Here is a 72089-nt window from a genome sequence, read left to right as displayed (position 1 = left end):
CTGGCGTGCTGAGGTTTCTTCTGGGAGTCTGTTTAGATGGTTTACCCAGTATAGGCGCCTTCTTTTAAGTAATGACTTTGTTCTGTGATTCAGAATTTATGTTTATTTATAGGTCCGCATTTGTCATTTTGTCCAATTTTATGCTGGCTAATATTCGTCTGAATAGTGTTCTTTGGAATACATCAATTTTGTGTTCGAGTTTTGTAGTTAATGTCCACAGTTTGCTATTATATAGGAAAATGGGAGTTAATATCTATAGTTTATAAATATATAGACAAATAAATCCAACACATACATTGTGACACTTTCTATAAGCTATAATATAATGGACAGAAAGTTGTGTGAAATCTATCGTTTTTGTATTTAATGGGAGAATCAATAATCAATAATTCATAATCATCCGGAGCAAATTCATGTACCAAAACATTGCTAAATACATTTGCAATGTTTATAGCTTCCTGCATCCTTTTGCTGCCACATTAAGAAAACTTTTTAAAGTGCTTATATCTCAAAATATCAAAATTGGACAGATGTTGCCAATTAAATTCACACCATGTGTTTTCAATTCAATATCTTATCTAGTTTTCCACCGCCGGGAATCGAACCAGGGACATTGTGCACCAAAAGAGAGAACTCTAACCACTAAACCATACTCGCATCTTAACAAAAAGCATCAAATCATATTAATACCGTTTTCCTAACTTTATTTAGCATACTGTTGTGCCTTCAATGCCTGGAGCTCTTGCAATAAATTATGTGGTTGGAGAACTAGGACTATAAGCGAGAAGAACCCTAACCACTGCGTTACGCTCTCCTTTTAACAAAAGGCATCAAATCATACAAACATATAACCTTCTGTTTTCCTTACTTAGCCTACTGGAGTGACTGGAGTCCTTGTAGTCAATCATGTGATGGGGGAACAAGAACTAGGACATGTTCTGATAGTGATGCCTATGTGGTTGGAGAACTAGGACTAGAAGCGAGAAGAACCCTAACCACTGCGTTGCGCTCTCCTTTTAACAAAAGGCATCAAATCATACAAACATATAACCTTCTGTTTTCCTTACTTAGCCTACTGGAGTGACTGGGGTCCTTGTAGTCAATCATGTGATGGGGGAACAAGAACTAGGACATGTTCTGATAGTGATGCCTATGTGGTTGGAGAACTAGGACTAGAAGCGAGAAGAACCCTAACCACTGCGTTACGCTCTCCTCTTAACAAAAGGCATCAAATCATACAAACATATATAACCTTCTGTTTTCCTTACTTAGCCTACTGGAGTGACTGGGGTCCTTGTAGTCAATCATGTGATGGGGGAACAAGAACTAGGACATGTTCTGATAGTGATGCCTGCAGTGGATCTTCGAGCGACTCGGAGGATTGCAATACGCAAATATGCCGTGAGTATTATGTGAAGGTTGATTTGATAAATACAAAGTCTTTGTGTACAAAATATTATGTCATGAGTAACAAAAACACAGCAATTGTTAACAGTGTGAATTTTTATCGATAGGACAGCTTATAAATGAAATCAAAGCAAGCTGTATACAGACTAAATAGCTACATTATTTTATTGATCTCTTTATAATCTGCAGCCGACTCGAGAGCGAAATCGGGAAATGCATCGTTAATTTACGGCCTCTGAATAAAAATCTTCATGCTCTCGAAATGTGAACAAACTTGAAACACTTGCAAAGTATATTTTTGTATGAGATATGACGTTAAAACTACTACAAAAATATTCTATAGAGTGTCACGTTTAAGATGAAGTATGATTGATTTTTTAGGTCTACAATGTTTATTTTTTGAAAAAAATATAGGTGGCTACGTGTAGCAAATTTGAGGGCCCAAAGCTCAAAACAGCGCGTATACCTTGTAGGTCGACTTGATAATGAGCCCTGTCGTCTTTGTCATAGTCTACGCTTTTACTATTGCGCGCGCTAATAGCCTGCTAATAAAACTGCTCTCCAGGCTTTTCTGTCTTTGGTCCCGGGCTTTGGTCTAGGTCAGAATCTCTGTGTTTATCTATCTTTGCATTTGCGCCGCCAACGTTGGTCGCGTGACAGGGCATCAAGTTTTCCGTTGGAATTCCACTAAGGTCTGGCGTGCTGAGGTTTCTTCTGGGAGTCTGTTTAGATGGTTTACCCAGTATAGGCGCCTTCTTTTAAGTAATGACTTTTTCTGTGATTCAGAATTTATGTTTATTTATAGGTCCGCATTTGTCATTTTGTCCAATTTTATGCTGGCTAATATTCGTCTGAATAGTGTTCTTTGGAATACATCAATTTTGTGTTCGAGTTTTGTAGTTAATGTCCACAGTTTGCTATTATATAGGAAAATGGGAGTTAATATCTATAGTTTATAAATATATAGACAAATAAATCCAACACATACATTGTGACACTTTCTATAAGCTATAATATAATGGACAGAAAGTTGTGTGAAATCTATCGTTTTTGTATTTAATGGGAGAATCAATAATCAATAATTCATAATCATCCGGAGCAAATTCATGTACCAAAACATTGCTAAATACATTTGCAATGTTTATAGCTTCCTGCATCCTTTTGCTGCCACATTAAGAAAACTTTTTAAAGTGCTTATATCTCAAAATATCAAAATTGGACAGATGTTGCCAATTAAATTCACACCATGTGTTTTCAATTCAATATCTTATCTAGTTTTCCACCGCCGGGAATCGAACCAGGGACATTGTGCACCAAAAGAGAGAACTCTAACCACTAAACCATACTCGCATCTTAACAAAAAGCATCAAATCATATTAATACCGTTTTCCTAACTTTATTTAGCATACTGTTGTGCCTTCAATGCCTGGAGCTCTTGCAATAAATTATGTGGTTGGAGAACTAGGACTATAAGCGAGAAGAACCCTAACCACTGCGTTACGCTCTCCTTTTAACAAAAGGCATCAAATCATACAAACATATAACCTTCTGTTTTCCTTACTTAGCCTACTGGAGTGACTGGAGTCCTTGTAGTCAATCATGTGATGGGGGAACAAGAACTAGGACATGTTCTGATAGTGATGCCTATGTGGTTGGAGAACTAGGACTAGAAGCGAGAAGAACCCTAACCACTGCGTTGCGCTCTCCTTTTAACAAAAGGCATCAAATCATACAAACATATAACCTTCTGTTTTCCTTACTTAGCCTACTGGAGTGACTGGGGTCCTTGTAGTCAATCATGTGATGGGGGAACAAGAACTAGGACATGTTCTGATAGTGATGCCTATGTGGTTGGAGAACTAGGACTAGAAGCGAGAAGAACCCTAACCACTGCGTTACGCTCTCCTCTTAACAAAAGGCATCAAATCATACAAACATATATAACCTTCTGTTTTCCTTACTTAGCCTACTGGAGTGACTGGGGTCCTTGTAGTCAATCATGTGATGGGGGAACAAGAAGTAGGACATGTTCTGATAGTGATGCCTGCAGTGGATCTTCGAGCGACTCGGAGGATTGCAATACGCAAATATGCCGTGAGTATTATGTGAAGGTTGATTTGATAAATACAAAGTCTTTGTGTACAAAATATTATGTCATGAGTAACAAAAACACAGCAATAGTTAACAGTGTGAATTTTTATCGATAGGTAAGCTTATAAATGAAACCAAAGCAAGCTGTATACAGACTAAATAGCTACATTATTTTATTGACCTCTTTATAATCTGCAGCCGACTCGAGAGCGAAATCGGGAAATGCATCGTTAATTTACGGCCTCTGAATAAAAATCTTCATGCTCTCGAAACGTGAACAAACTTGAAACACTTGCAAAGTATATTTTTGTATGAGATATGACGTTAAAACTACTACAAAAATACTCTATAGAGTGTCACGTTTAAGATGAAGTATGATTGATTTTTTAGGTCTACAATGTTTATTTTTTAAAAAAAAATATCTTAGGTGGCTACGTGTAGCAAATTTGAGGGCCCAAAGCTCAAAACAGCGCGTATACCTTGTAGGTCGACTTGATAATGAGCCCTGTCGTCTTTGTCATAGTCTACGCTTTTACTATTGCGCGCGCTAATAGCCTGCTAATAATACTGCTCTCCAGGCTTTTCTGTCTTTGGTCCCGGGCTTTGGTCTAGGTCAGAATCTCTGTGTTTATCTATCTTTGCATTTGCGCCGCCAACGTTGGTCGCGTGACAGGGCATCAAGTTTTCCGTTGGAATTCCACTAAGGTCTGGCGTGCTGAGGTTTCTTCTGGGAGTCTGTTTAGATGGTTTACCCAGTATAGGCGCCTTCTTTTAAGTAATGACTTTTTCTGTGATTCAGAATTTATGTTTATTTATAGGTCCGCATTTGTCATTTTGTCCTATTTTATGCTGGCTAATATTCGTCTGAATAGTGTTCTTTGGAATACGTCAATTTTGTGTTCGAGTTTTGTAGTTAATGTCCACAGTTTGCTATTATATAGGAAAATGGGAGTTAATATCTATAGTTTATAAATATATAGACAAATGAATCCAACACATACATTGTGACACTTTCTATAAGCTATAATATAATGGACAGAAAGTTGTGTGAAATCTATCGTTTTTGTATTTAATGGGAGAATCAATAATCAATAATTCATAATCATCCGGAGCAAATTCATGTACCAAAACATTGCTAAATACATTTGCAATGTTTATAGCTTCCTGCATCCTTTTGCTGCCACATTAAGAATACTTTTTAAAGTGCTTATATCTCAAAATATCAAAATTGGACAGATGTTGCCAATTAAATTCACACCTTGTGTTTTCAATTCAATATCTTAGCTAGTTTTCCACCGCCGGGAATCGAACCAGGGACATTGTGCACCAAAAGAGAGAACTCTAACCACTAAACCATACTCGCATCTTAACAAAAAGCATCAAATCATATTAATACCGTTTTCCTAACTTTATTTAGCATACTGTTGTGCCTTCAATGCCTGGAGCTCTTGCAATAAATTATGTGGTTGGAGAACTAGGACTAGAAGCGAGAAGAACCCTAACCACTGCGTTACGCTCTCCTTTTAACAAAAGGCATCAAATCATACAAACATATAACCTTCTGTTTCCCTTACTTAGCCTACTGGAGTGCCTGGAGTCCTTGTAGTCAATCATGTGATGGGGGAACAAGAACTAGGACATGTTCTGATAGTGATGCCTATGTGGTTGGAGAACTAGGACTAGAAGCGAGAAGAACCCTAACCACTGCGTTACGCTCTCCTTTTAACAAAAGGCATCAAATCATACAAACATATAACCTTCTGTTTTCCTTACTTAGCCTACTGGAGTGACTGGGGTCCTTGTAGTCAATCATGTGATGGGGAACAAGAACTAGGCCATGTTCTGATAGTGATGCCTATGTGGTTGGAGAACTAGGACTAGAAGCGAGAAGAACCCTATCCACTGCGTTACGCTCTCATTTTAACAAAAGGCATCAAATCATACAAACATATAACCTTCTGTTTCCCTTACTTAGCCTACTGGAGTGCCTGGAGTGACTGGGGTCCTTGTAGTCAATCATGTGATGGGGGAACAAGAACTAGGACATGTTCTGATAGTAATGCTTGCAGTGGATCTTCGAGCGACTCGGAGGATTGCAATACGCAAATATGCCGTGAGTATTATGTGAAGGTTGACTTGATAAATACAAAGTCTTCGTGTACAAAATGTTATGTCATGAGTAACAAAAACACAGCAATTGTTAACAGTGTGGTTCTGTCAATTTACTGCTGTTGATAACAACTGATTAACTTAGATTTTGACTATTAATCACACAGTCGTTGGGGTATTATTCTTTCCCTCGAGTAGGATATGATGTGATGGGACAAAAAATGTGCCAATTCTATCGTGTTTTTTTTGTTTTTTTTTTTTAGTAGAAGCAATAATGTATGTCAAATTTATCTATAGCTCAAGCAATTACCTGGCCAATGGGAACATACGGTCTACTCAAGCCAACTACTAGATGTCCAAACCAATGGGCAACAGGACATCGATATCATGACACCGAAGACGATAATCCATTTAATGCATGGTCTTCTCCGTGCCATATGAGCGGTCCATACGACACCACGACTAATGTGTATCAAAATTTCTGTATGAAGACAGTAGATATAGCGGATACCGATGACCAGAGCTGGCCGACTGGACAGTATTGTATCTTTCGAAAGGGAGGCAGTTGTCCTTCTGGTGATTATATTCTTTTATTTACACTTTGACATTCAAGATAGTTATTGTTGTTTCCTTTTAGACGACCATTTCGTTTTTAACATTTTTTTAAAAGAATTCTTGCGCGGAAGAGTTATGCGTGGTTCTTTATTCACTTCGTATATTGATTTTATTCTTATTTTACAAATTCGGCTAAAAAAGAATAAATATAAATTACATATTACAAACACAATTAAGAAGGCATGCACAAATAAATAGACAGAATGGGTTAGCATGGAGGTGTCCGAAGCATCGAGACACTGTAACCAAGAGGTATGTATGACTCCCCAATCCATCCATACAGACCGCGAAAGAATTAAGGTACCAGTTATGTTCACACCTGTATATCCTAAACAAAGAATCATGTCAAAATGTAATTTCAGCAGCTAATACCTGTACCTGTTAGCTCTGATTTAAAACCTCGTTTGGTTGAAATCATCGTGTCTTTATTTCTTGCCCAATACCAACAAATTGAGTCTTAAATTTTAGGTAAAAATGCAGCTATTGGCTGCTACATGGTTCTAATTATGACATATCTGTTTTTGTTTAGGATCAACTGGGGGTGAAAATAACTGATACCTAAATTCTTTTACGGTCTGAATTTAGGTAGGATATACACTATTGTCAATATAAGATAGAAATCTGCTCAGTAACTTCTCCCTATCAGATATATGAATTTGATATTGTTAAGAATTGCGGGTAAGCATCATAAACTTGATGACTAACATTTTCTTGTTTACAGTTGAATTTGTAATGTTTGCATTTCGGACGCGGCTCTTCCCTATGTGCCCCATGAATATAGTTTGACCTACCCACGACTAATAAGTTCTTATTGAAAAGGTTAAAGGTTAAAATATTGGCTCCATAGGGGTCAAATACAGAAAAATTTCTTGTTACCATGGTAACATAGCAAAAGGGGTTACTGTCCGTTGAGTCCGCCAATTGATATGGACGTAAATTTCCGCGTAACCTAGGTAACGAAATGTCAAACACAGTGAAAACTATTATTATATAATAATACGAAGATTTTGAGAACATATTAATCAAAATCTGATAATCAATTTTCTATGTTTGACCCATTTTAACCTTTGACTTTTTCGCTAATAACTCAAGATGATTTTTCTGAATGCTAGTGACCTAATGAATATTTTCGTATAGCTTTAAAACAAATCGGAGCTATTTTGAAATTTGACCCATGTATAACCTTTGACCACATATTTCTTCTATTGCTCAAATGTTAAAATTGTGTCATTTTGACCTCTCAAGATGTAAGGCACAAGAAAATGTTAGTCATACTCATTAAAGGAAAAAAAATCAGGCGTTAGTATAATAGACTACATGATGTACTTTTACCACCAAATACGATAAAAGAGTTTCAGTCTTTCCGTATTTATTTCATCAGGCATGACAGAAGGCTCGGTTTATTGGGATAATGAAGATGATGACAATGCGAACAGTTACAGTGGTGAACTACCTGATGGCGTTTACAACATAGATACTCGCATCGAATTTTGCTGTCAAACCAGTGGGTATACTTCTAATCCTATTTACCTGCCAATGGATACGAGCTTCTTTCTTTTCAAATTCAACAACGAATGTCAACAGGTAACTAGCAATGTCTAATCAATAAATCTGTAGCTATTTCACCGGTAGACTTGTAACCTAGATTAAACAAATATTCCTGACTTCATGTTCATTTTCATCTTTTAAGCTGCAGCTTAGGCACCACATCCAATTTGGTCCGATAGAATTATCGGTGCCCGGTTAGGTACCGATGACTCTTAGCATCTTTCCTTGGAGATGTAATACATTGTAGCAAGCATAATAGTTAACAGTTGTAAAGTGTTATTTTTTTTCATCTAAATAAAAAACGAATGCACTGTACAAATGTTCAAGGTACGATAAAAAGTGACATCGGTACATCTTCGGTCACCGATAGCGCTATAAGACCCAAATAAGATGTTGTACCTTAAAAGAGGAGACAAAAAATTGTTTAGACATTGGTTGTAGTATTCATCAAGAGCCCTTCTTGCGTTTTAACCGGGTAAAATATCAATAAATTTTACCCAACGTAGAGCGTAATTGACTTTTAGGTTGAGTAAACAGCATTCGTCAATTTTATCGTATGTTTGTTTGATTGTTTTGGCCTGACTGGTTTTTTTTTTCAAGATTGACCTCACTTTTATTTTACTTTTGTTGCAGGTTCATGGAATGCGAGCCACAAGTGAATACTTCTATTGGGATACGGAGGATGATGACAACGATGACGAAGCTACTGGAAACCACCCTTATGAGGGCGTTGTTTATAGTGGTATAAGACTTGAGTTTTGCTATTATGAACGAATATAAAAGTAACAGAAACACGCACGGTTGTATCATCATCATTAGTTATTACCATAGATGTTGCAAATAACAAGACAACAATTAAGGTATTGCACAATGAACTTTAGCTTTCATCTGGAGAAATATACCTAGTACTGTAAATTAGCCCTACCACATGGCCTTTTTTACACGATATACTCATGTATACTCCGAGACACACTATTTTGCGATAATACACGTGATTTTGCAAAACGAACTATTTGAGACAATATCAGTTTAAATTGAATACTACATGTAGTTTAGGTATTAGTAGTAGACGTACAAAAGATTCGAAGATCATTTGGTTTCAATATAGAATTATACACAGGAACAGGCATAAGTGTCTTAAATAATCAACCTGATGAGGTTTGTTCGTTTGTTAATAAGATATTGAAACTATCGGCCATCCCATCCAAGTTTAAAAACCCTCTAGGGAAAGAATTGAACAATATTGCTCTGAAACAATGATGTGGTGTTTTAAAGCAAGCCCAAGCTTACAACATGAAGGAAGGTGATCAAGTGGTAAACATAATCATAACATTATTATAGATTTGTAGAGTAAAAACTAGTAAACAGAACATGGTTCGTTTCAAGTCTTTGATTTACAAATTATTTACAAAACCTCACAGAAGCTCATAGACAAAAATAAATCGGGCCTTTTTTGTGAAGTTTGGGTAATCTTTTGTAATTCGATTATTGGTAATCCACTGATTTTCCAGACACAGAGCGTGTCTATTAAAGTGTACACGTGACCGTTTTGGGTACATTTCTCTTATTATACCTGCCAGGAAATATTTAATGAATGCATGAAAAATATTGTTTTTTACACAATTACAAGAAAATGTGAATCCCGGGATTTTATTTGTGGTTCCATCCATTCGTACAAGGTTCATGTGAAAGTTTTGCATTCGCGAATAAAAAAATTAAGGCTATTGTTTGGAGTGGGTCCTTTACAAATTCCTGACTAGATGAGTAAATCCACATCATTTAAACTAGGGTGTATCTGTTGGAGTACGTTGTTGGGGTTTAAACATGCATGTTGGATTTGGGGTTCAAGGTAGGCCTATATGTCGGGGTTCATCAAATGGCATTTAAAGGAACTTATGTTGGGTTGGGTTTTAAAAGGTTTAAGAGTATAATGTTGGGATTACAGGGCACAAGTTGGGGTTTAAGTGTACATGTTGGTGTTTAAGGGTACGGAAATTGTCAATTATGGCTTTACTACCCAGCAAACACAAAACGTTTTCGACATCATTCCCAAAAGATTAGAAAAGGTTGTCAGAAAACGTTTAAATGTCGGTTTATGTAAAGGATATATAAACGGTATAAAACATAACATTCAAAAACATTTTTTGAACACTTACAGGAAGATAATCTAACATAACGTTATTCAGGTGTTGACGAAATATTTGGCAAAAAATGTTTGCAAAAATATTTTACAACAACATTCGGATAACATTTTAAAAATATTGTTGTAGTTTGTTTTCATACAAACGTTTCACAAACGTTTTCATAACCTTTATATAACCCGACATTTAATTTTTTAAATTGTTTTTAATAAAACCAAAACCCCAAATATAACCCGTTTAAAACGTTTTAAAAATGTTTTTGTGTTTGCTGGGATAATACTTCACATTTTAAAAATATGTAAAAGGATATTTTTTGATAAAATACGGGGTATGTGGAAACTTTATCAATTTATGATTTTTTTTTTCGGGAAATTGTATTTTTTTTCCGGGGAAAATCAGGAAATCTGCAGTTGTTAGCAATGTTGTCGATGTATGTCTTGTAAATGTAACGTTAATAACAGCTTTGTTTTGGAAAATAATGAAACGAACTTGATCGATCAATAAAATATACGTCAATTGTCCAGAATGGCTTCGATAGTGACTTTTTGATATACTTCGCACTGCCCATTTTTTAAGCTTATAATTTCTAAAGATTTGTATTATACGTATTTCCCACAAGTATTCCATAACCAATGTATCAATTATAATAGCGTTTTCTTCAGTGATCGTAAAAGTAACATAAGAAATTATGTCTGTCCGACGACTTCAGGCAAAGATCCTTTAAATATGCTCCGTGCTTTCTCTCTGCCGCAGAATCTTCGACCACATACATATCAATATCATGTAATTAACATAATACGCGAAATAAGAAACCGCGTAATATTTACGCCTGAACGATTTGAGGGATGGGAATCCGAAAACTTTTGGGGTCTTGAGGGGAATCTGAAATCAACGAGCCAAGTGATTGTCTAATTTCATCCGCGTCTGGTGTCTGTCCAATTGGGTGGATAAAAACCGCTTAATGCGGCAGGATAATTTCCGCGTAATTATAGAAGGACGGGGAATTCACTATATCATTATAAAAAATAAGAAATCAAAGAGCCTTTGGCGTACAATACTAAAAAACAAAACAAATCATTTCCCGACTTATACAATTTCATCATCGTATTAGCTAACGTTTAATAATGTTATTAAAAGGTTTTGAAAAAACATTTTAAGAACATTTCTGTGTTTGCTGGGTTCAAATATTTTAACATAATGTTATTTAAGTATTGACACAATATTTGGAATTTTGCAAAAATAGTTTACAATAACATTTTTTAAAAACATTTAAAAATATTGTTGTAGTGTGTTTTCATACAAAACGTTTTAAAACGTTTATATAACCCGACATTTTAATGTTATTAAAACGTTTTTACCTAAACCAAAAGCCAAAATATAACTTATTTAAAATGTTTTTAAAACGTTTTTGTGTTTGCTGGGCCCAGCAAACACAAAACGTTTTCGACATCATTCGCAAAAGGTTATAAAAGGTTGTCAGAAACCGTTTAAATGTCGGGTTATATAACGGGTATATTAAGAGTATAAAACGTTTTCATAACCTTAAGGTTAAATACAATTGATTTTCAAGGCTTGATTCCAGAGGGGCGTAAGTTAATAATGGAAACTGCCTGCAATAGTGTTTCAATCTGAACTAGGGCCACGGACAAACCGCGGCTCGTGAGTCATTCTATATGTTGCAGGGATAGGGAAGGGGCGACCATGATAGGACCATATGGGCTGATGGGGGGGTTGATTGTGGGCAGCCGTTTTCGGCAATTTTCCTTTGGATTTTCTAAATTTTCAATTTTAAAATTATCCTGGATGATATCTGTCGTGAAATAAATCAACTTGCTTCTATAGGCTATAAAAGGCCTAGTATGCCTATTTATACCCTGATTATGCAATATATAGGCCTACAACCATAAATACAACAACAGTAACAAAACCAACAACCAATATTTTGTTAATCTAATTTGTAAAAATATATTCATATGCCGCGCCTATTAGACTAGTATAGCCTAAACATTTCTAAATTATATAATGAAAAAAACCGGGCAAAAACAATCAATCGCTGCAGTCAGAAAGAAAGAAACGAACAAGAAAAAAGAAAAAAGTGGGAGAAAAAATAAATAAAATAGATGGAATGGACCACATAGGGACTCGAACACGTACCAAAGTTTTCCAGCTCAAAACTATAGTATTATATAGTCGAACGTGAGTCTGAGCGCGCTAACCGATTGAGCTACTGAGTGATCTGTGAAATCGATTGATCTCAAACTGACTAGTATGGAATAGTGCATACCAGGCTCTTATGATAAACAATCTCATCACCGCTGTAAATGTCGGGGGTATCGATGGCGAAAAACCTCGATTTTTGCAAAAGTAGCTTATATTTGGAGTGAAATTCAAATGGTAAAGGAATCGACATACTTTTGAGAAATAATGTAGGCAGTTAGAAATCAAAATCAATGTTCCACAATCCAGATATCGATAATGTAACATAACAGTGTTTTGTGGTACAAGATTCTCGAAAATTGTTCCCAAAAACGGGCTAATAAAATTTAATCTGTACTGTTTTTGGTTCTTCCCCATGGCAACATTATTTCTTTTGTCGATTTGTAGTACAATACAAAAAAGGAGAAAACAATCACTCGGCGTAGTTTTATACGGAGCGAATATTTGAAAAAAAACTGCATGGAACGTGTTTTTGATCTTGTGAACATGGTGCGTAAAAATGATTTAAACGAAGGATTTTCAAACGGATTCTAAAAATTTGTATAAACACACAAAAATAATGTTAAGATACACCCATGCACCAACATTTGACTCACTGCGATATTTGATTGCTGAGAAAACGCGGTTTTAGAGAACAACTTTATACGTCTTTTATACGTTTTTTATACGTTTCTTCGTGTAACCTTAAAAACATTTTTGATAATCTACTGCTCAGCAAACAAAAATGTTTTACAGAAAACGTTTAAATGTCGGGTTATATAAATGGTATAAAAACGTTTTAATAACATTCCTAAAACATTCTTGAAAACTTGATACAAAACTTTCTAAACAGAATGTTATTTTTGGGTTGAAAAAATATTTTGCGAAAAATGTTTGCCCAAAATATTTTCAATAACGTTTTAAAAACGTTTTCACGACCTTTATATAACCCGACACTTAAATTAATGTTATTAAAAGGTTTTGAAAAAAACATTTTAAGAACATTTCTGTGTTTGCTGGGTTCAAATATTTCAACATAATGTTATTTAAGTATTGACACAATACGAGGGCTGGTCAATAAGTTCCCACAACTATGGTGTATCTCCGCTCATGCATGACTTGGATGGCTGTTACTTACGCTAAATTCAAGTTTGTACTTTTGTCTTTCAAAATGAATATGTATTAGCGATACTGAATGCTTGATTACGTAATGACATTAGCATAAACACAATAGCGTATGGGCACTGCCTGATTTATGGTGAAATGTAGTCAAGAAAATCTCGCGCCAAATTGAGGTATTGTTACATAATTCTAAATATCTCGAGAATAAAAGTATAGAATCTGGCACGGTTTTTGCAGCTTTATAGACCGATAACATAGGCATGATGCTGGACTCTTTTTAGACATATACCATTTTTTTATTAAATAAAAGAAATCGTGTTGAATATCTCCAATTTTGAGTAGGCTTGATCACCCATTGTTCTTTACATAATAAGAGATAGAAAGATTAATCGATGACAACATTTAACCAATGGTACCTGGTTTGATTGGGTATCTACTGATTATAAAAAAGGGAGGTCCCAGTGGTGAAAACTTAATTCCTTAATTTCAAAAGGTCTTGTTTTTGTAATTAAAGTAGCACACCATAGAGAGGCTCTGGATTGAATAAAAAATTTGAATTTCGAAAGGTGTGTCTAATTTTAGCATAAGACTTGGTATAGTAATTCACTCACACAGCTACTGTTCCGCAAACCTTGTATTAGTCATATTTTTAGCGCGTTTTTGATGAATTTTTACTTTTTTCATACATTTTTGGTACTTTTAATCATGCATACCATCAACGCATGCGCATATTTCTATTTTTGTTGCAACAAATTCTATTGTCCTGACTATGATCTCTAATACCATACCAAACAGAATTCCAAAAACATTCTAATTAGAATGTTATTTTGGAGTTGACAAAATATTTTGCGAAAAATGTTTGCCCAAAATATTTTCAATAACGTTTTAAAAACGTTTTCATGACATTTATATAACCCGACATTTAAATGTTATTAAAAGGTTTTGAAAAAAACATTTTAAGAACATTTCTGTGTTTTCTGGGTTCAAATATTTTAACATTATGTTATTTAAGTATTGACACAATATTTGGCAAAAATGTTTGCAAAAATAGTTTACAATAACATTTTTTTAAAACATTTAAAAATATTGTTGTAGTGTGTTTTCATACAAAACGTTTTAAAACGTTTATATAACCCGACATTTTAATGTTATTAAAACGTTTTTACCTAAACCAAAAGCCAAAATATAACTTATTTAAAATGTTTTTAAAACGTTTTTGTGTTTTGCTGGGTAGTCATTATATATACCATGTACACTATACACTTCATCTTGTCAAAACCAATTATAATCATGATAATACTGACCTGACAGTTTCTATCATCTTGGGCGATGGCCATCTTCAGAGTGATATTTTTCCCTCGTCTCTGTTCATGATGTTCGGTGCTCTCTTCCTTATCCACATCGCTTTTCTGATACGGGCATTGTACATACGGGCATACGGACTTGGGCATCTTTGCAATTGATAATATGATTGGGTTGAACGGCATGGTCCGCAATCGCTGATTGTCTGAGTCACGTATACGAGCCACTGGTACATCCTCTGTATGTGTACAGAAGTAGGATCGAAAAAAACATCATTCTGAAGATGTCCATCTCCCAAGATGGTCGAAACTGTCAGGTCAGTAAAATATGATTGGTTTTATGGCATGTATCTGCGTTTACATTATGAAGATCGTATCGAATATGACGTCATGTATGAATACCTGTATAGACCCTATCGAATGAAGCAACCAGAACTGTTTGAAACGGCAGCCATATTGGTCAACAGTTCTAATTGTGTCGGAGAAAAAATGGTAAAATTATGCATTTAAAAAGGGTGGTTGAAGCATTTGGGGGTAATTTTGCGTTTTTCACAACTTTACCAAATATTAGACGATATATCCTATTACCATATTGTAGCCCACGATGTCAAAAACGAAATGACCAAAGGCCGGCATATTTAAATATGATATTAAAAGTGTTTGATTTAAACTTTGGAAGTCCAACATGAAATAATTAAAGTTGGTACACAATCACCAGCGACGCGAATATCTAAAAGTTGATATCCGTTGACTTAAAAAGTCACTTAATATTTGGGTGGTTTGGAAATGATGTTAATGTATCGGAATACTTTTTTCAAATACGCATTTTGATTTTCCTTACGATGATGCTTGTATTCTGATGTGTCAAAATGATAAAGCGACATTTGAGACACCCTGTATATCAATATCGATTCACGTACAATTTTGAACACAAAATATTTGCCAACACAGTCATTGATTTGCTGGCTATTACCCCTAAAAGTTCCTTAAACCGACAAAAATCCTCCCGGCAAACACATAAAGCTGAACAAAAGATATTTGGTTGAAATTTTCACAATCGCTTAATGCTTTTAAAGCTATAGTGATGTTTAAAGCTATAGATGATCACGACAATATCGCCCAAACCAAAAACACCCCAGGAAAATTAAGGCTAAAAGAGATATTACGATTTTTGCTTTCGGCGTTAAAGGCTTTTAAAAATACTACTCGTCACCAGCTCTGCACTATGATCGCATTTCCAATAGCATAGCTCAATAACCCTCATTTAATAATCTTAGTTCAGACGTTGACCTCAAATTGTGGGACTTTGTGTCCTAAGAGATGAGGATATTAATTTTACTGTTGCTTTATCATATTACCAAATAAGTTTTTGAGTTTTAAAGCACAGAAGACGGGTGTGTTGTACAGATTTCTTTCAATACATATGTATATATCACGTTTACAATATGCCTAGACCGACTACGATCATTGTAAACCACAATGTTATTGCTCATGCTCCAATCTTCATAAAGAAAGAAACCATATAATAATCGAACACAAATCGGATTGTAAAAGATGACAACAATAACCTGTATGTCGCAGATGTTGACGCTGTTTATTGTTTGCTGGAATGGTTTGCTACAGGGCGTGGCCCAAGGTAAGCTACTCCCGGGGGGGCACTTCAATATGAAATGGATATAGGTGTAGGCCTGGCACTTTCGCACCAAGGGGCATTCGGTGAGAGCAAAATGTAAAAAATATGGGGTCATTGGGTGAGAGCGTGATTTTTGGCATTCGATGAGAGCAAAATGTAAAAAATATGGGGTCATTGGGTGAGAACATGACCTTTTTTTTCAATGGAATCTTTGGGTGAGAGCCGAAACAGCGCCACAAAAACCTCGAAAATCGAATTTCTAGTTCTAAATGGCTTCAAATTTCATTGTTTTCTCAAAATAAGCAACAAAATCAGTGAAAAATGAAAGTTGCTGTTCAAATTGAACTTGTAAGGGTCTTTGGGTGACAGATCAAATGGAAAAATATGGGGTCTTTGGGTGACAGAGCATGTGTTCGTAAAAAATATGGGGTCTTTGGGTGACAGCGATGCTGAAAAAGGGGTCTTAACAGCCCTACATACGCGTCACCTCCAAAGTTGAAGTGCCCCCCCCCGGGAAGCTACTATTAACAAATACTAACGAGCACTATGGAATGGTACCGTATAAGTGCGCCTTTTTCTCGGCAGCAGGCTACTTTAATTGTTTGGTTTAGTGGCATTACTGGTATGGTTTGCTGCAGAGAACGGCTCAAATTAGTCCAAAAGGTAAGCTGCGAACAACGAGCTCTATGGGATGCTACTGAATAAGCTTGAATAGTTTGAAGCAAGCCGCGCCGGTTTCGCTACAGGACAATCAAGTTTGGTGTGGTGGCACGGCTTGCTGCTGTCCAGAAGGTACGCTATAAATGAGCACTATGGCCAGCGGCGGCGTAACGATATTGAATGTAGGGGCAGTCAGTGGCTGATGTAGAAAATGTTGCGTCTCGCTTTCGCGACGTAGGGGGTGTGTGAGGAGGATGTGCCCCATCAGAAGTAAGAAACTTCTGCAAAATGAAGGTCCAATTGAAGCCATTTGGAGGACCATGTACAATTTTAGTTTAAAAATCCGCAAATGGGTAAAATTAAGGTCCAAATTGAAGCTATTCGGGGAAACGTTTTCACCATTGTATCATATTTTGCTTTAAACATATAGTGTTTGATGTCCAAAGCACAAGCGAAAAGGCGGATTTGTTTATCTATACAAGGGGTTGGAAATTTTTGCAAAATGAAGGTCCAATTAAAGACATTTTGGTGCATCATTTTTACACTTTATTTTTAAGTGTCTATAATAGACCCAGAGCCCAGAAATGTGACACACAGCACATTATGGGTTTGATTAAAGTATAATTCGACGCAAATATGTGTACTTTTCTGTAAAGTGAATTACGTGGGTCGATCCTTTCTAAATTTTGGGTTTTTTTAACCTTGTCTGTCCGTTGTTCCCTCTCTTTTAGTTTTACATTTACTGTTTTGCCGTTTGCTTGTTTTTTTGATTTACTTGTTTTTACGCGGTCAAAAAGAACCCGCACACACACAATCAAAATGTGATGCGATCAAGCAAAATCAGTCGAAACTCGGAAATATTGATTTTGAGATATCGCCGAACAAAGGAATATTTCCTTTTGTTTCATTTTTTAGAAACTCTTTATTTGCTCATATCTTTGGAACTGGTTGTTCAATTTCAATGGAATTTTCTGCAAAATCCAGCTTTGTAAATGCTTTTTACTATTCTATTAGAAACTAAAATGTAATATATCCGAGTTCCGATTGATTTTGCTTGATCGCCTCACAAATGTATAACTAAATCCCTTTTGTCAGCGCTCACAATACTCTGCTTTCATTTTACTCATACATGTAGAATCACCTCTTGAAATACGATTATCCGAATTTTCAAACCAGCAAAATCTTAGCAGACTGGAAGTACGTCAACAACATGGTGATTGGGGAACGGTTTGCTGCTTAAAATTCTGTGTCGTCGACTCAGACATAGCCACTGCTGGTGATATACCTTTGACGATGGATTTCTTGTGTCAACTTCTCGGATACAAAGGTGTTCTTTCATACAGTAATCAATTGGACGCAACCACATCTCAAAATGGTTCTCTATCTGCAGTCCACTTAGAGCTTACACACTTTGTAGAGATATTGTATTTTCCCCCGTCTTTTACATCACTCTATGACTTTGGTGTTAGTAATTGGTCACAGCCGTCGTGTGGTTCATCAAGTAATTTGTATCTTTCTTGTTATACCGGTAATTATTTAATTGTCTATCAGTAGGGATGCCAGCACATGAACCCACTCCTTTGGACACCTTTTATGTTTACCATGCAAGAATGAACACATACACAATCTCCCTACACTGACCATGGATTTGACTTGAGTGCACACACTGTGCATCAGTAGTACCTCATATTAGCCTGTTTGTAATTTTGGCAAAAACATGTTTTGATGAAGTCCAAATATGCACCCTTAAATATCCATCAATAAATCTATAACTTGGCCAATCACCTAACAGGCCAACTTTATGATTTGAGATACCCATAGTTTTCCCTCCACAGCAAGCTAAAGTGAAATCTACAGGTTATTTGTATAAAAGAGTGATTTTAATGTAAATTTTCACCAAATTCCAAGATATATTAGGTGAGTAAAGTTTTTTGTTTACTATACTATATATATTTATCTAATTCCATGTGCAGTTTCATAAAATTTCATTACTATTTAGGGGTGCATATTGGATGATGAAATTTAGATCCTGTTTATTCGGATTCAGAAGTATGCAGTACCATAGGCCTATATGCACAATGTACTCTGCAATTTTTCTTCCATGACTGCCATCTTGGATTTGTACAAAGAAATATAGAACAAAAAGGCTATTTCACAAGACCAAATCTCCGAATGCATTTATGAAAACCCGTATTTACAAATGATTTCTTCTTGTAAGTATTTGTATAAATCATGTAATCCATTTTCAAGGGTTACTGAAAAGATGTTTTTTGAAAATAATGAATTTGAAACTGGAAATTATTAAATTTTGGGCCATTTTTACTTGGTGTCCATAATCTGTCCAAACTGCCTATTCAAAACACGCATATAAAATTGGCCGTAACTTCAGAACCATTTATCCTATTGAGGTCATTTAAAGACTGAAATGCTCCATTTAATGAGCTCTGTAATATAAGGTATGATTCTACAAAACAGGAGAAACTTTCATCATCATCATCATCATCATCATCATCATCATCATCATCATCATCATCATCATCATCATCATCATCATCATCATCATCATCCAGGCCCCTAAAATAGCCTAAGGTATGTTCCCCAAAACACCATGATTTTGACCGAAATATGGTAACATTGCAAAATTGCGCACTGGCCTTTACGTAAAATTTACCTTCATTTTGGGCTAAAAGTGTCTTTAACCAGGTAATTAACAAGCATTATGGCCAAAATTCATTTCTATTAAGACCAAATTAGTAATAAAAAAGCAAATATTTCTCGTGGAGCGCGCAATTTCTTTGAAAAAGTAATAACCCAGTTACCATTTTGCCTCTTGGGCTACTGTATTGCCAAATTTAAACTTTTTTTTATTTTTCTTTGATATATTTGAAAGTGTACTTTTCTTTGAAAGTACACTTTTTTTTCGATGGGGTGCGTCGCACCACCCGCACCTACCCCCATTTTTCTTTGGTGGATTTGGGCCCCCGCCCACATACAGGCTTGCCCCCCCACCCCTGGAAAAAATCCCAGCTACGCCACTGTATAAGTGTATAATTATAAATGAACTACCACTAAATGTTCCTGTCAGTGCTACAGTGCAAAACTTCTCATGCAATTCCATCTTTAACATTACATTCAAATAATAATTACATTGTAAATTGGAACTGATACTAATTTTTTTCAGGAATATCTTGTTTCGCTAGGTCGACTAGTGTCAGTAATCGAAATATTCAATAATCGAAATAGTCCTTTTTGATGACGTCATGTAATTGACAATATGACGTCATAGGATGTTACGATGTTGTGCCTCCACCTGAGCATTAGCAGATTATCCAAAATAGAGTCTATTCTAGTCCTTGATCTCGATTCAGTCTCGGCATTGCTTCACTAACTCTCCGGAAAAGTTTTTGTTTCCGTTCGAGCACCTCAATCTGGTGACCTTTGGATCTCACAGCATGATCCCTTATGGCTGGTTTGAAGCTGGCCTCATGATCACTATAAAGTCTTTTTTCAAGCTTTCTTCAAGCAGATTCACCTATTGCATCACAATCTGCTCATGTAATCTCATATGATTGTTTAAAGGGTTCTGTCTTGTCTCATGGGCTACTAGCATGACTAGAGCAATCCTTAGCGTATTTTGCGGGTTGACAGTGTACTTCGGTTATCTCTATAAATACGCTCTTACAAATGCGCACGTGACTCATGGGCACGACATACCAAAACCAGCAAGCGTGACTAATTCCTCATGCATTGACCACTTTACAGAAAGGGATAGGAACTCTATAGATAAATATCATCAAATTTAAGTATTAATTGAATTGCAAAAGTATTACACATTTTGCAATTCCGAATTTGTATTATGTTGTCAAAAACAACATTTTAAAAGTATTTGACGACGGAAAAAATATTCAACGACGGAAACGGTTACAATATAATCACAAAGTTGAACAAAATAGATTATTTTGCTGCACAGCAGTATCATGTTGTTCCGCCTTTGCATTCAAATGTATAGAAAGACCACTCGCTATTTAGAAGGTCACTTCGAGACTTTTACTCTCTATAAGCTGTTATGGCAGCGCGGAGGTGGTCACGTGCACATTTATAAAAGCGCATTTATATATAATTATAACCGAAGTACACTGGTTGAGGCTTGAAGGTGGTGGATACCCCCGCAGTCTTGAACGCTCTGCGTAACTTCTCCGAAAGGCCTTGTATGTAAGGTAAGTTGATGACAGAACCTTAATTGGCCGTCTGCGAGTCTTGGTTCTGAGAAGCATTGTCTTTTTACTTGGACTGGCAGCATCTGGCAGCGGTAGAAGGTCAAGTCTTTATAGCCGCAGTTTTTTAAAACGTTCTACACATGAGCGATCTCCTCTTCTTTATCTGTCGGTTCTGCGACAACAGTTTGCACGCGGTGGGGTATCGTTCTTACGACACCTAGTTGGTGCTCAAGTAAGTGATGGGAGGAAAAATTCAAAATGATATTGTTCCGTGTTTGTCAGTTTTCTGTACACTTTGACTTTGAGAGTCACACAATTCATATCAATCCAATTATATGAATATGTGCTTCAGGAATGCGAGTCGATTCGGACTATTCATTGAGTTATCAATTCTATAGAGACTGTAAATACAAGCTTTATTGTCCGACATTCAACAATAGAATAATCTATCTTGTCTAGATATTTTGAAAGACAACTCAAACAGCTAAATTAATAACATGATCGCTGAGCTATAGCGATTAGTTTTTAGCCGGGGCTTTTAGCCAATGAGATACCAATACCAAATCGCTTACTTACCGAAGTTATTTTGTGACCCTCGGCAGCTGGCGGGGCATTAATATACCAGTTCGGTTCACTGCCTATACAAAATGATGATTTACCTGGTGTAGACGATGTGTAGCGTCACAATTAAAAAGTGACATGTCAAAAGCTTAAACATTCAAGCACTTGCTCAGGCTCGAGAATTTCCGCCTCACCTTTCTTCCAGCTGATATTATACAATTATACTGCCATGAGAGGTTCTGGTTAAAACTATGGGCCCGAGGTGAGATCAATAGTACTATTTTCCTGAGGGGCGCAGCTCACCTTGGTCTGGGGCGGACATTTTAAAAATGAATTTAGAAGAGCAGCAACGACACCACTTGCATTACATTCCAGATGTTAAATCTACATCATATGCAAAATTTGAGGAAAAATGAACGAGGCCGTTTTATTTTAGGGCCATTTGTCTATAACTGGTCTTTACATGTAGCCCTATGGAGAGAGTGCCCGTTGAGGGCGCTATAACCCCCATTTTAGGAACAAAAATGTGATTTAAAAAAAACGGCCTCGTGCGAATTTTCTAAAATTTTCAGAGTATGTAGTATGAACATGTAGAAATATAATCAAGTAGTTACCCTACCTGCTCTTCTCCGAAAAAATAAAAAGTCCTATACCTCAATGATAATGAAACCTAGGTGCTAGCTCCGAAGGAAAATAGTACTATTGATCTCAGCGAGGCTCCATAGTTTTAATCAGAACCTCGAATGAAGGCAGTATATATTTGTTTTATATCCTTCATTCATAGATTTTTTGTTCATTTATTGGTTAAAAGATATTACATGAAAACTCCACCATAGTAGGCCTAGGTAGGGCCTATGCACGGTAAGCCGGTTAAGGCGGTCCAAGGACTCGCACTGTCATGTTCACGTGTTACTGTTAGTGGGTTTTTTAAGCTTACTGATTGTCAGTGTACTGTATCTTTATTTCATTCCACTTTGCCTTCATTCATAGATTATTTGTACAAAGATTAATGAAAAGATTTACATGTAAAAAGATTTACATGTAAACACCAAGGCCATCATGCATCGGGATAGGCTTCCGTACGCACAGCACTAGGCCGGCTGCCTTAGGCATGTTAGGCCGCCGGCGCATCTTTGTTTCCAATGGACATTTTATTGTGAAATGTCACTGTACAAGGAATACATTAAAAAAATTCCACTTAGCCCCCGAATGAAAAGTATTTAATTGCAATTCCAGGTAAAAACCACACCCAGAATTATTTCCTCTTTGTTGGTACTTGGGCAGACATTGCCCCTTCCAAATTTGGTAAAAAATCTCTGGGGCTATTTGACCTGTAAAGCTAGTGTTGCCAGAAAGTTTGATAATTTTCAAAAAATGCATTTTTCGAAATAATGCATTTTCTACATATTTACTCATGTAATCTTTAATACCACCAACTTAATTGAAATATTTGCACACTTTGCACACATGATTAGACACACACTGCAACGGAAGCAACATTTTGAGGCTGGGGACAAGTCCTTTCCTGCAAAAACTGGTATTGCCAGAAAATCTTACTTTAATCCAAATTTCCAATTTGTGCGTTTTACAATTATTTATTCGGTTTAAAGTTTATACTATCAATGTTAGTTGAATAAATGTGCATTTAAACATCAACTGATACAATACAGGTTCAGACACATGGGCAAGTTTCTCGACAGGTGGCTTAGTAAGCCTTAGGCTTAGGTGACCTCGAGGATACTAAGTCTAGTTTCGACCAAAATTGGTAATTTTTACATGGGAAATATTTTGAAAAATGACATATGCATCTTGTATCAGCTTATTAAGATGGATGTTTAGATCAAAAAAGTAAATCAGAACATTTTTCTGTGACCTATGGTTTTTGACCTATGACCTCTTGGAATTCATAAATAGGCCTAAAATGCAGGTTTTTAATGATTTTGGTCATTTTGGGCAAAAATTGACCCTTTTTTTCCCATTTTTAGCAATTTTTTGCATTACAAAAGTTTAAATTACACTTACCTTTATTGATAAATAGGGCTTCTTTAATTTTAGGCTATTGAGAGAATTCAACGAGTGTGCAGTATGGCAACGGCCATTAATGCTCATTTTTAAGGAAATATATCTGTCAAATAGAGCTAATTTCCCAGTAAAATTAACAAAGAATGTGTGTAAATGGCCGTTTCCATGGAAACTGTCATCTCTTTGAATTCTCCTAATAGCTTAAAATGTTATGCCAATCAAACAATTTTTTAGGCTTTATGACAATCCTGTTAATGAGAATACACGAAACTGCTGATTCTTGATTACGAATCCACAAGACATAGCCGAGTGAACTTGTATCAAGGAATAACAGTTTCAAGTGTATTTGCTGATTTAAACCATTGCTTTATACTAACAATATGCCTATCAATACTCTCTTGCATAGAAACGTGTCAAGTGTTCATTCGTAGAAAATAATCTACAGTAATGAATATACGTCATAGCAATAGTTCAAGTACATTTTCCAGACATAAATTTGTGATGTATCCTGTATGTAAGGGGTGGTGCAATAATTATGTGTACAGGGGGGGTGAATTATAGGGGGGCAAAGATTTTTGGCAGGCCAAAAGGGGGGGGCAAGCATGTTTTGGCAGGTCGAAAGGGGGGGGCAAGCGATTTTGTGCAAGTCGAAAGGGGGGCAAGCAATTTTTGGCACAGATATTTTGGGCACCGTTTCTATATTACACCCTTAAAAGGCGTAGGAAAACGTTACGAACACGTTCAAATATGCAAAATTTCTTGCTCTTTGCGCTCGCATATTATGTTAAGACAATTTAAGGTTTTAAATTTGGGTTCCCCAAAATCATGCATGTGTAAGGGGGGGCAAAGATTTTTTGGCACGTCAAAAGGGGGGCAAAGGTTTTTTGAAAGGGGGGGGCAAAGATTTTTTGGCACGGCCAAAGGGGGGGCAAGCGATTTTTGGCAGACCATTTTGAGAATTCACCCCCCCGGGGGTACACATAATTATTGCACCACCCCTAAATATATCAGATATTTGTGTAATCTAAAATATGAGAATGATGCGTTTTAAACCTGACTCAACAGGCTACACAATTTTTAACGAAACATGGCACACAAGGCTATTGTAGAAGAATCCAATTTCATGCATTCCTACACCTAAAATCTGCCGTTGCTATGGCAACAAGCTCCGGTTTTTGTAACCTACTACCAAAGCCCTTTCACCTCATGCAATAAAAAAAATTTGACCGTTAGCAGGCACATGTGGTTTTTACAAAGAATTGCAATTAATTATCTTTGTAATCACTCAAAAAGAATTTTGTGTGAATTTTACATCCGAACTAGGTGCTATTAAATTTTTATGAGCCTTTTTATTTTACATGTAAAGTCTATGGGGATGACGATTTGAAATGGACGGCAATATTGAAAAACCCTCATTTTGGGCCATTTATACACTAAAATGCCCATAAAAAAAGAATAGCACTTAGTTCGGATGTAAAATTCACACACAATGCTACCTGAGTGAGTACAAACATAATTAAATACATTTCATTCAGGGGCTATAGCAAAAACAAAAAATGTCCTATACCTTAATGGTTATGGAACAAAGGTGGGCGATCCAAGACTAGTCTGGCACTGTCAGTGTTTGTTTTTAAGCTTACCATGTCAGTAGTTGTCAGTATCGCTTTGAATCTGACGGTGATGGTCTGAAAACATATTCCTGCGCTAGAACTGGTAACAAATTCAAAATAAACAGCTCAAATCGTGAATCATCTTCAGCAGTAGCAGTCAACTCCAGGCTTGATTTAATATTTCGCCATGTCTGTGTTGTCGTTTCTCGACAATGACAAAGTATTCTCATAGTCAATGTCGACGTTCAATGTTATTTTTATGCTTTATGGCCTGTGACGTGGGTATGTAAACATGGTAAATAGTAAATATCCAGACGTACTATTTACGGCTTGGAGGTACCATTTACAGACGTAAATAGTACTTTGGTCCACTTTCTCACAGAATAGTGTGTTTATTTTTGATCATGTGACTTTTAACCAATCAATGAACAAGAATCTATTAATGAAGAATATAATACTATTTAAAAGTTCACCTACAACTTCGAGCATCGTGCCACGACGTCGAGAGTGCACAGCCGCATTAATTTTATTGATTTGTTCAATCTTTGTTTTTCTTTGCAGAAGAAGATTCATTTCAGTGGCGAATCGTAAATGAATATTTTCAACTCTCTTATCGAGGAAGACTTGAAATACGTAGAAATACTGAGGCGTGGGGATCTGTCTGCGTAGATTACGTGGAAGAACATCACGTGAATGAAATTTGCATTTCCCTTGGGTATAAATCCAGTAATCCATTGATATTTGCTTGGGAAAGTAACAATTCGACTACAAGTGCAGTAATTTGGAATAGTTTAGATCTACCCGGGTCCGATTTTTCTTCTGTTTCCTGGAAAAACGCAATGTGTGTCAATCATCGCGTTATTAACATCGCCTGTGATCCAGGTATATATGTGACCAGCTCCAACAAAACCCGGAACAAGTCGCCAGACTAGTTTTTGTGTTACAAGCCTTTAAAGATGAAATTCCCATAAACAAAATGAAATTTTGGAATTCTTAATTTCACGATATCTGACTGTGAGACTAAGTGGACTTAGCACTACTTTCGGGCTCTGTTGCTATTAGTATAATATCCAGAGAGGTTGCGCCAGCAACGCGCTCGGTTAAACGCCTCGCGCTACGCGCTCGCAAAGTCCGTGAGTGACACAAACTGCGGCTAAGTGAACTTTCAAATCCTTGAGAAGTACTTATTAAAAAGACCTTTATTTAATTAGTAAACAACAGTTGGAATATGATAATCCATATTTAATCATATGTTAGGCAGGAAACTAATTGGCCCATTACTCAGAATAGCAATCGGTTAAAAATATAAAGGTATCATTTTAAAAAGAGGTTTGTTGAAAAATAAAGGTATCATTTACAAAATTATCCATATTTTGAAATGTCAAAAAAGCGACTTGTTCCTGGATTTGTCCGAGCCGGTCACATTATGATTTGATATATCTGGCCCCTTTCTTTCTTTCTTTCTTTCTTTCTTTCTTTCTTTCTTTCTTTCTTTCTTGGCGTGGCGTCTAGTGAATGGTACCACTCCGTACGATGGACGCCTAGAGTACAAATTTGAGGGGTACGATAAATGGAGAGCTACGTGTATGGAACCTGGGCAAGTTAACATCGATTACGTCATTGACTCCTTACATGGTATTTGTAAAGGCCTCGGTTTTCCTTCGTTTATGGGATACTACACAAGCACCAAAACTGAAGAGGCTTTCATAGACCTATATAAAGTTGGTGCCATTATAAACACGAATCCGTGCAGTCAAGACCACATTCTGAGTATGCGATGCTCACCGAGTAAGCTATTGTTAATAACAGTGAAGGAATGAAATCAAAATTCGACCGCAAGTTGACCAGTGGATACCAGCGTTCCATTGTTTAGAACAATAAAACCTGGCTCCAACCGGACGGAACCACCTGGACAGGCAGTTTTGATTTTATCCCTAAGCTTTTACACAAAGTCAAGACCTGTCGGTAGCAAGCGCATAACCCACATGGGCTCCGTTTCAGTTCCACGTGTCGTTAGCGGATGAATTTTTAGGTTCCCTTAGTAGCCTCTTTGCTAATTAATTTACGAAGTTAATGGTCTATCGTAAACATTTCCATTAAGGGGGTAAAGGAAGAAAAACAGCATTTCGACCAGGACTTGAACCATTGATCCTGCGAGTTTGGACTCGTACTCTTATAATGAAGCTAGACTGTTGAATAGTCTAACTAAGTTGAATCAGAGTTAAACACACGTATCTCTTGCAAAACAGACTATCAGTATCTTTCCAATGTCCCGTTTCTCTCCCCTCTGTTCTTCCGGCCTGAAACCGTAAGATGACTTGGTAAGTTCAGTATAGTAGAATGAAAAACACAAAAACCTAATTGAATTTTGTTTCGTATTAAGATGATACCATACCTCTTCGACTTGTCGGTAATCCAACTGAAAAGGCTATTGTGGAAGTCTCCAATGGTGTATCATGGGGTAGGATCTGTACCGACGGTTGGAACCTTATGAATGCCCAGTTTGTGTGTAATCAGTTTGGATACGATCGGGCCTTCGCTGCGCTTACTATTCCAAATAAAGGGTCAGAAAACACACCAAAGGAGGTATTTGGGAAACTTAAATCTTACGGATGTGACGGGAGCTTTGATTCATGTCTTAAGGGGCAGATAACAGCTAATTGTGAATGCAGGAATGATAACGCAGGAGTAATATGTAGCAGTAAGTGAAGTAGTAAACATATTCTGATACGGTCATTAAAATGCCCCAGGCCAAAATCACCTGCTTCCGAGTTCACTCAACACTAAACACACAAACACATCATTTATTATATCAAACAACTTATGATTATTTATCAATTAGTGCAGTATGGCTATCAATCAAATCACTCTACAATGTCATACAAGAATTAACCTTAATATCATACAGATTTCCTTTTACTATGGTTACTTATCTATAAGCCTGGTGATCTTGATTGGCTGAAGTTCTGATGACATTCCTTTGATGTTTCAGTTCTTGATCCAAGGTCCGACAATGTCCAAGATCTTGTCTACCCAAAGGAAACCCTGGTCTACCACAGTCTCAGTCCAAGTCCGGAAGGCTATGTTTCACTATCCTAGCTGCTGCGCTAGTGCTTTCCAAATGGTCTTCAATGGTTGACCATACGCTCCTCTCTCAGAGATCACTTGAGCAAGCTTTCTGCTCCACTATGTTAGTCCAGCAAAATACCACAGTTCGATGATTGAGATATTTTCAGTCTGCCGCTACTTTGAGTCTACAAAAATCAAGCACTGTTGCCTCTACTAACGTCTTTGGCGTATTTTGTTCTCCCCAATACACAAGAACCGCGAACCGAAATTTGAAGACTTTATGTACATTGAACAACTTTTGTACCATCACTGGTTAACATAAGTTTCACAGAGTTCCCATTAGAACTTCATACTGCTGCCGAGGTCATTTATTACTCAGCATTATCATTACCCTTCTAGCAAACAGTGCGGTATAATACTAGGAAGATGTTTTGCCGGCACGCCATGCTGCAGTACTTTGTGTCACCGTCGTCGCAATAGGTCCTAAGCAAAGTCCTCCAAAAATCTTATAATCTGGTCTGAGACAATTAGCACATTTTGCTTCGGCTTCTGAATCTACACTGTCTGTGGCTGGGGGGTTTCCACAACCAGTTCATCAACTCGATAAGGGTGTGGCACTTCAGCTGGGATATCCAATTCCGAGTCATTACCTCTATGCACACTATTATCTGCTGGAACTTCACAATCTGGATTGTCCAGCTCATTTTCCGAGTCAAATGATTTACGCTGGGACCCCTCAGAAATTACAGGTGTGTTAACTAGCACAAGTTCATTCAATTTTTCAGCCTGGATACCATTTAACTGGAGGATTTTTAGTCCATGTGTTGACTGAAGTTCAAAAAGTTTTGAGATAGTTTCCGAGCTCTTTTTCTTGTAAAGCCAACTCACATGTCTCTGTTTATCTCGCTTCTGGGTATCAGGAGATTCCTTCTTTTTCTTTCTTATTCTCAACGGTAGTGTGTGGGTGTCACCCTTGACAGAAGCATTAACGGATGGTGGTGATTTAGTATATTCAGTATCCCAACTTGTCCGCTGCATGTTGCAGTTCAATGGCGGCTCCGCTGGAATTGTCTTCGAGGTCGTGACTCTGCCCCCGTGCCAATGGCGGGAAATTTGTTCCACACAGGAGGCTCAAGATGATCACGGTCAAGCGCTTGAAGAACCCTTTGAAGCTTTGTGCTCAATCCAAAGGTAACTACATTTCCTCGGAAAGCAAATGAAAAAGTTATACAAAAACTGGAGCAACAACAACCTACGTCCACACACACCGTCTACAAGTGCCCCGCACATGCCTTGTAAACCTCCATAATTGAGGTATTGGTAAGCGGCTTGTTCTCCCAAACTTTTCTAGCCTAGAGAGAGTGGATGCAGCCTTGCTGGTCCTTTTGTTGAGGACGGCATCCAGAGATAGATTGTCTGTGACAGTAGAGCCAAGGTAAGTGAATTGGTGAACGACCACCAGTTGCTGGTCGTTGCCCTGACTCATGACTTGAGTCTTAAGGTTGATGGTTAGGCTGAAGAGATCGCAGGCTGGTCCATCAGTTTATGTAGCTGAACTTCGGAGTGGGCAACTATCATATAGCATATGCCTAATCAGCACTTCCCTTGTTTTGGTCTTGGCCTTCAGACGTGCGATGTTAAAGAGTTAGGCATGAGATCATGAGTGAATGTACTTCTGTGGATGACTTGAAGGCGTGCTTGAGTAGCAGGGCAAAGAAGATGCCAACCAATACTGGTGCGAAGCACGCATCCTTGCTTTACCCCACTCCTGACACCAATTCTTCAGACATTGGGCCATCGAACTGGACAGTACTCATCATCCTATCATAAAAGAAACAAATGATGCTCAGTATTTTCGTTGGACAGCCAATCAGAGGTAGCATCTTGAATAGACCGCTCCTGGTTACAAGATCGAAGACTTTAATCGAATCAATGAATTCCAGGTATAAGGGGTTGTTGCAGCTGCATTTTTCTTGCAGTTACCGTAACAAGAAGATCGTCAATTGTTGATATCTTGGAGCGGAGCTCGCACTGTGACTCGATGGTAGGAGGATCATGCAGGTGGAACATCACTGGGAGACGTTCGATAAAATCATGTGCGGACTTGGTAGCTTTGGTTCTCCCTGGAATACAACACTGAGTAATGCATTACCCATCTTTCCATCTGTTTTGTCTTGTCTGTGTTTATGTTACCTGATATTGACTTCAGAGGACTACCACTTCATGGCATATTGGATGGACTAGGGGAAGTTATCCCGTATTTACAAGACTATCCATAACTTCAAGGTGAAATAAACCTACTCATGTTAACGTCTGGCCGTGGTTTGACCTGATGTCAGATCTTTCCCAGGGAAAGATGACATTACAATCTTCCCCTTTAACTTAACTGTGTTAAATATTGTATAGGGAGAAGCAATGACAACATAGAGGAAATTTTTTATATTTATATAAACTCCTTTAAAAAGTTTGGAAACTTTCAAAAATGGCTGCATATCAGAAATGTTTGAAATATATCTCCACATTGTTTCATATCAGTGAAACCATTGTTCTTTCCTGTCAACAATGACACCTCATTTGTGACGATAACTTATTCCACGGCTGAATAACTTTCTTTGAAAGACAGAGAGGTCTCAAAGAAAATTTGCCAAACTGACCATTGTCTGCGCTCATCTTATTGCTTTGAATGAATAAACGAGTGGTTTAAGGCGATATAATACCCTGATTTTCATCAGTACCCATCTTCTTTTTTTTTTGTTGCAAATTTATGAAGTATATAAATATGTTCATCATCTCATGTCCTGAACTTATAAAATATCTCTACATACAAAGTGGTTTTAAACCATTTTAGAAAATCATTTTAGCCCTATATATTTTTTGTTTACTGTATCCTGGTAACTGAGATGTGTGTTTCATAACAAACCATAATTTATTCTATTGAACATGTCCAAGTAGAATACATGAATAGAATACATTAAATCCTTTGTTATACTATCTATAGAAATGTACTCACTGATTATAACACTGAATAAAATAAATAGGCCTAATCTCTTCCACATAGACAATTTAATACTACACCATGTATGTATCTTCTATAATGTGTTGTTAGGAAAAGAGATTTAAAAAGGCTATAAGGTCATCAAAGGTCAGGTTATAGGTCAATTGGTTCAGGTCAAATTCAGGCATCAATTTTGAATACATGTGATAGTCTGTGATATCATACATGTCATAATGAGGCATCAATTTTGATATTTTGTCTGTTACTGGATATATAATGGAAATGTGTGAGGTGGATATACTAAAATACCTTGGGATGTAAATGGTGAGTACAATTTAGATTCCCTAGTTGAGATGGATTGGGCAAATAAATATAAAATAGTTACCAAAATCACAAAAATGAAGCTTACTGAAAACTACCTAATATGGTGGTATAGGTGACAAAAAATACAATCTTTTTCAACATTGCTGTAGTGTGGTTGTGGTAACCTGTTACCTATGGCTTAATTAAGTTTCAGTGACATAGTGTCGCAAGTTCAAAATACAAAATATAGCTCGACATTGAAAATAGAAGCATTTTAACCGGTTCGTTTTTTGATAGTTGTGGAGCACCAAGTTCATGAAGTCATAAAAGAAATCAGGGACCACGTATTCCCATTTTACATATCAACATTATTTCCCTAATGTGTTAGCAACACATATCCAAAATTTTAACGAAATCCGTTGATAGTAAGCTTTCCAAAATGAAGCGAATTTAAAACATCAGTGATGTACCACTTTTTGGCTTATACCATTAGAAGCATGTACGCGTCATTGATACTGATGCCACCAATTGAACGAGAAGATTTGCCCCTTCATTTTGCATACCACTTTGTCCAATTTCTTTTTCTCATTTCTTCACAACATGCAAAAAAATGCAAATTGCAATGGGTGTAGTACCCCCTTAATGCATCTATAAAAGACTGAATGAAAAGTTGTTTGCCGTACATCATGTTGAATACAAAAGTGCTAGGATGGTTCCACATGTGGATTCAAATGGATTAACGCAAGTCAATCTCTCTTGCTGGTCACTTCTTTATAATGGTCAAGTGCAAGAAAATTCTAATCAACCATGGTTTGATTATCAGATCTGGATAAGGCTCGAGCTATTGGCCAGCTTGAGGCTAGCATACCTCAGAATCAAAGTGCGGCAACGTTTGGAGTTTCCCGCAGTATGATCTCCAAGCTAAAAGCCCAGTTTCGTCAGACCGGAGATGTCAAAGACAGACCCAGAAGTGGCCGCCCAAGAAAACAACGGCTGCAGAAGACCGGTACATCAGATTGGCAGCACTTTGAAATCGTTTTTAATGAAACAGTGTGATATTCCTTATTCATGTTTACTGATGCAAATGGCGCAGACAATGGCAGATTTGGCACATTTTGTTTGAGACCTCCTTGCCTTCCAAAGTTATCGTCACAAATTTGGTGTCATTTTTGACAGGAAAGAACAATGTTTGCATTAATGGATATAGATTCAAATATTTCTGATATAAAGCCGTTTTGGAAAGTTTCCAGACTTTTTTTGAAGAGTATATAAAGACATTATTTGCAATATTGATTCAAATAATTCAAAAAATATAGTTTTATTTCAATAATTTGGTTTAATATCACTTCGAAAATAATTACATCCATTAAGAATAGGAAACCGCGATTTTGCGTATATCCGTCTCGCTTTTATCAGCCATAAACCTTCGAGCCGAACATTTTATTTATAACAAAAACCATTTTAATGCTTAGTTGTCACAAGATATGCATTGTGTAAGATAATTAATAGTATACTTTATACTCTCTTATTTTTTGATTTGTGATAGAATATGGATATTTTCACATCCTGATCCACTTTCATTTAATTAATTTTTATTTAATATTGTTTCATTTCAGACACGACCGCTCTGGTAACATTGAATGCGCGTCTGGTACCAGTAGATGGATTCACCACAAATCTATTTACGATTGATGTTCGTAGTCATCCAAACAGCACAGAATGGTACAAGCTATGTTCCACAGACGCTCATCCATTCGACCTACGTTTATATTCACAGTCATTTACGTTGTGTGAAACAACAAGGAACCCTAATATTCAAGACAATGCATCAAATTTAACACAAGCTGCAATTTTATTTGAAAATTATTTCAACCCAAAATTCGGTATTGTAAGCGGCACCTGTTGCAATTATGGATTGTTTCGAAGTCATCACTATTGTACAAAAGGTTTGATATATCCGATTGCATTCCTCAGTGTTTGTGAGTTTTATTTAAGCGTGTTAATATCTTGGCAGAGCTACGTTTCTTTGTTAGTAAATATACTTTCTGAATGATATCAAAATGCTGTGAAGTTGCAATAATTATAATGATTTACAATGATTCTTTTCTCGTCAGTCTTACAACTTGATGACTTGGAGGTGACCACATCTATTTCTCACGACGAGAGTTGTGAAGGGCGATGCAATCACAACGATCATACCACATGTCGTTGTGACGTAGAATGCTTACAGTTTGGAGACTGTTGCATCGATTTCAACTCTTACTGTGACTTAACGATAACTGAAAATGTTACGTCGATGTCTTGGGTAGATCCGAAGTCGCACGCATGTCATAAAATACGAGAGTTTAATCATGTCCAATTAGTAGCATCATGTCCACATTCTTGGAAAGAAAACTTGATTAAATCGGAATGCGGTCGACTTAATAATGGAATGCCTGTTTTTGACGATTTTGGCTACAACTTTCGTAATATTTTCTGCACCATTTGCCATTATCGTGATCTTAGGCAAATTCATCCTTGGAATACGTTTTCTGCCGACTCTGCTGTGTGCTTCAAATCAGCACTCGATGCAGGGGGAACAACATTTTTCAGTAAAAATAAGCCCACACCATATAATAGCTATGACCTAGACAAGCTGAATGAGTATAAAGTCGGAAACCGTCTTCGTGTCTGCTTCAATGATGATTGTCCGACATCTTCAAATGTTTCAATGTCCTCAGCATGTAAATCATATGTTCTCGAGCGCTGCGAACCCAACAGAGGATTGGTGTACAAAAATCCTCATTGCGCGTTCTGTAATGGTGACATACCTCCTTCATCAAAGCTTTTATGTCACATTTCATTTCAATCAGTGTATCGGGATATGTGGGAGTTCCAAGCTGCTGGATCAATTCCAACTACACCAACTGAAGTCCAATGTTCACCTGGAGAAGTCCTTGATCGAGCGACACAATTATGCCGTGCGATTACGTGTAGACCTGATTATTCCCTGTCACTGTCTGGTCATTGTGTAATAAATAACCATTCACATTTACATGTTATTAACAATTGGAATTGTACTCGGCAAAAAAGTACGTTTTTCTTTGGAAGCACATCGTCGCAGATTGAAACAACTCAATGTTTGAAAGAAACACTGGGCAAGCCATGGAATAGAAAGGTAGCTAAACATGATTATAGTTATATGATGATGTCTGATAATCGGAAGCAGTGGACAGCTTTTGAGTTTGGTCCGGAATACGGGTTTGAGCTATTTCGCATGATTGAAAATAAAGCGCAGTTGAAAAGACAAGATCAGTATCTCTGTGGTGTAACAAACGTTGACGCCTTCATATCATGCGAACAAAGATCACAGGACGAATCAATGAATACCGTATGCAAGGAAAATTGGTACTCGGGAAGCCCGTTTGAATTTTTGCATGTTTCTTCTTTCCTCCATGAGAACATAGTGTTATACGTGACCGATCAAATCTATATAGCCACGAAATATATGATTTACTATGAAAAGCGTATTTTGGAGTCCGCTGATGTATCCGGGCAACGTACTGTACTAGTGTGCGGTAATGAAGTTGATAACCCGAATCTGGAATGCGCTTTCGTAACTTTGAACGCCAAAGAGTATACTGTCAATGAAAATGGCACGATTCTGATCTACAACGATAAGGAAATCGCTGAATATTACTTCGTACTTTTGTATGACGGTAAGGCGCAGGTTTGCATCAATTCGTTGTTGGGAAAAAACATAGAAGAAAGATCGAATTCTCGGTTTTTCAAGCCTACTGACATTGTTAGTATTACAACCACCTCTTTCTCCCTCATTGGATCGCTTGGAACACTTACTACGTACGTCAAATTTAAAAAGCTTCGTAATATCTATGGCTGTGGAGTCATCTCACTTTCAATTTCGCTCTTTTCCGCTCAATTGTGTACCATTTTGTCCAACACGGTGCCTCTTTCAGATACGCCATGCATCATATTTGCAATTATAACTCATTACTATTGGCTGGCTATGTTCACGTGGACAACTATTTTGGCGGGAATGCTCCTCTACAGATTTGCATGGCGTGTGACGCAGCAGTTTAATGAAGGTTTTAAGGTTCACCTCTTACTACAACTTACAGGTTGGGGGTTACCTTTGCCTATTGTTCTAACAATGTTGTTCCTACATTTATGCGAGTGTCTTCATTCAAGTTTGATCCCTGTATATGACGCTACATCATGTTGGCTTCACTCTGGACAAGCGACTCTGCTTGCATTTGGGATACCCGTAGCGTTTTGTCTTATTATGAATATCATCCTTGTCACTGTGACGCTTATTATGCTACGAAAAACAAGACATCAATCAAACACACTGCAGCAAAAATCACGCAATGAAAATGGTTGGAGAGAATGTATTCTTTTCACAAAGGTATGCTAAAGTATAACGCAAGAGTTAATGTGTTCCATACACTGTCAACTTTGCGGTTATTTACCGTAAAATTTAATCACTATTTCACTTTTTTTGGGGGGGAGGGGTTGTGTGTGGGTGTGTGTGTGTTTAAAGTGTTGCATCTTCCAATTAAAAAAAAAAGTAAATAGCTAAATTGTCCTTACAGATTGTGTTTAAATGCTATTTTCGGCGCCCGGGAAATTTGAATATCGCGTGTTGAGAGACGGATGTTTTTATTCGTTTTTATGGTCACTACGTTGCCAAGGATTCTACCGTAAAAATTACGGTCCAAGTTTTAGAGTGTACAACAAGGGAGAAGCAAGTTGGGGGTTGTTGTCTCAAGAAACTTGCAACCATTGTACATTTACGGTTATTTGAGCATTTCCGCATAACAACATTCTCATTGACTTATCTTCTCACACTGGTGAGGCCAACTAAGAATGACTCGGGGTGGGACATCAAAGAACCACGGAAATATGGGATGTGAAAATGAAGGTATGAATTCCTCTTCATGGGACCAATGCAATGAATTAAACCCATTTGCCATGTAAACTAATATTCTTTGCAGTTAATCTAGCTGAATCGATAATGTTCATAATAATCACGATTTTCATTTTTTTTTTTGATCTAGGTGTCCTCTGTTCTTGGTCTGTGTTGGATACTGATGTTCCTGGCCAGTGCTGTTGATGTGGAAGTCATATGGTGGATTGCTATTGTGGTTTCGTCTCTTCAAGGTATCCACGTATTCTTCTCGTTTGGATTTAGTGGATCGGCTCGTCAGATGTGGAAAAAATCGTAGAGGACCTTTCTTCAGTGGCGGCACGAGGAATTCTTTTTCGGGGGGCAAAGTGAATTTCGGGGGGGCAAAATGCATTATACATACAACATGTTCCGTGCACTATCAGATGGATTGGCGATGGTATTTCCTACTCTGAGGCTGACAGGTGACATGGCCTGACGAAAGCGAAACGAGAAACTGATCATTTAACTCAAAAGTCCCATTCAGTGATTCCAGCGAGAATGTAAAAAAATAAAAATTGTTTATAAATAGCGTATCTGGATATTATATATCAGGATCCAATGAAGGCTTTAAAAATAAAATTGGTGTTATTATTAGTGTTATGGTAAACAACGGTTGATAAAGACAAGTTTACTGTACTGTGCGAGTTATTATCGGAACAAATATGCCATGCCAGGATTGCGTTTGAGTAACCAAGTCGGGATGAAGGCTATATTAGGACATGCAACATTCCGTATCTCAGTTGCGATTTGAGTCCGCATTTGATTGAATGGTTATTGTCACATGTAGATGAGTTAGTATTATCAAGCTGGTCACTTGCATAAAATAGGAGCTACATAGGAGTATCAACCAACACTAAATATAAATATCCGTAAATAATTAAATTTTAGTGTAAATCTTGTTTAGCATAGAAAGTTTTAGAGCACAAATATATTTAAAAAAATATATAATGCACATGATATCTGTAGCAAATGTAAAATATAAAAATATTGCGCATAAAAGTATATAAACCAGCCATAATGCTGGGACGAATAAGTGCATTACCTCAAAACCCTGAGACCCTTCCAAATTAAGATCCAAAATGGAGGAGCAACAATTAACCAACGTCCCGGCGGATTTAAAATCAATTATTGCAAATTCCAGATGTAAATAGAGTGTATGATTCGACGTATGTCAATGCACCTTTAAACACAGGGCTTACGGTGGTATGTTTGGCAATCAATGCACCTTTAAACACAGGGCTTACGGTGGTATGTTTGGCGATGATCAAAAATTAATTAATATTAATAATTATAGTTCTGTTCAATACGAGGTCGCTTAGGACTGTAAAGTGGAACTCGTGATAAGGAAAGTTCGACGTCCAATGCTTGATGAATAACTGCACATAATGTAATATACTACTGGTAATACGTAAAAGTAATTTCTTGTCATTAAAGGCAATTATAATTTTGAATATAACTTTGATGTTTTTAGGGACTATCAAAGCGTCGAGAAGACTCCAACTTATATCCCTTAATAAAATATCCCTTGACCAATGAATAATGTATGAGTCTATAAAAATATCATGGAAGAAAAAGGAGAAGCATTAAAAGGAAAAGAAGAAAAAACGGGACGGCGTCTACTTGCACAGATTACCCTAGGAAACCGGGTCAAAACAATGTATATTAGAAGAATTTTTTTGACTTCAACACTACTTAAAATTTGATCGCTTACCGGGAGCGCTTTCACAGTACCAACTGCGTCCTCAGCCGGATGTTATGGCTCTGATGATTTATTGCTTGTTGACAACCTTCGATGACGTCACACTAGAAGAAGATGACGTCAAAGGTGTTGTCCTCGTCCCCCTGGTGGTCTTGGGTATGAGTTGGTTGTCCCAAACTGGATCTAAATCCAGTCCAGTGTCTCTGTTCAAGTTTGGTCCTTTTTTCCCGATGTGAATGGCTTCTAGGACCCTTCTGGAAAATTCTTTGGGTTCTTTTTCCAGCACATTTACGTTTTCCCAGTCTATTTGATGGGTGTTTTTACTCCTGGAGATATGCTCATGTACAGCAGATTTGGAACCGGCAGGCTTTGATTTATGTTTAGATAGCCGTTTTTCCAACTTTCTACCTGTTTCACCGATGTACATAGCATCACAGTCTGAACAGGAGATTTCGTAGACGGTCCCTGACTGTTTAAATTTGTCTACTTTATCTTTCGGTTTATTACAAACAAAATCTAAAATAACTGAATAAAACTGATCAGGCCATGTGTTTTAAAGGATATGATTGCGTACTTTAGTTACTTACTTTTATTACAGTCCCTGCTAACTGAAGAAGATGTCATGAAATTGATGAAAGGTAATATCAGTGCAAGTGTAATAGGAGTAGATCCCCGAATATTCGTAAAGTGCAATCAAACACACCACCCCACACACCACCTCATATTTGGTCATTTTAGCTTTAAAATTAGAACGTATTGCGCGCTTTCCGTTTATGCTCCAGATTAACGTAATAGTTGGTCAAGTTAGCTTTTAAAATACCAAATAAGAACATGAACGGCAGAATCGTATGTTACAACCTCTCAAAGTTCCAACCCCGCCTTGAGACGAGTATATTGTTCGCCTTGAAGACACTTTTTGCGAATTGATTTACTTTGTGGTGTTAGCACTATATCTTCTCCTATAATTCCAAACAAATTATCCGTTACCATGCTAAAACGAGAATTACTGGCCCATTGTACTGCAGTGGAATTTCATTCTACGAGTCGGTCATGATTTCTCTTCGACAGACTGTCCTCTTTCACGTTATTATTTACATTACGTTACACATGTTTAGACTGTGTAAGAATTTCCCATGAACTATCGCAGGGTGATAATAGTTTAGGAGGGGTATTATCACTCTGTGATAGTTCAATTTTTGTTGTTTTGCTAAGAGTCTGGAAAATCTTTTCTGCCATGTTGGCAAATTTATAACCCGCGCGTTCCATTCCGTTTCCATGGCAACGGTCACGCTATTTACGGATTTTGCCCCATTTCCATACTCTTCACGAGTCGCAGACCCGGGGGGGCCACTCAAATATGAGAGTGTACGCATGCGTGACCAAATTTTTTCGAACACCCCCTAAACAAGTTTTCCTCTGTGAGCAAAATGACCCCCTAAGCAAGTTTTAGCGCGCTTTCCCAAAAAATTTGACCCCCTAAACAAGTTTTTGTCTAATTTTGACCCCCTAAACAAGTTTTTGTCTAATTTTGACCCCCTAAACAAGTTTTTGTCTATATTTGACCCACTTTACAAGTTTTGATGGATTTTGACAAATTGAACAATTTTTTGTAGGCCTAAACTTGCCATTGAACACTAAGTCTACCGGATATACCCCCCCCCCTCCGGCGATCCGGTATACCATACCACTTTAAAATATAAATAATGACATTGACACAATGAATTCAGAGTGTAGGCCTATACGTACCATGAGGTCTTTCAGATTCGTAGCTTGTTACATGAATCTGATTGGATTCTCGTAAAGTTTTGTGAGAATATAAAATACCAATACACAGCGTAAGTTATCCAGAGGCAACATTATTAACAGTATTCACATCGTAGTTGGTTCCGAATTCGGCACCTAAAGTTGATTATCGTGTCCCGGTATTGTGTACCCTTTTCATGCTTTACTGCAAATATAATTTCCTAATGTAATCCAGAGAAGGGGAACTCACAAATCTACCAGCAGGAGTAGTAAATAATGTGAGGAATCTATAATAAAGGTCCTAAAAATCTTTTTGAAATTCATGATATTTTCGTTTGTCTCCCCGTTTGTCCACTGAACTATATACCCATCACAATTTTATATGACGTCATTAATTATAATTAATATGCACGTTTTTTAAAAATCTAAACGCTATTTTTACATAGAAGTACGAGGCCATGGTTAAATCACATGTAATACGTCATGAAATATATTTGCATAACATAGTGACACTAGGTTTGGATACGAACGGGGAATTCCGGCACTGGAATAAACTTTTTTCGGAATCGGAGTTTCAGCAGATTTGAAAAGCGGATTAAAATGGTACCCTAAATGCGTTACAAACGATTTTAAAACTACCCTTTTCATGAAAATCGCCGTTTTTACCCCCTTAACGCGTCACGCGCGTAACGTGTAACCAAGAAAAACACCCCTTTTCACGCGTTTTTTGGTCACGCATGCTTACATCATTATATTTGAGTGGCCCCCCCCCCCCGGGGTCGCAGACTGTTTGTGAAACAAGTTCACGTACTGTTGACACCCTTTACGACAAGTCATAACGCTTAGTGAAACACGCCTAGCACAGTTTACAATCATACAGTAATACAACAATACGGTTCCATATTGTACAATGAAGAAGTAGTCGAAGCAAGATCAACGCCAATCAATCAATCAATCAATAACCCAATCACCATCAGTTTGAAAAAGACACAGAGTCGTCGTGTCGAAAGCTCACGTAAGTGAACAATTTTAGTTGTGTGTATAGGTTTAAACTTTACCAATAAGATCAACGCCTTTACAACATCTTGCTACAGAGTCATGTTAAACATCAAGCGTGTGGATCGGATTCCAAATGAAACCATCTACAATCTGACCAACCATGATGCAGTCATGTCTACAGTAGAATTCACCACGACCTTTGCAGGACTTAAACCCCATTAAAAGCTATTAAACGAAGATAACACTCATTGAAAACATCTCAATTGATTACAGATCTTCTCTGGTTGTGCACATGTGTCTGTTTTACATGTGCGGTATCGCAATGAGCTGGTATTATAGTTTCAGTTGGGTAACCGATTATAAAGGAAACGCAAGGTAATAATGGTATGTGGACCTTTGTTCACGAAATGAGACAATGGTCTGCTTATTGTTAACCAGCATTCTTGAAAATGAGCAACATAATGATTGTTGACTTAACACGGTTTGGAAATAATTTCTTCATATTTTTTGGTGTTATCTGTCGTTTACATATCCTTCCTAAAACACAAAAGTGCGAATACTTCCAAACACCTAAATTAGCTAAAAATTTAGGACATGTTACAAAACTATATTTTCTAGAATTTCATAGAATACTTTAAATGTAGCTTTTACCGTTTTTTTGTGGCATCCTTCAGAACTGAGCGGTCCGTTACCAATATTTTCGGTCAAATCTCCATTCAATTAACACGGGGAGTTGGCTAGCTATGAGCTAGCTATACCTTGCCCTCACTCATACCAAAGTGCGACTATTTCTGAACATCTAACCTAGCTGTAATTTTAGGTCATGTTAGAGAAATATATTTGCTAGAAGTTGGAGAAAACTTTGCTGGAGAATACTTTAAATATTGGCCGGTTATTTTTCACACAGTGATGTCAACTAGGCAAATGCATATACTTCTAACATACACTATTTGTAAAGGTCGCGCGTCAATGGTGAGAGCACTGTGTATTGTGTATAGGAAAACGGACAGTAACTGCAGTATGCACCACTCCACTTCTCGGCATATATTGTGTCTTGAATAGGAACAGGCACATCTGAGCGAAGGCGCTATTTATTTACTTGATAATAAAAAGGCCCTAAATCTGTGCCACTGAAAACTCATTTTTGGAGAAAATGATGAATAAAACCAAAATTAATCTTCTTCAGATGCTCTAGTTTGCATTGACAACAGATTCAATGCTTTAGGAACCAGAATGCAACATTGGCTTCACTTTTTAATATTTTTTTCCATAAGATATGCCTTGGCAAAAATCATCATTTTGGTCAAAAAAGGGGTCAAAAAGGGGCATTTTGGGGAAAAAAGTCAATTTTCACCCAAAATTCATCTTCTGACAAAAGGGAAACATAGTTTGACAAAAACTTGTATCCTTTTCACATAACAATTCAAGTTTACTTAATTGCTGGACGAAAGCACTTTTTTGTAATCGCTTGGCAAAAATCATCATTTTGGCCTAAAATGGGCTCAAAATGGCCGAAAATGGCAATATTTGACCAAAATTAGCACAAAAATCACATTTTTACCACCTAAAAATTTGAATTTTCATATTAAATTTCACTTTCACAGATGTGTTGAAAATGACAATATACAAAGTATTAAACAAAAATTAGATTTCAATGAAAACAAAAATTGAAAGGGGGGCACAAAAATTATCAAGTCCCCCATGCACTCCTATGGAAGTCAATATCAGAAAATATCGCCTAATGTTCCGACAGTAATTTCATCATAACTTCACTTAGCAATACAGTAGAAGCCAAACAAAATTGTTTCGCTACGCGCGCTTGCCCAAGATCGCAATAGTTGGAGAAAGCTTGCAGTCGCCTGCTCCGCAGCCGACTTATGATGATGATTGTACAGTAATTATATGAAAGCTGAACAATACGAAATTACACTATTTGGCTATTAACAAATGACACGTCGTTATTCATGTTTACTGAATGATAAATACGTGTATATGCGATAATTAATGCGACATTTCAAAAGAAAGCACTTTCTATTAAAGCAATTTTCATTTAGTTTTGTCTATATAGTTAATATACACTTAAAACCCAATCTCATCAATAATTAATCGTTCTTTCATAGCCAATATTGCAAAATCTATATCGGTTTATGTTCTTTCCGGGGGCACTCTTATCTCCTCGTATTGCCACAGACGTACGCGTATTTCAAGATGAGTTAAGCCTCATGGTTGACGTCATGTCAACTCTTTCTCAACGTTATAAAATTCTGTTGTCATAATAGTACCACATTTTCTTCTTAGCAGCGGATCCGAGGTTTACCCGACATCTGTTATTGGGAGCACCCCTAAGTGATCACACACAGAAACGTGCCACGTGGCAATGGTTCAATTCGTCGTAAAATTTGTGATGTTTAGGTACATCGATTACAATTAAAGATACCACATAACCACTACTTCATTACTGATGTATCCGTATCTGAAACGGAAGGACTAATACTACTAAGGAGTATTTCGCGTTATCATGTTTATATTCAGTCGTAGTTTTATTAATACAACTTTCCAGAAAGTTATTTAACATTTGTATCAAATTCCGAAAATATTTGTGTAAACGGATAAAATACAAACTTATTAGAATGGAACTTGGCGTTTCTGTTATGTTATTCATCATCGTCACAGGTAAGTTTATAACTTTCTTTTGTTAACTATATAATGGACAGATGTAGAATATCAAAATGTTATAGCTGACAGACAGAGTTGCACAAAATGCGGTGTGTTGCAAAAAATAGTAGATTTGTCATTAGCAGTCAAGAAGATCTAACAACGCAGCAAATTTCTAACATAATTATGAAGCGCTTTCAATCATTTTTATTCGGGATTATAGGTTTAAATGCCCATTCAGTGGTCCCAGCGGAATTGTAAAAAAATTGAATTGTGCATAAATTACCTAAAAGTGAAGGTTAATTCATTAAAATTGTCATTGAAAACGCCAAATTGCAGTCACAAAATATATCATATTAGTAAATCAACAAAGCGAATGCTAACGTAGGTATGTGGAAAAGAACTGTCGCTTTTTTGAAATATCAGCAAAAATATCACATTTTGGACAAACGTCCCAAAATTAAAAGCAAACATGACCCTTCCAAATTAAATACATATTCGCACTAGGCGGCCCTGTCACTACCTGCCGCTGTGGTTTGGGGTAACTCGTTGCTTCCCCTCTTCATTTACCTGTACTTTAAGTTTGCCCATACTCAGCCCTTATAGCAATATTAATTTAGCTCGAGCTATATAATTAATAATTATATTTAAAACCTAATCTTATAAATAATTAATCGTGATGATTCTATTAGTGATCATTAGAGCCAATGAGTTAAAGCTGCACGGTTGACGACCGTCAATGTCACCTAATGCCCGAACTCATGGTCAAATTTTATGAAATTCTGTTGTCACAATAATGCCACATTTTCTTCTTAGCAGCAAATCCGAGGATTCCCCGACATTTGTTAATGGGAGCACCCCTCCCTAAGTGAGAAACGTGCCACGTTGTTATGGTTCAATTCGGTGTAAAATATGTGACGTTTAGGCATATCGATTACAATTGAAGATACCACATAACCACTACTTCATTACTGATGTATCCGTGTCTGAAACGGAAGTTAGGACTAATACTACTAAGGAGTATTTCGGTTTATATTCAGTCGTAGTTTGATCAATCCAGCTTTCCAGAAAGTTCTTCAACATTTGTATCAAATTCCGAAAATATTTGTGTAAACGGATAAAATACAAACTTATTAGAATGGAACTTGAAGTTTCTGTTATGTTATTCATCATCGTCACAGGTAAGTTTATAACTTCCTTTTGTTAATTTTATAATGTATATAGAATATCAAAACGTTATAGCTGACAGATAGAGTATTTCCAAACACCTAAATTAGCTAAAAATTTAGGACATGTTACAAAACTATATTTTCTAGAATTTCAGAAGAGTACTTTAAATATTGGCGGTTATTTTTCACACAGTGACGTTAACTAGGCAATGTACTATTACCTATAGCATACACTAAAACACCAAAGTGCGAATATTTCCAAACATCTAAATTAGCTAAAAATTTAGAAACATGTTACAAAACTATATTTTCTAGAATTTTAGAAGAGTACTTTTAATATTGGCCGGTTATTTTTTCACACAGCGACGTTAACTAACCCATACTTCTAACATACACTATTTGTAGAGGTTACGCGTCAATGGTAAGAGCACTGTGTATTGTGTATAGGAAAACGGACAGTAACTGCAGTATGAATGCCCAATCAGTGATCCCAGCGCAAGTTGTTTTTGGACAGCATTCCCCACACACAAATGAATACGAAATCTAACCGTTCGAATTCGCGTCGAAAAATTTCTAAATCTATTCACTTCTTCTCATCTATACTAGGCCAAATTGTAACACAAAAAGTAGCACGTTCGAATTTTATATTATACGACGTTCAACTCGTGACGTCAGATGTTAAGGTTTTCAACTCATTTCGAACGAGCACCTTCGAAATTAACGAGGTGTTCAGATTCCACGTCCGAAATTAATGTTTTGAACCAGTCAGATTCCGGGACGCTCACTCGTTAGATCGATACTCAGACGACGCATTTTTAAGCCTCTCTCAAATGCACGCTTGTTTAGCCCTCACTCGATCGGTGAACTCTGAATGAAACCGAAGATCTCCTGATTTAATATAAAAACTTAAATTTTACTCTAATTAAAGCACGTACTGCCTTAGTCTAACACATTGTATTTTAGTACACCACTGGACATTACAATCATGTAAAAAGTACAAAGTTAAGGAAAATTGAGGGCGTGGAGCAAATCACACATTTAATATGGCTCAAGCATTATTGCAATAATTCTCGGTATTTTGAAAACTTTAATGGTAGCCAATAGCCACGCATAAGTTGCTGGGATACAGCAAATATTGAGAAATGCAACTTAATGTAGAACAATGTATTAAAACACCTCTCGGGAAATCTCATATTTATTAACGCTAACACAGCTCAGAGAGAAACAAAGAACAGATATGCGATTAATCAATAAATCATTAAATTGTGGGAAGTTTTAGACATTGTTTTGTATTGTAAATAAAGATTTGTAAATTAGGACCATATGCTGTTTTTATATCTTAATTATCCCAATTTTTCAAATCCTTTTACCCATATTCTTAAAACAAAAGAATTATTTTTCAATTTGATAAAATCGTTTCTAATTTTGTGTCTTTAGAACATAAATATGCAGTATTCGTCGATTTGTAGGTTTAAGATCAGTTGTTATGGGGGACGAAAAGACAGGTAGCAAGGGAAATAAAATTTGGAGCGTCATTCCTTGCATCATTTTCTTTCTGAAAATGTGTATACTTTTGATGTACATTTCTTTTAAAGATACAATACATTATAATGTATAAAACAACTCGTTGAGAGTCTAATAAAGAGCTTTGGGGAATAGGACTCGCTAAATATTTTAGGCGGCGAGGTAGGTACCAGGATAAATCACACGGCTTGGTAAATGCGTCTTGGTTCACTCGTTTCGGCTAGTCCCTCAGATTGGTAGTTCTGTTCATCTGCTCTTCATCGTAGATTTGGCATTGGTATGGGCGCTAATGAAAAGCTCTCCATAGAACTAGAGGTTCGACCAGGGTCTTATTTAGGCTTTCAGACTCAGCCAAGCGCGAAGATTATCACACCAACATCAAGACAATCAAAACCACAATTTACTGATATTTAAGTTATTTATTACCTTACTACATCTTCTTCATTCCGTACGAAACTTTATATAAGAACTAACAAGTGAACTGGTAGAACAAACTCCATTATCAAAGTAATAACTAGCGAGAATTGTTCTCGCTCTAAACTAAGAAGGTGTGTCCAAATCTTGACGCACAAGGAGATTTTATAGAGAGGTGTTATCTCTCTAAGTGACTGCTACAAGCTGCAACTCATTATCAGTTTGCGTCGTCCACAAGACCTCCGTTTACAAAAGACGTTTTACGATATAGTCTAATCGAAATGATACGAGAGAGTGATTTCTCACTCGGGGTGAATGACACCATAATTTGGATTAAATAAATAAATGAAAATAGAAGGCACGGGATATAAAATAATATTTCGCCACAAGCCAAATTCCACGACCCTGTGTGCCCCCATAAACACATAATATATTCCGTTCAAGCTACGCAGTATCTCCACATTTATATCATTATAAAAATATTAGTATATTTGTGTATTTGTTTCTGATATATTCAGCATACAATGTTCACAAAACAAACAAAAAATATCAAAATTCGATAACAATAATTTTGTATATGAAAACTTGAAATGCATAGTTTTTGCAGTTATTTCTGAAATTAAATTTCAGTAGTTTCGTTTTCAGACGTTTTACATCTGATCACCAATAAAATCGAGAGAAATTACTCGTCAAAAGTGTATAGCTTTGCGCTCACAATCTAAAGGAAAATTTACTTTTTAATATAGGCCTACTAAATTAATCATTTCGTTACACGGCTGTTGGCAATAGCAACCGGGACAGTAGATATTAACTTACAGTTGAAACACATTAAAATGCTAATGAGTATCTAATGATGCACAACTTGTATCGCATATTAGAGACATTGCGATTTTAATAACGCAGCACGTAGCACGTACGTTTTCGCGTACGTTTTCGCGTACGTTAATACGGTGTTGAATATTGCTAGTCTCGGTTCCAGACTGGATTGTGCTCATTCGTCACGAAGGAGAACAAATGAGCTGAAATAGAGACTATAATATTTGATCAAATCTCAACAGCTTCTAACCTAGGTCGATAGAGGACATAGTGATTGAAAAAACAACAGTAAGCTGAGTCTCTGCTTAAATTCATACAGACCGCTTTTGATTTTGATTAAAATGTTGACCTACATGCTCATTAAACCTAATTGTTTTTTGTTTTCTCCAAATATTACAGTTGCCCCAAAACATATATTTTGGTAGATTAAAGATCACTACATACATACATCATGACTTTACTTTCAAAATGAGACTTTTTCGTCCTGAAAATTGGGCGCGTTGCATGGACTTAGACATGAGGTAAAATCAGAATATTTCACGTAGCATCTGCGTTTTTATTCTACGTTGGAATCCAAAATGGGAAATCGCAATGTAATTTTTTTAACGCAAAGTATCACACACATTTCAACGGGCAATCTCTGCGTGTGAATATTGCGTTTAAATTTAGTCCATTTTTACACGTCGCTGTACCTTTATTATAATAATTTGTTACAAACAAAAAGGATCATAATAATAATTAGACTTTCCTTCATGTTCATTATCTTTGACTGTCTTTAATATATTGTGAAATGGACAAATTTTGTGCATTTTCAACGATGTATCTACATCGATTTTGCACGTGGAATATCTTCAAAAATAGCTAAATACGTGACCTCGCTTCGATACAGGAGAGTGGTTTTGAATAGATCAACGTACGTCCGATGTCTACGTTTGGAAATCGCAATGTCTCTGATTTCTTTTTGACGTATTTTATTCAAAGCAGGCAGGCAAATAATGAATTTATTTTTAATAGAAATGCTTTTAGCATGTTTAAAAAGATTAATCGAGAAGTCAGTAATAATCAATTTACAGCAAATTGGTTTTGGTATTTATAAACATATAATACCAGGCTGTACCTTAATCTAAAGTTCTTTCATTTACAGCTCATCTGGCTGTGGTGCAGAGCTACGTTTGCGTTCTAAAAAGGAGACCAGATCCTTCACGAGGCGGTGCCTTGAGATGGTCTCTACCATTTGCAGAAATATGTCTTTGTCAAGGCGTAGTAGCACCTTTAGTAGCCAAAACTTGTCGAAGAAACGATCACGAGTTTAAAGAAGGTGGCCTGTGGTTTGTTGATGACCCACAGCCACTTACCATGCGACATAACTGGGGAAAAGATATACTTGATCACCTCTTGGACCGCACTACATATTGTGGTAAGAAGCTTTGTTTTTCAATTTAATATCCCATCAAGTTTTCCACTGCCGGGTATCGAACCCGCGACCTCATGCACCAGAAACGAGCACTCTAATGAGCCACACTCTCCTCCTCTCCACCATCAAAACATATATAACCTTACCGTTTCCCTAACTTTATTCAGCATACTGGAGTGCCTTCAGTGCATGGAGCCCTTGTAGTCAATCATGTGGTGGTGGAACTAAGACTAGAACCATGACATGTTCTGATAATGGTGCTTGCAGTGGATCTTCGAGTGAGTCGGAGGATTGCAAAACGCAAATATGCCGTGAGTATTATGCATTGATAATGACCCATGTCGTCGTTTACGGTTTCCGGGTATGTTGCCCTTGCGCGCTACAGCTGCTCGCCAGGCTTTTCTGTCTTGGGTCTGTGTCAGAGTCTGTGCGGTTACCTCTCTTTACCTCATTATTTGGCGACAATATTCTGAAAACTTTTGCAACCCAGGTCTTCATGTATAGATATGGCTCTTCTATACACGGGACCGACGGCTTAACTTCCCCTCCAAAGGACGGAATTATCTCATGGTTCATTTATTTAAATCGAAATGCAGCATGGGGAGAAAACTGAATTTATTGTACATATGTTAAATATGGAACCCCGAACTTAAACCCCTTGAAAAAATCATCACATATTCTATAACCCGAACTTTATTTAGCTTACTGGAGTGCCTTCACTGCATGGAGCTCTTGTAGTCAATCATGTGGTGGTGGAACTAGGACTAGAACCAGGACATGTTCTGATAGTGGTGCTTGCAGTGGATCTTCGAGTGAGTCGGAGGGTTGCAATACGCAAATATGCCGTGAGTATTATATGAAGGTTGACTTCAAAAATAAAAATTATTTAATCCTTTTCTAGCATGTCTAGCGTCTTTATGTACAAAATGATATAACATGAGTAACTAAATCCAGCAATTAGGCCCGGCAATTAGGTTGCTATATAAAAACACGGACAACTTTAAAAGAAATCAATATTGTTAACAGGGTAGTTTTGTCAAGTTAGCAGTCAAGTTAGCTCAATCGATAAGGCGTTCGACTATGGTGCGAGAGGTTGCGGGTTCGAACCCTGGTGGTGCCTAGTACGCTCTCGTGAAAAAAAAATCGAGTTAGCTTGAAATTCCCCTGGACAAGGAACTAACTGCTAATTGTCTCGTAGTAACCCGTACGAAACTCGGGGAGCTGATCCTGGTTGCTATGGTTATTTGTGGTATGTCTAGGGTGTGCGCTCTTGAAGCATCAAAGTCCCTGATTTGTTGTTAAATGGTTTGTGGAATGATGTGGGCCGTAGTGGTCAGCGACAACCTGTAAAGTGCGCTGAGGCTTGTGGATCAACGTCTAGGCCTTGTGCCTGTGCGTAGCGCACTATAAATCTTTAAATATTAATAAATATTCTTGTCACATTGCTACTGCTGATAACAACTGATTAACTTGTAACTTCAACATTTTGGATTTTTGTTTGACAAAACCAAGTGAATACTCACTACAATATTTCGTCCTACTCATCGGAGGACTTCATCAGGTATGACTGATATGGTCATCTGATCCACTTTCCCGGCAAACAAGTTTGAGTGGTTTCCGGTGTTCCTTAGTCTCTTTTGCAGACTTCAGTAGTGGATCATAGACGTGACTTAAGAGGTATGTGCCCTCCTCTCTGTTTAGGGTCTTGGTGCCCCGTCTCCTTATTTCCATTGCTTCCCGCACTTCTCTAGACCTTTTATCGTGTTCCCGTCCAAGGATCTTAGATTCTTCCCAGTCTATAACGTGGTTTGCCCGTGCAACGTGATCTGAAATTGCTGATTTAGTTTTTTCCATTTCGGATGTCCTTCGTTCAGAGCGGGTGTACTTTTTCTCATTCGCCTTTTTCACTTCTGCTTGGTGTTCAGTTAACCTGGTCCTAACATGCGTGAAGTTTCTCCGACATAACTGAGGTCACAATTTTTGCAACCAATTTCATATATGCAGAAACGGAAGACAGAACCCAAGAAGAAGAACGTGTACGTACAGCCTTAAAAACTTGTGGCTACCCAGATTGGGCGATGGACAGTAAAGTAAAGACCACTGAGGAAAAGAGCAAGGGTATGGTGGTTATCCCGTACGTCAGCGGCCTTTCGGAGCGTATCCAAAGAGTCCTCAAGAAACACAAAGTTGACACGGCTATGAAACCCCACCGCACCCTCAGACAAATCTTAGTCCATCCAAAAGACAAACGGGAAAAAGCAAAAACCGGTAACTGCATATATGAAATTGGTTGCAAAAATTGTGACCTCAGTTATGTCGGAGAAACTTCACGCATTTTAGGTACCAGGTTAACTGAACACCAAGCAGAAGTGAAAAAGGCGAGTGAGAAAAAGTACACCCGCTCTGAACGAAGGACATCCGAAATGGAACAAACAAAATCAGCAATTTCAGATCACGTTGCACGGGCAAACCACGTTATAGACTGGGAAGAATCTAAGATCCTTGGACGGGAACACGATAAAAGATCTAGAGAAGTGCGGGAAGCAATGGAAATAAGGAGACGGGACACCAAGACCCTAAACAGAGAGGTTCTCTGTTTACCTCTCTGTAATACCTCTTAAGTCACGTCTATGATCCACCACTGAAGTCTGCAAAAGAGACTAAGGAACACCGGAAACCACTCAAACTTGTTTGCCGGGAAAGTGGATCAGATGACCATATCAGTCATACCTGATGAAGTCCTCCGATGAGTAGGACGAAATATTGTAGTGAGTATTCACTTGGTTTTGTCAAACAAAAATCCAAAATGTTTATTTACTGAACAAACCTGATGAATCTATTCAACGAACTTGTAACTTGTTTCTTTTAATTTGCATGCTAGCCATAGACTTCAACAAAAAAAGGGAACGTTTTGACATATTTTCTCAAAATATCAAGAGCTATCTCAAGAACTAGTGAACAAATACTAGGCTTGTTTGTACTCATTTTAATACAGTTTCATGCTGAAAATTAAACTTGTCGACCCGCTTGAAGAGAGTTAATTCTTATAAGAGTTGAATGTGGAAAAATATATTCTACTTTAGAAATTGTGCTTTTTTCATGAGCAAAGGACGCCTTTTTAGATTTTGACCACAAATCACACAGTCGTTGGCGTGTTATATTCTTCAACTTGCTCTTAAGTAAGCTATAATGTAATAGGACAAAAAATGTGTGAAATCTATCGTTTTTGTATTCAATTGGAGCAATTATTTATTTCAAACATATTTCAAACCCTAGCAACCTGGCCAATGGGAACATACGGTCTACTCAAGCCAACTACTGGATGTCCAAGCCAATGGGCAACAGGACAACGATATCATGACACCGAAGACTATAGTCCAGCGACTGCATGTTCTTCTCAGTGCCATTTGCCGAGTGGTTCATACTCCATAAGTCATATGGTTCAGTATTTCTGTATGAAGACAGTAGATATAGCGGATACCGATGGTCGGAGCTGGCCAGCTGGACAGTATTGTATCTTTCGAAAGGGAGGCAGTTGTCCTGGTGGTAATGATATTTTTATTTACACTTTGATATTCTCAAGAAAGTTGTTGATGTTTCCTTTTAGACGGCCAGTTCTATTTCAACGTAAAAGTTCTTGCGAAGAAGAGTTATGAAAAGCATGAACCACGCATCCCATACTTGAGCATTTTTAACATGTTTAAACTGTTCTAGTCTATCAATGCGTTGGTCTTTCTCTACTTTGTAAATTTATATGGATTTATTTTAATCTAAAAGGAAAAATACAAATTACATATTACAATAAGTAGAAAAGCAAGAAGAAATAGATCCAATGGGCTAGGCTGGAAGTGCCTGAAGCATCGAGACACGGGCACCAAGAGGTGTGACTCCTCCAGTCCATTGGTTTTTTTTACATATTTAGGTGAGCTATACACGTACGACTGCATAATATAAGGTGTAAATCAGCTCAGTGACTCCCAGTCATACATGTGAATTTGAACATTGTGAGTAAACATCGTGTTTTAATATGTACCCCATGATGTCAACTACATGTATCTCTGGTATCAGTATATCACAACCTGGATCATTATGTTTAAAATTAATGTAAATGTTGAGATAACAGCCTGGCAGTAAGCCAGCTTATCCGAGCGAATAAGTACACATTAAACGTTACTGGTCGCCACTATAAGCTGACAAATAACGTTTATTGCCTCACATAACGGAATGCAAATCTTTCCAAATCGTGGATATTGCAGTATAATTTTCCGTATATCACTATAAACATGACGCCGCGATAACGTTATTCAAGGAAGTCGAAGGGTAGTCGAGTATGTTATATAATTCCCCGAGCTCGAATTTGTCTCTCGGATAACATAGTCACTCACAAAGTTGATGCGACACTGTATGTCGTTTCGACGGAAACCTATTTGAAATTGGCGCTGTTTTTGTGTCTCCAACATTGCATTGTGTTGTGTTGACCCGAACATGCTAAGGTCACTATCTATGGCGGAATCGGATTCGGAAGTAGTGAAGTAACGGGATTAATTACCATATCGATAGGTGAAAATGTTTTGAATGTATTGCCCTGCGCCAGACGTACGCTGTAACTTTCTTTGGAAATTTCACATTATGTTTAGTCAGTGTATGTTCCGCTCACGCCTGGACCATTAGTGTCTTCGAAAAGAGCGGTATTGTATTCAATCTATAATTGCACACATACACGGACATGACAGGTCATGAGTTCAGCCTAATTATATTGCAGGGCAATACATTCAGAAATTGTTTTCACCCATCGCTATGGTAATTAATCCTATTACATCACTACTACGGATAAGTGACATTCCAGCCTAATCCCCTATCCGCCGTAGAAGTGATGATGTAACAGGATTAACTACCATAGCAATAGGTTTAAACAATTGCTGAATTTATCGTCTTGCACTACAAGCAGGTTGCACTCATCACCTGTGTATGTCTGCAATCATATAAATTGAATACAATATTATTAGTATAGCTCTTTTCAAAGATACTGATCTTACATGTGCGAGTGATCAGCTTGATATTATTACGATCCAGGTCTTTATCCCTGTTCCTTGGCATATATGGTTCAATGCAGAGAACGTATTGCGATATATTCAAAACTTGTTTTAAACCCATGGTAATTAATCCTGTTGCATCATCACTTCTACGGCGAATACACACAAGGATAACGTTTAAATACCGAACACCACTATAAACACGCTCATTGTAATAACGGCGTCATTTACCAATAAGTCACCATGATGTACTATTACCACAAAATACAAAAATGAGTTGCCAGTCTTTCCGTATTTATTTCTTCAGGCATGACAGGAGGCGCGGTGTATTGGGATGACGAAAATAATAACAATGTAAACAGTTACAGTGGTGAACTACCTGATGGCGTCTACAACATAGATACTCGCATCGAATTTTGCTGTCAAACCAGTGGGTATACTTCTAATCCTATTTACCTGCCAACAGATACAAGCTTCTTTCTTTTCAAATTCAACTACGAATGTCAACAGGTAACTAGCAATGTGTAATCAATAAATCCATAGCTATTTTACCGGTAGACTTGAACCATCATTATACTATAGATTTAAAAAAAAATAACACTCCTGGTTTCATCTTCATTTTCATCTTATATGCTGCAGCTTTTGTCCAGGAGACGATAATTCATCAAACTTATTTAATTTATTCTGCAAAAATTGTTTAGACATTGGTTATAGTATTCATCCAGAGCCCTTCTTGCGTTATAATCGGGTAAAATACAGACTTGACATTTAGTATGGAATATGATTTCGCAAAATTCCAAGACTGGTCTGGAAGGTGTCCGCATAAACCGCACGGGGTAAATTTTAATTGGGGTGTGTCGGGAGATGATGTAAAATAATTGTTTGACAGAAAATGACTTTTGCATTAGTTGACATTATGGCGCTCATAATGTAGTGAATTAGCCTAAAATGGCGGATTTAAGGAGATTGAATTTGATTTTTGTGGGGGCAAATTTTCTGAATTTGAAGAACATTATTCTGACAGTATCAAATTTATCGAGGTTTGAGGTGATATTTACTGAACCTAAATACCAATAAGTGTTCGTCAGAACTGAAATGCACTTGTAATCTACCTGTTTTGAAAGTGGGAGGAGCTTTAAAAATATGGCTCTAAAAAGTGGTACGCACTCAGAAAGTTTGAATGGCCCCCTGGGACCAAATGTTATAAACTTACTGTACACGAAGAAACAGCGTGAGTTCATTGGACGACCAAGAATCCGCGCAGTTGTTTTTGACCGTAAGTTTATAGCATTTGACCTCAGGGTGGCCATTCAAACTCTCTGAATACGTACCACTTTTAATAGCCATATTTTAAGCTCCTCCCATGTTCAAAAAATTGGTATATTGCAAGTGTATTTCAGCTGTGATGAATGCCAATTGCTGACGAAGTTTAGAAAATATCACCTCAAACCCAAATAAATTTGCTAATAACAGAACAATGTTGCACAAAGTCCGAAATTGTGTCTTCCCCAAAGCTCAAATTCAACCTCCCAAAATCCGCCATTTTTATTTTAGACAAATTCGCTACATTATTAGCACCATAATGTAAGGTCATAGAAAGCACATTTTGTATCAAAAAATAATTTTACACAATCTCCCGACACACCCCAATTGATATTTAGCCCGTGTGGTTTATGCAGACACCTTCCAGACCAGTCTTGGAATTTTGCGAAAAAATATTCCATATTAAATGTCAAGTCTGTATTAGATTTGTGCACAATTTTACCCAACGTAGAGAATTAATGACTTTTCGTTGAGGAAACATTTTCTTATAGTGTAAACAGCATGCGTCAATTTAATTCGTATGTTTGTTTGCTTGTTTTGGAATGTGTTGTTTGTTTTTGTTTTGTATTCTTGTTGTTGTTTTTTTATCTCACTTTTATTTTACTTGTGTTGCAGGTTCATGGAATGCGAGCCACAAGTGAATACTTCGTTTGGGATACCGAGGATACTAACAACGCTGACTCTGCTACTGGATACCACCCTTACGAGGGCCTGATTTCTCTTGGTATAAGACTTGATTTTTGCTATTATGAACGCGTATAGTGAAGTAATAGGAAAGCACACAATTGTGTCATCATATTAGATAATATTACCATAGATGTTGCATATAACAAGACAATAATTAAGATATTGCATATGAACTTTAGTATATTTTGAAGAAATATTCATAGTAGTGTAAATTAGCCCTACCACACGGCCACACGCTCACAACCCGGTGACCGCTCGCCCCAAGATTTCTTGGGGTGAGCGTTCACTGGGTTTAGCAGTAATCGGGGTATAGCGTGTCTCGGAGTACAGCGTGTTTTAAAAAAGGCCCTCTAATAGGGCGACTGTAATTAAACTTTTTTAATCGTTATAACCAAAATACTTTGGTGTAGTTTGGAGTAAAATGTGCCTATTGACCCGTACTTACCTTGACCTATTTTAGACGGGGGAATATATAAAAATAAGGGAGGTTACGTCAAAAAAATTGCAACAAAAGGTTTTTTAACTGATTTTGGTACTATGGGACCTCAGGAATAACGGAAAAAAAGTCCTAAAAATCGGGCTACCGGAAAGTGGTTTTCCAAGATGGCGTCCAAAATGGCCGCCAAAAAATCTTAAAATTACTATAATTCATTTATTTTTCACCACAGAGTTGGAATTTTGGTGTCTAAACCCATGTTTTGGGGGTCAATGATTTTATTATGATCAACAAAAATATTGCAGAGTGATCAGATAACCTAGAAATCCAAGATGGCGTCCAAAATGGCCGCCGTACCCTTAAAATTGCTATAAATCACTTATTTCTTGTCATAGAGCTATAATTTTGGTGTCTATCCCTATGTTTGTGAGTTCAACAAATCCATTGAGACCATTAAAACTTTCACCAAGTGATAGCATCCATCTTGAATTTCAAAATGGCTGCCATTTCTGATATATTTTGCCAAAATTGCAAGTTTTTGAAAATAACAGACGCTATATATTATATTTTTAATATTTTATAAAACTGTTTTATTAATTAAAAAAATAATACAAAACAAATAAAATGGAATCATTAATTTTATTAATAAATGATTTATTCAATATATTTCCATCAATAAAGATATTGATATCTTATGGGAGCTCTCGATCAACTTCAAACAAGCAACTCCTAATTGGTCAGGAATGATGCACACTATCCATAGAGGAAACGAGCACCCGGGTCAGTCTTTGGTTGTGTTTTTGCCTATGATAGACATGTATTCAGGGGATAAGACCTGTATTCTTTCCACATTGGAGTTCCTTTGCAGTTTGGCAATGAAATATAACCTGTCACCAATAGTCATATTTGACCAGCCCCTATGCTGAGATCATCCAATATTGCAGAGTGATCAGATAACCTAGAAATATAAGAAGGCGTCCAAAATGGCCGCCAAAAAAAACAACCTTATAATTTACTTATTTTTCACCCATGAGTTGCAATTTTGGTGTCTACATCCATGTTTTTGGGGTCAAGGATTCCTCTTTGACTGACAAAAATATTTCAGATTAATCAGATAAGCTATAAATCCAAAATGGCTGCCTAAAATCTAGTATTTAGGTGATAGTTTTTAACGCAATAATGATCTATTGAAAGTTGACATTTTAGTATCTACACCCATGTTTGGAGGTCAAACCAAAAAAATAAATTTGGCATTCAATATAGTCGCCAAAATTGTTTTATACTGTATATATTACCTGTCGTTTGAGGTTGGTAGTGACGTGTCTCACTATGATTGGTTGGTAAAGTGAGAAAAACCTTAAAATGACTTAATATTATCTTTATACAAGTACTTACCAGTGGGTAAAGACAACAGCCAAAGTTGCCAGCACTGATGGAGTCGGAAAAAAAATGCAGTGCGATGGTTGGTTGGTTGGTTGATATCCCTACCATCCCTATGCAGGAGTACTGAGACAAGTCTCCTAGTTAAGCTGAAATAGATTGCCCAATTTTAGCAATGATAATATAAAAGTCAATATTGGTGAGACACAATAGGCAGGTCAAATGTTTGCTGTCATAAATTGGCTATAAATTTGGAAAAGAGTTCATACAATATTATGTAGACTCGGACATAATTGGTATAGAGAGTTCATACAATATTATGTAGACTCAGACATAATAGGCATAAAGAGTTCATACAATATTTTGTATACTCAGTCATACATATAGGCACATAATGATGATGATGTTTTACTAGAACTGTTTTAATATCATGTGACGTCCCTTACTCAGGGAGGACTAAAATTCTGATCATTTTAATTGAGTTAATTAGCAATAGTACATCATTTTCACTCTCTATCTCATCTTCCATAACTATTTGATTGCTGTATGGGTTGTCACATGAGTCAGTTTGGCAGGGTCCACATCCAGCATGACATGATAGTCAGTATATCTTTGGCAGCTGCAGCGAGGTGGGCACTTTTTGCAATTACAGTGGATCATTTTGAGTAGGTTATCAGGGGCAGCCTTCATGTCAGCCATGATCGGAAACATCTGATTGCTGTCTATTTTCCACCCCCAGTCCAAGACATCCATACCATTGTTAGTCCCACCATAATCTGGTAGTAAACTCTGAGGCAGTGACATTTGGTGGAGGATGCAGTAGGAGGCAAACGTTCAGGAGTGACAAACGATTTTGCAGATGTTATCTTCTTGACAAATATGTTGTAGCGCAGGGTTGCAAGTGAACTCTCCCCATTGCTGCCAAACATAACGGCCATAGCTTTGCTACCAAAATCCTCAATGATTACCTTGACTGGTTTGGGAGAATGGTTGTTGAGTCGTTGATGTGTATTGTCTTTGATGGATGGACCTCCACCATACCCATCAAAGACCATAGTTGCCAATCCATAATGGAAAACAGTGAAATCTGCATATGACTGTGCAATCAACCCATAACTCTCTCCAGTTTTCCATGGTACTCGATGCAACAAGGAACCGCCACCAAGGACGTAATGATCAGTAATTGGATAAGACTCTTTGAGGACTTCGTAACACCTGACGTCACGTTGCTTGAATGTTCAACGATAGTGGTAGCTATTTGAGGCTCATCTGCTTCTCGGAAAATGTTTCTAGCCTCAAACAAGGTGGGAGGGAATGTACTGAGGTCGTAATCCATAACCTCTTGAATTGAGAGCTCTCCTGTTTGCTACACTACTACAAACCGTTGAAATAAGAGGGCGGGGTCAATGTTCTGATCTGGAGCAATTCGTACAGCAGACGAATCTCCAAGGGTTTTTGCCTTGTCTTTGTGTTTGAATGATACTTTAAAGGCTGGTTGGTTATTCATTTTGGCTACAATTGCCATACCAACTGACTCATACTCATGAACTTTAACATCGGCATCGGCCACTACACCATTCACAACATTTCTTAAGGAAAGGTCTGAAGAGAACTGTGAGTAAGTATCCAACTTTGAACTTAATTTGGATAAGTCTAATATATCTCTATTGATCCTTGATTCAGCGGACTGTTTATGCTGCTCACTTGTAGAGTAGGAAAGGCGATTGAATTCCTGCATGGCATTGTTATCATCCACGGTGATCGCTGCTCTTCGTTCATACCGCTTCACGTGTTAAGCCTCCAGTACTCTTCAGTGATCTCATTAACGTCTGTTCGATTACTAGATCTGAACTTAGGCCTGCCCAAACGGATTACTGCAGCGAATGACATGGAAGTCATTGGAGAATTTCTGGAAAACGTCTGGATGTTTGGTCTCAATTAAGCTCACTCATCTCTTGAATGTAGAGATATGCCGATTTCAAGTAGTTGCAATGTTCAGCTGCAGCAAAAATTGGAAGGCAGTCAGCAACAGCACTTAGGTGCATTGACAAACATCAAAGCTCTGACCACTCTCAACATCTTCAAGTTCTAGCTTGATCTTGCCCAATATATCAGATGTCTCAATACTCTCCAATGTTGTTTCCCCTACCATCAAAGAAGAGTACACATCTTCAGATTCATCCATCAATGTCTGAAATTGGGGATTATCATGCAGTACATCTGATACAATCATTTGGTTTAGACACTTGTCTACCAGCAGGTGGTCCTGGAATGCTCTTTGGACAGACTTTTCAATGAACATAAGCACAACAGCATTTTCACCATACACAGATTCTAGGATGTCTTCAAGTCCTGTCCCTTGCATTAGAGTACCTATTGCTCCAAGTAAATTCATGAATGTATGAAAACAACCCAGCAGCAAGACGATCCTTTTCAATGGGCTGTTCTCCAGTGCATCATGGATGATCTCAGCATAGGGGCTGGTCAAATATGACTATTGGTGACAGGTTATATTTCATTGCCAAACTACAAAGGAACTCCAATGTGGAAAGAATACAGGTCTTATCCCCTGAATACATGTCTATCATAGGCAAAAACACAACCAAAGACTGACCCGGGTGCTCGTTTCCTCTATGGATAGTGTGCATCATTCCTGACCAATTAGGAGTTGCTTGTTTGAAGTTGATCGAGAGCTCCCATAAGATATCAATATCCTTATTGATGGAAATATATTGAATAAATCATTTATTAATAAAATTAATGATTCCATTTTATTTGTTTTGTATTATTTTTTTAATTGTTTAATAAAACAGTTTTATAAAACATTAAAAATATAATGTATAGCTTCTGTTCTTTTCATAAAATTGCAATTTTGGCAAAATATATCAGAAATGGCAGCCATTTTGAAATTCATGATGGATGCTATCACTTGGTGAACGTTTTAATGGTCTCATTGGATTTGTTGAACTCACAAACATAGGGATAGACACCAAAATTACAGCTCTATGACAAGAAATAAGTGATTTATAGCAATTTTAAGGGTATCGGCGGCCATTTTGGACGCCATCTTGGATTATCTGATCACTCTGCAATATTTTTGTTGATCATAATAAAATCATTGACCCCCCAAACATGGGTTTAGACACCAAAATTCCAACTCTGTGGTGAAAAATAAATGAATTATAGTAATTTTAAGATTTTTTGGCGGCCATTTTGGACGCCATCTTGAAAACCACTTTCCGGTAGCCCGATTTTTAGGACTTTTTTCTGTTATTCCTGAGGTCCCATAGTACCAAAATCAGTTAAAAAACCTTTTGTTGCATTTTTTGGGGGGTCAAACCGTATATTCCCCCGTCTATTTTGCGATAGTACTAACGATATACCCTAGATGATGCAAACTATTCTTCATTTGAACTGCTTTTGAAAAACGAACTATTTGAGACAATATCCGTTTAAATCTGAGAATTGTTTTTAGGTTTTGAACCCTATGGAAGCCAACATGTGACATCTGACTTTTTGCGTATAACTCGAGAACCATATGTCAAAGATAAGCCAAACTTTTTAAATCGTTGTGACTAGAGGACAACACAATTTAATACATTTTCAAATTTGCCGCTTGAAATGATCTTTTACGGCCACAGCTCATTCTGGAGCAAAGTGCATTTGTGAGTTATAAATTTGTTGACAAAAAATACGCGACATATTGAAAACAAATTGTTATTTGCAATATGTGTGCACTATAATAATCTTAGAATTTAACCCATGTCTGCCGTGTAGCTCTTTTCTGGGCATTTTTTCCAGCAACGTTTTTTTCTAAACTAAGTATATAATTTCAACGTTTTTCCTAAAGATTATGGACTTTAATCACAAAAAAAAAATCTTTTTCAAAACGCATGATTTGGATAGTTTCTTTCCTCATAATCAGTGGAGCTTCTTAATATAATTGGCGAATTAAAAGTTAACCAAGCATGTAAGTCTTAAACAAGAAAGCATTGTACCGTGTAATAAAATGGCGGTTATAACTAACATATTAAACACCAAGTCAAATTAAGTATAAACGTTTTCAAATGATCCAGGATAAAGCGTTTACCTCACACAGCGTTATCATCCTATATCTTCGTGTCAAAAATTGCCGTGATAGTACGGCGAGTTCACTCTTTCTTCAAAAGCTACGCATGGCGATTTTGTCCGAGATAGGCCGACCGACTCAGGCTAAGCATATCAATTACATGATATGAGATACCGCAGCGTTTCCATTTATGCTCAGTACCCCATATGATGTTTCCATTACAAGAAACTTTGATTTGTTGTCAGGTAAAACGCAGGATTTGTTTCCAATACACTAATTGGAATTGCAGTACACTAATAAGCGGGGATGGCTGTTTGCTGTGGATATATTTTACTGCATTTTCACCATAAAGAAAAATCGTGCATCAAAATTGTGATATATTAAACTGTTTGAGAATATTATTTATGAAAAGAACGAAATGAAAGCCCATTCAGCTAACACCACGGTGCTGTACACTGGCTATAGAATATTAAATCGCAAATTACAGGGAAAAAAAGTGCACAAAATATATTTCCCAATGTAATGTATACATTTTCACATAAAAACAAATAATTTAGGAGTTAAAATGGATGTGAAAAAAAAAATTACTTAAATTACTCCAACCGGAATCGAACCCGGGCCCTGCCGCGTGGCAGGCGAGAATTCTACCTCTGAACCACGCGAACATTTTAACAATTACGGAAATTTTAAAAATGATATATTCAAGTCAAATAATTGCTGTCTCTTCAGCAGCGTTTGGTTCCGCTCTTTACAGCCACGATATATACAAAGTCACACGTAGCATTATGCAAATTATAATGAGGCGATTTACAGGGATGAAACCCCTTATTCCCAAAACGCCGCCTGATGGCGAAATTGCGACCCTTTTCCCACGTGTTTATTACAGGTATGCGTAGCTACTATATGTGACCGTCCACGGCGAATGAGCCGTAAATTCCTCCCCGGTCAATTTTGTTTTATTTCGTGTTTAAAAATAAACATCATAAACTTAAAAATGGTATATCATTTGACTTCAAACGATATCCAGAAGCGGAGTTATGGTTAGTTAAACTTTGCTCCTTCAACAAAATTATAGCTTGTTTCGTTTCTATGTGTGTCTCTTTTTCCACATTGCTGGCAATAAATATCAAACAGTCATAATTGGCGGTCATTTCAAATCATCCCCAAGTCAACGAGGTTTAAGAAAGTTCTCTCATTGTTAATTGTTGGTTATGCATACCTATACAAATAACCCACCACTTGAAAAGGATTTAGCAAAAGCAAACAAAGACCAGAGCTATTAAAAGTTCTATAGCCATCTAAGGTAGAAGCTTATTATCCACTTCATATAGGATTATTGATTGGTGTTGTAATTATCAAAATAAGAATCATGTCGCGCCAGATGAAGTGACCGATGAATACGACCTTCGTACACATTTTACACCATAACTCAGAATACAATTTAGGGAATTTACGGCTCGTTTGTGCTGCCGGGTCACATATATCTGAGTGGGTCCCCCAGGGGCAAATAATAATATTTTAAACAATGGTGTGACGTCATGGCTTCTTTTTTTTTTAATTGGCCCTCAAACTCATAATAACAGTCCAATACAAGAATGAACTGCAGAAATTCATACTTTAATAATCTATCTTCCTGTATAACCGGTTATTTGGGATAATTACCGTCCCGTTATCTTTCTATTTGATGACAAAATCAGCGGGACAAAAATACGTACCGAGGAAAAAATCCCCCCGGGAAAAAATATGACAGGGCTCACCGACTTTGAGATTTGCTGGCTAGCGCGCGCCTATTGGCCGTTGCCGGCAGAGAGAGGGCACATGTGTCATAAGTATACGATCCCATCATAGTGCACTTACGTCCACGGCAAATTCACCGTGACCTTTCCAGTCATAAACCCGCTTATTGAAGATTAAACCGATTATGCAGTACTAAACCATTATATAGTAATCTATTGTCCAATGCAAATTTATTACCACCTGATAATATTGATCCAATGAGCGACCGAATTGTCCGCTACGGACGACTAATCCAATCGATAATGACTCTATTGACATGTACGAGCGTATCTCCACTGACCGAGTTTTGGGATATTTGTCACTGGTTTGCAGCTGTTTGCTGTCATTTACTCATCAAGGCGGACCACCATTATTATAAGGACTATGCCAATTATTTAAAGATTGACATGTAGAGAATAAGCCATAATTGATTGACAGAAAGTACTAAATTTGTACCTATGCCGGTTTTATGACACCAATCTTCAAAATACGAACAAAAAATGGCTGCCCGGTGAAGTAAAATGTGCATTGGAATAACACGGCGAGTTTGGATAGATGGTAGGATTTCTTTTTAATAAAAATGCACGTTCCCCGTTATTAAAGCTTGTACCGGGTTGAAGATTCAGATATTTGGAAAAGAATAAGTAATTGAAACATAGAGAAAGTACTAAAATCATAGCTTTTTTTTTATTTTTTCCTCCTTGCTTGCTTGTATAGACCTTTTATCACTACCTATTTTGGCATATTTCATGTCAATTTGTTGCGGTATTTCACTGTTCTTTGGTTTTAGTGATTTGTTGGCTTTCCACTGTCATCTAAAGGTCTTTACATGCACTGAGCATTGGTTTTATCATGCACGGTCCATATGAGCTCATATGCATTTACTTTATCTGTTTTTCTACTTCCAAACCTACCCCCCCTTTTCTGCATGCATACTGCCATTTTATTATATATGTGACCTTCCTCAACTTGTGTTTTGATTCAGCAATTATTGGCTTTTCACTTTTCTTAACACATGTATTATGCAGGCCTACATGTATAATATTTATTGCACCACGCATATCTTTTCTAATTACTTTTCATTTACTACTGGATCTACATGTATTGTACATGCTTGATGTGTCAATTCACATTTGGCATTCTCACTGTAGGCCTCCTTGCTTGCCTATGTTTTTCCATCTTTTAGTAGACCTTGTATCACTACCTATTTTAGCATATTTCATGCTAATTTGTAACGGTATTTTACTGTGCTTTGGTTTAGTGATTTTTGGCTTTACCACTTCACTGCAGGCCTATCCACATGAACTGCAGTTACTTGTTTTTCTACCCCCCCTCTTTCTGTATGCATACTACACTCTAATATTTGAGACTTTCCTCAACTTGTGTTTTATTCAGCAATTTTGCTGTATTTTTTCTCTCTTTTTAACATATATGTATTTAAAATAATTGTTTTGTAATATGCATGACTCTTCTCTTTTAAATTTGAGTGACATTGGCCCACTTATCTCCCTCTATTCATTCTCTTCCTCTTCTATTGACTATGACCCCTCTTGACATCTACTTCCTGTCAATTAGGACAATACCCTATTGTCCTGTGGTCGTGCTTATTTACATAATGCTTTCCAGTTTCTCACTGTAGTAAACTGTGCTTCATTGAAGTAAGACATGCTTATTTTGCTCTGAGCTTATCTTGTTTGCTACTGAGTTCTATTTGAACTTGCCTTCAGTTATTGACTTGAATTTGTTTTTAAATTACAGCATGTAGTTTTTGTTGTTTGCTTTTATATTTTGTTGTCTGTCCCTGAAGAAGAGCAGTTTATCTGCTCGAAACGTCGGTTGTTTTTGTCCGTTTAGTGTTCGACTGCTATGTACACAGTGATTTTCATCACTTCCAGTGTACTGTTTTCCTGACACTTTTGTGGGCTCTGGAATTGGCAATTTTTGGCCATCGAACTTTGCTTATTTTGTGCCTACTCTGGATGTTTGGTTTAGCGTGTCTGTTTATATGCACAGTGATTTTCATCACATGTTCTAGTGCAGTTTTGTATTACCATTGATCCTTGTTGTTTTTGCAGGTTTAGCACTTTTGTGAGCCTTGGAACTGGTAATTTTGGCTATCGAACTTTGCTTACTTCCTATGCCTACATTTGCTGGTTTTGCCCCCCCCCTGCATATTGTCTAGTCTGTATTTTACTTGTTTCCCCACATCAAGTTGGTGTACCTTGCTCGTTTTCCTTTCTGTTGTTTATATTCAAGGTATCCTCTTGTATCATTTATTGATCCTTGATGTGTTTTGTGTCCTCGTCCGTTGGATTCACCATTACCCACTTTTTCTGATTTTGCTGGTGATCCCCTGCAGCCGTCATGGTTCCGGACCTAGGACCCCTCTCGTTTGTCTCTTGTCTATATCCCCAAATCCGTCTTGTCTTCAATCAGCTTCGAAAAACGCAAGAAAAAATCCTGCGTCACACTTCCAATCATGATTTTCTTAATACCCTCAGATCTATCAAACTCATCCCTAAAGGATTGTTGATTAGTAACCACATCAATACCACAAGTGGGCTTTGTTCTGACCTGGTTGATGAAGCTTTTCTTTCTACATCCAGCAAGCTTCTCGATATTCTCATTATAGATTCTCTCAATGCTGTTCAACAACAGTCTACTGAATTTTTATCTCTCTGTCGTGTTTTATCTTCTCTGGTTAACCCCGGTATCTTTTCAGCCATCCTTATGAAACTCACAGAAATGGGCTCTAAACTACAACTCGAGCTTCTAACTCAGAAATGTCGCAAACTCCATGATAACATCAGCATTGCACACTCATCCACTGGTGCTCACCACTATATCGACGAGTCTAACCGTCCTACTATGATTAGTGGTGACAAATCTAATGTGCAAGGTTCCATCCTTAATGCCATCAATAACAACGTTCACCAGGATTGTAGACCTATTCACAGACCCACACCGGCACCAACTAGAACTCATAAACGGCGTTGGGTGAAACGAGCTTATCGGCATCGTGCCAAAATAGCCCCTATCACTGATAACAAGAGTGTTGTCAACCTGTCCTCCCACAGTCTTAACGAACATGAAGTCTCTGTTCTATCCCGTGGGCTTAAATTTTGTCCAACAAGTACCTCTCTAGATGATCTTGAGCTTCGAACAGACTTGGATAAATTTGCCCGTCGACTTCGTCTTAAAGTTCACTTTCACAGAGACGATGAGGAGAACACTAACACCACTCCTACGACCAATGAAAGTCTGCTTAATCATCCCCTCTTGAAACGGGAAAGTATTTTCACACCCAATGCTGGTCAAGATCCTTTTCTTGATGCTTATATCACTGAAGTGAAGGCTGACATTATCCAAGGGATAAAGCCTAAAACATATCGGAACATCTCGCGTGATGAGAATAAGGCTCTGCATGATATCAAAAATAATCGGAGTATTGTTATCAAGGAGGCTGATAAAGGTTCTGCTGTAGTCATCCAAGACAGGGAAAGTTATGTTCATGAGTGTTTGAGACAACTCAACAACTCTGATCACTACCAAAAGCTTGATCATGACCCCACCACTAAATTTAGCAAGCGTGTATGTAAAGGTCTTAACAAAGCCTTGGAAGTGGACCTAATAGATCATGATCACAAGGTTGCTCTCACTCCCAAACGTCCCAAACCAGGTAGATTTTACACACTGCCTAAGATTCACAAGCAATTTGACACTATACCACCTGGCCGTCCTATAGTTAGTGCCAATGGCAGCGTCACAGAAAGGGTTTCTCTTTTCATTGACCACCATCTCAAACCACATGTCTCATCCTTGCCATCTTATGTTCAGGATGACATGGACTTCCTACGCAAGATACAGGCGGTTAATGCACAAGGTCCCCTTGCGCCTAACACCATGCTTTGCACTATGGATGTTTCAGCCCTCTACACTAATATCCCGGCACAAGAGGGTATAGATGCATGCCGTTCTTTTCTTGAACCCGCATATTCTTCTGACCAACTTGATGCTTTTTGTGACCTCATGGATATTGTTCTTACTTGCAATAATTTCACATTTGACGGCACAAACTACAAGCAGATATTTGGGACCAGTATGGGTACGAAAATGGCGCCCTCTATGGCTTGCCTTTTCATGGGCCGTCTAGAAGAACGTCTGCTCTCCTCTATATCCAAGAAACCCCTCATGTGGATGAGATATATCGATGATATTTTCTTTCTGTGGACACATGGTCCGGATGAACTTCAGCACTTTGTAACCTTGTGCAATTCTTTCCATCCAACAATTAAGTTTACCTCTGAATCCTCTATCAAGGAAATACCCTTCTTGGATGTACTGGTATCCATCAGAGATGATACTCTCCATACGGACCTGTACTCTAAACCCACTGACTCACACCAGTTTCTTCACTGGACTTCCTGTCATCCCAAGCATACCAAGTCAAGTCTTCCGTACAGCTTGGCTTTCCGGTTGAATCGTATCTGCTCCTCTCCCGAGGCGCTTCAGAAGAGAAAAGATGAACTTGAAGGCTTTCTTAAGGCCAGAGGTTATCCTGGCCCTGTTATCAACAGGCAAATCAGCAAAGCTCTAGAGATTCCTAGATCTGACGCTCTAGTGCCTCGTACGCCAGACTCTGATAATCCAGAACGCATTCCTCTGGTCATCACTTACCATCCATCGCTTCCTAAACTTTCTCAGATACTTCACAAACACTTGCGTATCTTGCATTCTTCTGATAGATGTAAGAAGGCTATTCCCAACCTACCCATGGTCGCTTATCGCAGAAGTACTAACATCAAGGACATGATTGTACGTTCATCCCTGCCTCCAGACCAACCTCCTCCTAGAGGCTCTATTGCATGTGGATCTTGTAAGTCATGTGAACATGACATCCACCCAGGCCCACCAGTCAAACATACTAAGGAAGGATCGTCTTTCACTAGTTCTTCCACAGGTGAAAGCCATGACATCCACAAACACATCAGTTGTCAGAGTGAGAATGTGATCTATCTCATCACTTGTGCTAATTGCCAAGTTCAGTATGTGGGAGAGACTGGTCGTAGCCTGTCAACCAGACTGGGTGAGCATTGCGCAGATGCTCGCCTTAACAGAAATACACCAGTAGCCAAACATTTCAACCTCCCAGGACATTCTGCTAGTCACATATCTGTCATGGGTATTGACAAACCCCAAAGACTGACACGTTCATGCGAAAGAAACTTGAGAAAGACTGGATCTCTAAACTTAAGACAACCCAACCACTTGGCTTAAGGTGGTATTGGATGCATTTTCTAGAAATTAGAAAATGCTTTGAGCATGTTTTAAACAGAGTAATTGAGTAGGGTAAAGTACACTGATTAATATACCTTTTGTTTGGAGCAAATCGGACACACGGTTTCCAAAATACATCAATTTATATTTTCTTTGTATCCTATTGTTTTTGTCAATAATCAATATAGTTAATGAGCTAAAAGGACTGGAAAGGCTCATTAATATGTAATTTTTGCCAATATTTTGCTAAAAACCAATGCATAAATGTTCAGGGTACTTTTATTTTGCATACTTTTGCCCTGAAACTTGGTCAAAGTGTTTCTAATATGTTCTAATGTATCATATAGTGAAGCCGCCCTCTAATTTGCATATTTGCATAATTAATGAGCTAATTTGCATAAATGCTAATTAATTATGCAAATATGCAAATTAGGGGCGGCTTCACTATATAATACATTAGAACATATTAGAAACACTTTGACCAAGTTTCAGGGCAAAATTATGCAAAATAAAAGTACCCTGAACATTTATGCATGGATTTTAGCAAAATATTGGCAAAATTATATGTAAATGAGCTTCTCCAGTCATTTTAGCTCATTAACTTGATTGATTATTGATAAAAACAATAAGATACAAAGAAAATATAAATTGATATATTTTGATAACCGTATGTCCGATTGACTCCAAACAAAAGGCATATTGATCAGTGTACTTTGCTCTACTCAATTAATCTGTTTAAAAGATGTTTAGAGCACTTTTATAATGCCTCCATAACCACCTTAAATGTTAAAGATTAACGTGCCAGTGTATCCTTATTTGGCCTATGGATCTTACTTGCGTCCACACATGTATTTGACATACATGTACATGTAGGCCTACATGTTTGATGGGTCAACTCACATGTGGCTTTCACACCACTTTAGGCCTCCCTCCTTGCTTGCTTGTATAGACCTTTTATCACTACCTATTTTGGCATATTTCATGTCAATTTGTTACAGTATTTCACTGTTCTTTGGTTTTAGTGATTTGTTGGCTTTCCACTGTCATCTAAAGGTCTTTACATGCACTGAGCATTGGTTTTATCATGCACGGTCCATATGAGCTCATATGCATTTACTTTATCTGTTTTTCTACTTCCAAACCTACCCCCCCTTTTCTGCATGCATACTGCCATTTTATTATATATGTGACCTTCCTCAACTTGTGTTTTGATTCAGCAATTATTGGCTTTTCACTTTTCTTAACACATGTATTATGCAGGCCTACATGTATAATATTTATTGCACCACGCATATCTTTTCTAATTACTTTTTCATTTACTACTGGATCTTCATGTATTGTACATGCTTGATGTGTCAATTCACATTTGGCATTCTCACTGTAGGCCTCCTTGCTTGCCTATGTTTTTCCATCTTTTAGTAGACCTTGTATCACTACCTATTTTAGCATATTTCATGATAATTTGTAACGGTATTTTACTGTGCTTTGGTTTTAGTGATTTTTGGCTTTACCACTTCACTGCAGGCCTATCCACATGAACTGCAGTTACTTGTTTTTCTACCCCCCTCTTTCTGTATGCATACTACACTCTAATATTTGAGACTTTCCTCAACTTGTGTTTCATTCAGCAATTTTTGGTGTATTTGTTTCGCTCTTTTTTAACATATATGTATTTAAAATAATTGTTTTGTAATATGCATGACTCTTCTCTTTTAAATTTGAGTGACATTGGCCCACTTATCTCCCTCTATTCATTCTCTTCCTCTTCTATTGACTATGACCCCTCTTGACATCTACTTCCTGTCAATTAGGACAATACCCTATTGTCCTGTGGTCGTGCTTATTTACATAATGCTTTCCAGTTTCTCACTGTAGTAAACTGTGCTTCATTGAAGTAAGACATGCTTATTTTGCTCTGAGCTTATCTTGTTTGCTACTGAGTTCTATTTGAACTTGCCTTCAGTTATTGACTTGAATTTGTTTTTAAATTACAGCATGTAGTTTTTGTTGTTTGCTTTTATATTTTGTTGTCTGTCCCTGAAGAAGAGCAGTTTATCTGCTCGAAACGTCGGTTGTTTTTTGTTTTTTGTCCGTTTAGTGTTCGACTGCTATGTACACAGTGATTTTCATCACTTCCAGTGTACTGTTTTCCTGACACTTTTGTGGGCTCTGGAATTGGCAATTTTGGCCATCGAACTTTGCTTATTTTGTGCCTACTCTGGATGTTTGGTTTAGCGTGTCTGTTTATATGCACAGTGATTTTCATCACATGTTCTAGTGCAGTTTTGTATTACCATTGATCCTTGTTGTTTTTTGCAGGTTTAGCACTTTTGTGAGCCTTGGAACTGGTAATTTTGGCTATCGAACTTTGCTTACTTCCTATGCCTACATTTGCTGGTTTTGCCCCCCCCTGCATATTGTCTAGTCTGTATTTTACTTGTTTCCCCACATCAAGTTGGTGTACCTTGCTCGTTTTCCTTTCTGTTGTTTATATTCAAGGTATCCTCTTGTATCATTTATTGATCCTTGATGTGTTTTGTGTCCTCGTCCGTTGGATTCACCATTACCCACTTTTTATAGCTTTTATACTTTTTGATATATGATACTAACTAGTTCAACCCGTATAGCTACAACACAGCGCTACCAGTAGGGTTCAATTGCCTATTGTGAGTGCCCCTGTGTTGTGTGCATACATGTAGTTAACAATAACTGCATGATGTTTTAAAGATTGAAAAAGGGTTAAGGAACACCGGAAACCAGTTTCCAGGGGAAGTGGATCAGATGACCATATTAGTCATACCTGATGAAGTCTTCCGATGTGGATGACGAAATATTGTGGTGCAAGGAGCAAATAAAAATGCACCTTTTCTTGTCAAACAAAAATGCTAATTCGTTTATCAATTAGTTCTGTTTCGTTCTTGCATCAAAATACCCAAAAATGGAAGTTTCCGAGGGACTCCCGACTCCAGAAAAATACAGTACCAATGGGCTATTCCATTTACAGTCCACACTACCCCTGTGGAAGATTTAGCTAAAGTCTGCCACAGAGGGAGTATCAATTTTGAATAGAATAGACAAATGGGGTAAATTCCATTTAAATTACTCACCCCAGTTGTGGAAGATATAG

The 72089-nt window shown here is 37.3% G+C and overlaps 3 protein-coding genes across 4 annotated transcripts in view; all 3 read left to right on the top strand.

Annotated features, from left to right (window-relative positions):
- The window catches only part of LOC140136980 (uncharacterized), an 18695-nt gene extending 10018 nt beyond the window's left edge, over window positions 1-8677 (top strand). The window contains exons 2-7 of the mRNA XM_072158642.1: window positions 1072-1401; window positions 3172-3501; window positions 5474-5611; window positions 5905-6183; window positions 7604-7806; window positions 8404-8677. Of these exons, the coding sequence (XP_072014743.1) occupies window positions 1072-1401; window positions 3172-3501; window positions 5474-5611; window positions 5905-6183; window positions 7604-7806; window positions 8404-8550 (1427 nt within the window). The 3' untranslated portion in view covers window positions 8551-8677. The remainder of the gene's footprint in view (window positions 1-1071; window positions 1402-3171; window positions 3502-5473; window positions 5612-5904; window positions 6184-7603; window positions 7807-8403) is intronic.
- A 21284-nt stretch (window positions 8678-29961) lies between these two features.
- On the top strand, window positions 29962-36825 carry LOC140138201 (uncharacterized). Its single transcript, XM_072160120.1, has 4 exons — window positions 29962-30037; window positions 33217-33363; window positions 33715-36005; window positions 36658-36825. Exons 1-4 carry the CDS (start codon window positions 29962-29964, stop codon window positions 36823-36825), a joined length of 2682 nt encoding a protein of 893 aa, XP_072016221.1.
- A 7896-nt stretch (window positions 36826-44721) lies between these two features.
- Window positions 44722-56563, top strand: LOC140138194 (uncharacterized). Of its 2 annotated transcripts, none has more exons than XM_072160114.1 (7): window positions 44722-44825; window positions 48712-48984; window positions 49149-49292; window positions 49683-49826; window positions 52258-52527; window positions 54322-54444; window positions 55953-56563. In XM_072160114.1, exons 1-7 carry the CDS (start codon window positions 44783-44785, stop codon window positions 55976-55978), a joined length of 1023 nt encoding a protein of 340 aa, XP_072016215.1. In that variant the 5' UTR covers window positions 44722-44782; the 3' UTR covers window positions 55979-56563. The 2 variants fall into 2 exon arrangements, with proteins under 2 accessions (XP_072016215.1, XP_072016214.1); XM_072160113.1 differs by having other exon boundaries at window positions 54322-54524.
- Window positions 56564-72089: the final 15526 nt, after the last annotated feature.

The sequence above is a fragment of the Amphiura filiformis genome, chromosome 17 (assembly GCF_039555335.1).
Source record: "Amphiura filiformis chromosome 17, Afil_fr2py, whole genome shotgun sequence".
NCBI lineage: Eukaryota > Metazoa > Echinodermata > Ophiuroidea > Amphilepidida > Amphiuridae > Amphiura > Amphiura filiformis.
This window is presented reverse-complemented; position numbering and strand designations above follow the sequence as displayed.

Coding starts and splice junctions, on each gene's coding strand:
- LOC140138201 (XM_072160120.1), top strand. CDS start 29,962: ATGAGTGAATGTACTTCTGTGGATGACTTGAAGGCGTGCTTGAGTAGC. Junction 30,038..33,216: donor GAAGATGCCAACCAATACTG/GTGCGAAGCACG, acceptor GTTTCATTTCAG/ACACGACCGCTCTGGTAACA. Junction 36,006..36,657: donor AATGTATTCTTTTCACAAAG/GTATGCTAAAGT, acceptor TTTTTGATCTAG/GTGTCCTCTGTTCTTGGTCT.
- LOC140138194 (XM_072160113.1), top strand. CDS start 44,783: ATGGAACTTGAAGTTTCTGTTATGTTATTCATCATCGTCACAG. Junction 44,826..48,711: donor GTTATTCATCATCGTCACAG/GTAAGTTTATAA, acceptor TTTCATTTACAG/CTCATCTGGCTGTGGTGCAG. Junction 48,985..49,148: donor GGACCGCACTACATATTGTG/GTAAGAAGCTTT, acceptor AACTTTATTCAG/CATACTGGAGTGCCTTCAGT.